Here is a 62,480-nt window from a genome sequence, read left to right on the forward strand (position 1 = left end):
CTGGCTGATCAGTAAGATGAGGAGGTCTGGAAAGAGAACAGTCCTTTACACTGTCTGGCTGATGAGGCAGATGAGGGGGTCTGGAAAGAGAACAGTCCTTAAACACTGTCTGGCTGATCAGTAAGATGAGGAGGTCTGGAAAGAGAACAGTCCTTTACACTGTCTGGCTGATCAGTAAGATGAGGAGGTCTGGAAAGAGAACAGTCCTTAAACACTGTCTGGCTGATGAGTCAGATGAGGGGGTCTGGAAAGAGAACAGTCCTTTACACTGTCTGGCTGATCAGTAAGATGAGGAGGTCTGGAAAGAGAACAGTCCTTTACAGTCTGGCTGATCAGTAAGATGAGGAGGTCTGGAAAGAGAACAGTCCTTTACACTGTCTGGCTGATGAGTCAGATGAGGAGGTCTGGAAAGAGAACAGTCCTTTACACTGTCTGGCTGATCAGTAAGATGAGGAGGTCTGGAAAGAGAACAGTCCTTTACACTGTCTGGCTGATCAGTAAGATGAGGAGGTCTGGAAAGAGAACAGTCCTTTACACTGTCTGGCTGATGAGTCAGATGAGGAGGTCTGGAAAGAGAACAGTCCTTTACACTGTCTGGCTGATCAGTAAGATGAGGAGGTCTGGAAAGAGAACAGTCCTTTACACTGTCTGGCTGATGAGTCAGATGAGGGGTCTGGAAAGAGAACAGTCCTTAAACACTGTCTGGCTGATCAGTAAGATGAGGAGGTCTGGAAAGAGAACAGTCCTTTACACTGTCTGGCTGATGAGTCAGATGAGGGGTCTGGAAAGAGAACAGTCCTTAAACACTGTCTGGCTGATCAGTAAGATGAGGAGGTCTGGAAAGAGAACAGTCCTTAAACACTGTCTGGCTGATCAGTAAGATGAGGAGGTCTGGAAAGAGAACAGTCCTTTACACTGTCTGGCTGATGAGTCAGATGAGGAGGTCTGGAAAGAGAACAGTCCATTACACTGTCTGGCTGATGAGTCAGATGAGGGGGTCTGGAAAGAGAACAGTCCTTTACACAGTCTGGCTGATGAGTCAGATGAGGAGGTCTGGAAAGAGAACAGTCCTTTACACTGTCTGGCTGATGAGTAAGATGAGGAGGTCTGGAAAGAGAACAGTCCTTTACACTGTCTGGCTGATGAGTCAGATGAGGGGTCTGGAAAGAGAACAGTCCTTAAACACTGTCTGGCTGATCAGTAAGATGAGGAGGTCTGGAAAGAGAACAGTCCTTTACACTGTCTGGCTGATCAGTAAGATGAGGAGGTCTGGAAAGAGAACAGTCCTTTAAACTGTCTGGCTGATGAGTCAGAGGTCTGAACAGTCCTTTACACTGTCTGGCTGATCAGTAAGATGAAGGTCTGGAAAGAGAACAGTCCTTAAACACTGTCTGGCTGATCAGTAAGATGAGGGGTCTGGAAAGAGAACAGTCCTTTACACTGTCTGGCTGAGTAAGATGAGGAGGTCTGGAAAGAGAACAGTCCTAAACACTGTCTGGCTGATCAGTAAGATGAGGAGGTCTGGAAAGAGAACAGTCCTTTACACTGTCTGGCTGATGAGTAAGATGAGGAGGTCTGGAAAGAGAACAGTCCTTAAACACTGTCTGGCTGATCAGTAAGATGAGGAGGTCTGGAAAGAGAACAGTCCTTAAACACTGTCTGGCTGATCAGTAAGATGAGGAGGTCTGGAAAGAGAACAGTCCTTTACACTGTCTGGCTGATGAGTCAGATGAGGAGGTCTGGAAAGAGAACAGTCCTTTACACTGTCTGGCTGATGAGTAAGATGAGGGGTCTGGAAAGAGAACAGTCCTTAAACACTGTCTGGCTGATCAGTAAGATGAGGAGGTCTGGAAAGAGAACAGTCCTTTACACTGTCTGGCTGATGAGTCAGATGAGGAGGTCTGGAAAGAGAACAGTCCTTTACACTGTCTGGCTGATGAGTAAGATGAGGAGGTCTGGAAAGAGAACAGTCCTTTACACTGTCTGGCTGATGAGTCAGATGAGGGGGTCTGGAAAGAGAACAGTCCTTAAACACTGTCTGGCTGATCAGTAAGATGAGGAGGTCTGGAAAGAGAACAGTCCTTTACACTGTCTGGCTGATGAGTCAGATGAGGGGGTCTGGAAAGAGAACAGTCCTTTACACTGTCTGGCTGATCAGTAAGATGAGGGGGTCCGGAAAGAGAACAGTCCTTTACACTGTCTGGCTGATCAGTAAGAGGAGGAGGTCTGGAAAGAGAACAGTCCTTTAAACTGTCTGGCTGATGAGGCAGATGAGGGGTCTGGAAAGAGAACAGTCCTTAAACACTGTCTGATGAGTCAGATGAGGAGGTCTGGAAAGAGAACAGTCCTTAAACACTGTCTGATGAGTCAGATGAGGGGGTCTGGAAAGAGAACAGTCCTTAAACACTGTCTGGCTGATCAGTAAGATGAGGAGGTCTGGAAAGAGAACAGTCTTTAAACACTGTCTGGCTGATCAGTAAGATGAGGAGGTCTGGAAAGAGAACAGTCCTTTACACTGTCTGGCTGATGAGTCAGATGAGGGGGTCTGGAAAGAGAACAGTCCTTAAACACTGTCTGGCTGATCAGTAAGATGAGGAGGTCTGGAAAGAGAACAGTCCTTAAACACTGTCTGGCTGATGAGTCAGATGAGGGGGTCTGGAAAGAGAACAGTTCTTAAACACTGTCTGGCTGATCAGTAAGATGAGGGGGTCTGGAAAGAGAACAGTCCTTAAACACTGTCTGGCTGATCAGTAAGATGAGGAGGTCTGGAAAGAGAACAGTCCTTTACACTGTCTGGCTGATGAGTCAGATGAGGGGGTCTGGAAAGAGAACAGTCCTTAAACACTGTCTGGCTGATCAGTAAGATGAGGAGGTCTGGAAAGAGAACAGTCCTTAAACACTGTCTGGCTGATCAGTAAGATGAGGAGGTCTGGAAAGAGAACAGTCCTTTACACTGTCTGGCTGATGAGTAAGATGAGGAGGTCTGGAAAGAGAACAGTCCTTTACACTGTCTGGCTGATGAGTCAGATGAGGGGGTCTGGAAAGAGAACAGTCCTTAAACACTGTCTGGCTGATCAGTAAGATGAGGAGGTCTGGAAAGAGAACAGTCCTTTACACTGTCTGGCTGATGAGTCAGATGAGGGGGTCTGGAAAGAGAACAGTCCTTAAACACTGTCTGGCTGATCAGTAAGATGAGGGGGTCCGGAAAGAGAACAGTCCTTTACACTGTCTGGCTGATCAGTAAGAGGAGGAGGTCTGGAAAGAGAACAGTCCTTTAAACTGTCTGGCTGATGAGGCAGATGAGGGGTCTGGAAAGAGAACAGTCCTTAAACACTGTCTGGCTGATCAGTAAGATGAGGAGGTCTGGAAAGAGAACAGTCCTTTACACTGTCTGGCTGATCAGTAAGATGAGGAGGTCTGGAAAGAGAACAGTCCTTAAACACTGTCTGGCTGATGAGTCAGATGAGGGGGTCTGGAAAGAGAACAGTCCTTAAACACTGTCTGGCTGATCAGTAAGATGAGGAGGTCTGGAAAGAGAACAGTCTTTAAACACTGTCTGGCTGATCAGTAAGATGAGGAGGTCTGGAAAGAGAACAGTCCTTTACACTGTCTGGCTGATGAGTCAGATGAGGGGGTCTGGAAAGAGAACAGTCCTTAAACACTGTCTGGCTGATCTGTAAGATGAGGAGGTCTGGAAAGAGAACAGTCCTTAAACACTGTCTGGCTGATGAGTCAGATGAGGGGGTCTGGAAAGAGAACAGTCCTTAAACACTGTCTGGCTGATCAGTAAGATGAGGAGGTCTGGAAAGAGAACAGTCCTTTACACTGTCTGGCTGATGAGTCAGATGAGGGGGTCTGGAAAGAGAACAGTCCTTAAACACTGTCTGGCTGATCAGTAAGATGAGGAGGTCTGGAAAGAGAACAGTCCTTTACACTGTCTGGCTGATCAGTAAGATGAGGAGGTCTGGAAAGAGAACAGTCCTTTACACTGTCTGGCTGATGAGTCAGATGAGGGGGTCTGGAAAGAGAACAGTCCTTTACACTGTCTGGCTGATGAGTAAGATGAGGAGGTCTGGAAAGAGAACAGTCCTTTACACTGTCTGGCTGATCAGTAAGATGAGGAGGTCTGGAAAGAGAACAGTCCTTTACACTGTCTGGCTGATGAGTCAGATGAGGGGGTCTGGAAAGAGAACAGTCCTTAAACACTGTCTGGCTGATCAGTAAGATGAGGAGGTCTGGAAAGAGAACAGTCCTTTACACTGTCTGGCTGATGAGTCAGACGGGGAGGTCTGGAAAGAGAACAGTCCTTAAAACACTGTCTGGCTGATCAGTAAGATGAGGAGGTCTGGAAAGAGAACAGTCCTTTACACTGTCTGGCTGATGAGTCAGACGAGGGGGTCTGGAAAGAGAACAGTCCTTAAAACACTGTCTGGCTGATCAGTAAGATGAGGAGGTCTGGAAAGAGAACAGTCCTTAAACACTGTCTGGCTGATGAGTCAGATGAGGGGTCTGGAAAGAGAACAGTCCTTAAACACTGTCTGGCTGATCAGTAAGATGAGGGGGTCTGGAAAGAGAACAGTCCTTAAACACTGTCTGGCTGATCAGTAAGATGAGGAGGTCTGGAAAGAGAACAGTCCTTTACACTGTCTGGCTGATGAGTCAGATGAGGGGGTCTGGAAAGAGAACAGTCCTTAAACACTGTCTGGCTGATCAGTAAGATGAGGAGGTCTGGAAAGAGAACAGTCCTTTACACTGTCTGGCTGATGAGTCAGATGAGGGGGTCTGGAAAGAGAACAGTCCTTAAACACTGTCTGGCTGATCAGTAAGATGAGGGGGTCTGGAAAGAGAACAGTCCTTTACACTGTCTGGCTGATCAGTAAGATGAGGAGGTCTGGAAAGAGAACAGTCCTTTACACTGTCTGGCTGATGAGGCAGATGAGGGGTCTGGAAAGAGAACAGTCCTTAAACACTGTCTGGCTGATGAGTCAGATGAGGGGGTCTGGAAAGAGAACAGTCCTTAAACACTGTCTGGCTGATCAGTAAGATGAGGAGGTCTGGAAAGAGAACAGTCCTTAAACACTGTCTGGCTGATCAGTAAGATGAGGAGGTCTGGAAAGAGAACAGTCCTTTACACTGTCTGGCTGATGAGTCAGATGAGGGGTCTGGAAAGAGAACAGTCCTTAAACACTGTCTGGCTGATCAGTAAGATGAGGGGGTCTGGAAAGAGAACAGTCCTTAAACACTGTCTGGCTGATCAGTAAGATGAGGAGGTCTGGAAAGAGAACAGTCCTTTACACTGTCTGGCTGATGAGTCAGATGAGGGGGTCTGGAAAGAGAACAGTCCTTTACACTGTCTGGCTGATGAGTCAGATGAGGGGGTCTGGAAAGAGAACAGTCCTTTACACTGTCTGGCTGATGAGTAAGATGAGGAGGTCTGGAAAGAGAACAGTCCTTTACACTGTCTGGCTGATCAGTAAGATGACGAGGTCTGGAAAGAGAACAGTCCTTTACACTGTCTGGCTGATGAGTCAGATGAGGGGGTCTGGAAAGAGAACAGTCCTTAAACACTGTCTGGCTGATCAGTAAGATGAGGAGGTCTGGAAAGAGAACAGTCCTTTACACTGTCTGGCTGATGAGTCAGATGAGGGGGTCTGGAAAGAGAACAGTCCTTAAAACACTGTCTGGCTGATCAGTAAGATGAGGAGGTCTGGAAAGAGAACAGTCCTTTACACTGTCTGGCTGATGAGTCAGACGAGGGGGTCTGGAAAGAGAACAGTCCTTAAAACACTGTCTGGCTGATCAGTAAGATGAGGAGGTCTGGAAAGAGAACAGTCCTTAAACACTGTCTGGCTGATGAGTCAGATGAGGGGGTCTGGAAAGAGAACAGTCCTTAAACACTGTCTGGCTGATCAGTAAGATGAGGGGTCTGGAAAGAGAACAGTCCTTAAACACTGTCTGGCTGATCAGTAAGATGAGGAGGTCTGGAAAGAGAACAGTCCTTTACACTGTCTGGCTGATGAGTCAGATGAGGGGGTCTGGAAAGAGAACAGTCCTTTACACTGTCTGGCTGATCAGTAAGATGAGGAGGTCTGGAAAGAGAACAGTCCTTAAACACTGTCTGGCTGATGAGTCAGATGAGGGGGTCTGGAAAGAGAACAGTCCTTAAACACTGTCTGGCTGATCAGTAAGATGAGGAGGTCTGGAAAGAGAACAGTCCTTTACACTGTCTGGCTGATGAGTCAGGTGAGGGGGTCTGGAAAGAGAACAGTCCTTAAACACTGTCTGGCTGATGAGTCAGACGAGGGGGTCTGGAAGGAGAACCATCCTTTATAGTGTCTGGCTGATGAGTCAGACGATGGGGTCTGGAAAGAGAACAGTCCTTAAACACTGTCTGGCTGATCAGTAAGATGAGGGGGTCTGGAAAGAGAACAGTCCTTAAACACTGTCTGGCTGATCAGTAAGATGAGGAGGTCTGGAAAGAGAACAGTCCTTAAACACTGTCTGGCTGATCAGTAAGATGAGGAGGTCTGGAAAGAGAACAGTCCTTTACACTGTCTGGCTGATGAGTCAGATGAGGGGGTCTGGAAAGAGAACAGTCCTTAAACACTGTCTGGCTGATCAGTAAGATGAGGGGTCTGGAAAGAGAACAGTCCTTAAACACTGTCTGGCTGATCAGTAAGATGAGGAGGTCTGGAAAGAGAACAGTCCTTTACACTGTCTGGCTGATGAGTCAGATGAGGGGGTCTGGAAAGAGAACAGTCCTTAAACACTGTCTGGCTGATCAGTAAGATGAGGAGGTCTGGAAAGAGAACAGTCCTTTACACTGTCTGGCTGATCAGTAAGATGAGGAGGTCTGGAAAGAGAACAGTCCTTAAACACTGTCTGGCTGATGAGTCAGATGAGGGGGTCTGGAAAGAGAACAGTCCTTAAACACTGTCTGGCTGATCAGTAAGATGAGGAGGTCTGGAAAGAGAACAGTCCTTTACACTGTCTGGCTGATCAGTAAGATGAGGAGGTCTGGAAAGAGAACAGTCCTTAAACACTGTCTGGCTGATGAGTCAGATGAGGGGGTCTGGAAAGAGAACAGTCCTTAAACACTGTCTGGCTGATCAGTAAGATGAGGAGGTCTGGAAAGAGAACAGTCCTTTACACTGTCTGGCTGATGAGTCAGGTGAGGGGGTCTGGAAAGAGAACAGTCCTTAAACACTGTCTGGCTGATGAGTCAGATGAGGGGGTCTGGAAGGAGAACAGTCCTTTACAGTGTCTGGCTGATGAGTCAGACAATGAGGGGTCTGGAAAGAGAACAGTCCTTAAACACTGTCTGGCTGATCAGTAAGATGAGGGGGTCTGGAAAGAGAACAGTCCTTAAACACTGTCTGGCTGATCAGTAAGATGAGGAGGTCTGGAAAGAGAACAGTCCTTAAACACTGTCTGGCTGATCAGTAAGATGAGGAGGTCTGGAAAGAGAACAGTCCTTTACACTGTCTGGCTGATGAGTCAGATGAGGGGGTCTGGAAAGAGAACAGTCCTTAAACACTGTCTGGCTGATCAGTAAGATGAGGGGGTCTGGAAAGAGAACAGTCCTTAAACACTGTCTGGCTGATCAGTAAGATGAGGAGGTCTGGAAAGAGAACAGTCCTTTACACTGTCTGGCTGATGAGTCAGATGAGGGGGTCTGGAAAGAGAACAGTCCTTAAACACTGTCTGGCTGATCAGTAAGATGAGGGGGTCTGGAAAGAGAACAGTCCTTAAACACTGTCTGGCTGATCAGTAAGATGAGGAGGTCTGGAAAGAGAACAGTCCTTAAACGCTGTCTGGCTGATCAGTAAGATGAGGAGGTCTGGAAAGAGAACAGTCCTTTACACTGTCTGGCTGATGAGTCAGATGAGGGGGTCTGGAAAGAGAACAGTCCTTAAACACTGTCTGGCTGATCAGTAAGATGAGGGGGTCTGGAAAGAGAACAGTCCTTAAACACTGTCTGGCTGATCAGTAAGATGAGGAGGTCTGGAAAGAGAACAGTCCTTTACACTGTCTGGCTGATGAGTCAGATGAGGGGGTCTGGAAAGAGAACAGTCCTTAAACACTGTCTGGCTGATCAGTAAGATGAGGAGGTCTGGAAAGAGAACAGTCCTTTACACTGTCTGGCTGATCAGTAAGATGAGGAGGTCTGGAAAGAGAACAGTCCTTTACACTGTCTGGCTGATCAGTAAGATGAGGAGGTCTGGAAAGAGAACAGTCCTTTACACTGTCTGGCTGATGAGTCAGATGAGGAGGTCTGGAAAGAGAACAGTCCATTACACTGTCCGGCTGATGAGTCAGATGAGGGGGTCTGGAAAGAGAACAGTCCTTTACACAGTCTGGCTGATGAGTCAGATGAGGAGGTCTGGAAAGAGAACAGTCCTTTACACTGTCTGGCTGATGAGTAAGATGAGGAGGTCTGGAAAGAGAACAGTCCTTTACACTGTCTGGCTGATGAGTCAGATGAGGGGGTCTGGAAAGAGAACAGTCCTTAAACACTGTCTGGCTGATCAGTAAGATGAGGGGGTCCGGAAAGAGAACAGTCCTTTACACTGTCTGGCTGATCAGTAAGAGGAGGAGGTCTGGAAAGAGAACAGTCGTTTAAACTGTCTGGCTGATGAGGCAGATGAGGGGTCTGGAAAGAGAACAGTCCTTAAACACTGTCTGGCTGATCAGTAAGATGAGGAGGTCTGGAAAGAGAACATTCCTTTACACTGTCTGGCTGATCAGTAAGATGAGGAGGTCTGGAAAGAGAACAGTCCTTAAACACTGTCTGATGAGTCAGATGAGGGGGTCTGGAAAGAGAACAGTCCTTAAACACTGTCTGGCTGATCAGTAAGATGAGGAGGTCTGGAAAGAGAACAGTCCTTTACACTGTCTGGCTGATCAGTAAGATGAGGAGGTCTGGAAAGAGAACAGTCCTTTACACTGTCTGGCTGATGAGTCAGATGAGGAGGTCTGGAAAGAGAACAGTCCTTTACACTGTCTGGCTGATGAGTCAGATGAGGGGGTCTGGAAAGAGAACAGTCCTTAAACACTGTCTGGCTGATCAGTAAGATGAGGGGGTCTGGAAAGAGAACAGTCCTTAAACACTGTCTGGCTGATCAGTAAGATGAGGAGGTCTGGAAAGAGAACAGTCCTTTACACTGTCTGGCTGATGAGTCAGATGAGGAGGTCTGGAAAGAGAACAGTCCTTTACACTGTCTGGCTGATGGGTAAGATGAGGAGGTCTGGAAAGAGAACAGTCCTTTACACTGTCTGGCTGATGAGTCAGATGAGGGGGTCTGGAAAGAGAACAGTCCTTAAACACTGTCTGGCTGATCAGTAAGATGAGGAGGTCTGGAAAGAGAACAGTCCTTTACACTGTCTGGGTGATGAGTCAGATGAGGGGGTCTGGAAAGAGAACAGTCCTTAAACACTGTCTGGCTGATCAGTAAGATGAGGGGGTCCGGAAAGAGAACAGTCCTTTAAACTGTCTGGCTGATGAGGCAGATGAGGGGTCTGGAAAGAGAACAGTCCTTAAACACTGTCTGATGAGTCAGATGAGGAGGTCTGGAAAGAGAACAGTCCTTAAACACTGTCTGATGAGTCAGATGAGGGGGTCTGGAAAGAGAACAGTCCTTAAACACTGTCTGGCTGATGAGTCAGATGAGGGGGTCTGGAAAGAGAACAGTCCTTAAACACTGTCTGGCTGATCAGTAAGATGAGGGGGTCTGGAAAGAGAACAGTCCTTTACACTGTCTGGCTGATCAGTAAGATGAGGAGGTCTGGAAAGAGAACAGTCCTTTACACTGTCTGGCTGATGAGTCAGATGAGGAGGTCTGGAAAGAGAACAGTCCTTTACACTGTCTGGCTGATGAGTCAGATGAGGGGGTCTGGAAAGAGAACAGTCCTTAAACACTGTCTGGCTGATCAGTAAGATGAGGGGGTCTGGAAAGAGAACAGTCCTTAAACACTGTCTGGCTGATCAGTAAGATGAGGAGGTCTGGAAAGAGAACAGTCCTTTACACTGTCTGGCTGATGAGTCAGATGAGGAGGTCTGGAAAGAGAACAGTCCTTTACACTGTCTGGCTGATGGGTAAGATGAGGAGGTCTGGAAAGAGAACAGTCCTTTACACTGTCTGGCTGATGAGTCAGATGAGGGGGTCTGGAAAGAGAACAGTCCTTAAACACTGTCTGGCTGATCAGTAAGATGAGGAGGTCTGGAAAGAGAACAGTCCTTTACACTGTCTGGGTGATGAGTCAGATGAGGGGGTCTGGAAAGAGAACAGTCCTTAAACACTGTCTGGCTGATCAGTAAGATGAGGGGGTCCGGAAAGAGAACAGTCCTTTAAACTGTCTGGCTGATGAGGCAGATGAGGGGTCTGGAAAGAGAACAGTCCTTAAACACTGTCTGATGAGTCAGATGAGGAGGTCTGGAAAGAGAACAGTCCTTAAACACTGTCTGATGAGTCAGATGAGGGGGTCTGGAAAGAGAACAGTCCTTAAACACTGTCTGGCTGATGAGTCAGATGAGGGGGTCTGGAAAGAGAACAGTCCTTAAACACTGTCTGGCTGATCAGTAAGATGAGGGGGTCTGGAAAGAGAACAGTCCTTAAACACTGTCTGGCTGATCAGTAAGATGAGGAGGTCTGGAAAGAGAACAGTCCTTTACACTGTCTGGCTGATGAGTCAGATGAGGAGGTCTGGAAAGAGAACAGTCCTTTACACTGTCTGGCTGATGGGTAAGATGAGGAGGTCTGGAAAGAGAACAGTCCTTTACACTGTCTGGCTGATGAGTCAGATGAGGGGGTCTGGAAAGAGAACAGTCCTTAAACACTGTCTGGCTGATCAGTAAGATGAGGAGGTCTGGAAAGAGAACAGTCCTTTACACTGTCTGGGTGATGAGTCAGATGAGGGGGTCTGGAAAGAGAACAGTCCTTAAACACTGTCTGATGAGTCAGATGAGGAGGTCTGGAAAGAGAACAGTCCTTAAACACTGTCTGATGAGTCAGATGAGGGGGTCTGGAAAGAGAACAGTCCTTAAACACTGTCTGGCTGATCAGTAAGATGAGGAGGTCTGGAAAGAGAACAGTCTTTAAACACTGTCTGGCTGATCAGTAAGATGAGGAGGTCTGGAAAGAGAACAGTCCTTTATAATGTCTGGCTGATGAGTCAGATGAGGGGGTCTGGAAAGAGAACAGTCCTTAAACACTGTCTGGCTGATCAGTAAGATGAGGAGGTCTGGAAAGAGAACAGTCCTTAAACACTGTCTGGCTGATGAGTCAGATGAGGGGGTCTGGAAAGAGAACAGTTCTTAAACACTGTCTGGCTGATCAGTAAGATGAGGGGGTCTGGAAAGAGAACAGTCCTTAAACACTGTCTGGCTGATCAGTAAGATGAGGAGGTCTGGAAAGAGAACAGTCCTTTACACTGTCTGGCTGATGAGTCAGATGAGGGGGTCTGGAAAGAGAACAGTCCTTAAACACTGTCTGGCTGATCAGTAAGATGAGGGGGTCCGGAAAGAGAACAGTCCTTTACACTGTCTGGCTGATCAGTAAGAGGAGGAGGTCTGGAAAGAGAACAGTCCTTTAAACTGTCTGGCTGATGAGGCAGATGAGGGGTCTGGAAAGAGAACAGTCCTTAAACACTGTCTGATGAGTCAGATGAGGAGGTCTGGAAAGAGAACAGTCCTTAAACACTGTCTGATGAGTCAGATGAGGGGGTCTGGAAGAGAACAGTCCTTAAACACTGTCTGGCTGATCAGTAAGATGAGGAGGTCTGGAAAGAGAACAGTCTTTAAACACTGTCTGGCTGATCAGTAAGTTGAGGAGGTCTGGAAAGAGAACAGTCCTTTATAATGTCTGGCTGATGAGTCAGATGAGGGGGTCTGGAAAGAGAACAGTCCTTAAACACTGCCTGGCTGATCAGTAAGATGAGGAGGTCTGGAAAGAGAACAGTCCTTAAACACTGTCTGGCTGATGAGTCAGATGAGGGGGTCTGGAAAGAGAACAGTTCTTAAACACTGTCTGGCTGATGAGTCAGATGAGGAGGTCTGGAAAGAGAACAGTCCTTTACACTGTCTGGCTGATGGGTAAGATGAGGAGGTCTGGAAAGAGAACAGTCCTTTACACTGTCTGGCTGATGAGTAAGATGAGGAGGTCTGGAAAGAGAACAGTCCTTTACACTGTCTGGCTGATGAGTCAGATGAGGGGGTCTGGAAAGAGAACAGTCCTTAAACACTGTCTGGCTGATCAGTAAGATGAGGAGGTCTGGAAAGAGAACAGTCCTTTACACTGTCTGGCTGATGAGTCAGATGAGGGGGTCTGGAAAGAGAACAGTCCTTAAACACTGTCTGGCTGATCAGTAAGATGAGGGGGTCCGGAAAGAGAACAGTCCTTTACACTGTCTGGCTGATCAGTAAGAGGAGGAGGTCTGGAAAGAGAACAGTCCTTTAAACTGTCTGGCTGATGAGGCAGATGAGGGGTCTGGAAAGAGAACAGTCCTTAAACACTGTCTGGCTGATCAGTAAGATGAGGAGGTCTGGAAAGAGAACAGTCCTTTACACTGTCTGGCTGATCAGTAAGATGAGGAGGTCTGGAAAGAGAACAGTCCTTAAACACTGTCTGATGAGTCAGATGAGGGGGTCTGGAAAGAGAACAGTCCTTAAACACTGTCTGGCTGATCAGTAAGATGAGGAGGTCTGGAAAGAGAACAGTCTTTAAACACTGTCTGGCTGATCAGTAAGATGAGGAGGTCTGGAAAGAGAACAGTCCTTTACACTGTCTGGCTGATGAGTCAGATGAGGGGGTCTGGAAAGAGAACAGTCCTTAAACACTGTCTGGCTGATCTGTAAGATGAGGAGGTCTGGAAAGAGAACAGTCCTTAAACACTGTCTGGCTGATGAGTCAGATGAGGGGGTCTGGAAAGAGAACAGTCCTTAAACACTGTCTGGCTGATCAGTAAGATGAGGAGGTCTGGAAAGAGAACAGTCCTTTACACTGTCTGGCTGATGAGTCAGATGAGGGGGTCTGGAAAGAGAACAGTCCTTAAACACTGTCTGGCTGATCAGTAAGATGAGGAAGTCTGGAAAGAGAACAGTCCTTTACACCGTCTGGCTGATCAGTAAGATGAGGAGGTCTGGAAAGAGAACAGTCCTTTACACTGTCTGGCTGATGAGTCAGATGAGGGGGTCTGGAAAGAGAACAGTCCTTTACACTGTCTGGCTGATGAGTAAGATGAGGAGGTCTGGAAAGAGAACAGTCCTTTACACTGTCTGGCTGATCAGTAAGATGAGGAGGTCTGGAAAGAGAACAGTCCTTTACACTGTCTGGCTGATGAGTCAGATGAGGGGGTCTGGAAAGAGAACAGTCCTTAAACACTGTCTGGCTGATCAGTAAGATGAGGAGGTCTGGAAAGAGAACAGTCCTTTACACTGTCTGGCTGATGAGTCAGACGGGGAGGTCTGGAAAGAGAACAGTCCTTAAAACACTGTCTGGCTGATCAGTAAGATGAGGAGGTCTGGAAAGAGAACAGTCCTTTACACTGTCTGGCTGATGAGTCAGACGAGGGGGTCTGGAAAGAGAACAGTCCTTAAAACACTGTCTGGCTGATCAGTAAGATGAGGAGGTCTGGAAAGAGAACAGTCCTTAAACACTGTCTGGCTGATGAGTCAGATGAGGGGGTCTGGAAAGAGAACAGTCCTTAAACACTGTCTGGCTGATCAGTAAGATGAGGGGGTCTGGAAAGAGAACAGTCCTTAAACACTGTCTGGCTGATCAGTAAGATGAGGAGGTCTGGAAAGAGAACAGTCCTTTACACTGTCTGGCTGATGAGTCAGATGAGGGGGTCTGGAAAGAGAACAGTCCTTAAACACTGTCTGGCTGATCAGTAAGATGAGGAGGTCTGGAAAGAGAACAGTCCTTTACACTGTCTGGCTGATGAGTCAGACGATGGGGTCTGGAAAGAGAACAGTCCTTAAACACTGTCTGGCTGATCAGTAAGATGAGGGGGTCTGGAAAGAGAACAGTCCTTTACACTGTCTGGCTGATCAGTAAGATGAGGAGGTCTGGAAAGAGAACAGTCCTTTACACTGTCTGGCTGATGAGGCAGATGAGGGGGTCTGGAAAGAGAACAGTCCTTAAACACTGTCTGGCTGATGAGTCAGATGAGGGGGTCTGGAAAGAGAACAGTCCTTAAACACTGTCTGGCTGATCAGTAAGATGAGGAGGTCTGGAAAGAGAACAGTCCTTAATACTGTCTGGCTGATCAGTAAGATGAGGAGGTCTGGAAAGAGAACAGTCCTTTACACTGTCTGGCTGATGAGTCAGATGAGGGGGTCTGGAAAGAGAACAGTCCTTAAACACTGTCTGGCTGATCAGTAAGATGAGGGGGTCTGGAAAGAGAACAGTCCTTAAACACTGTCTGGCTGATCAGTAAGATGAGGAGGTCTGGAAAGAGAACAGTCCTTTACACTGTCTGGCTGATGAGTCAGATGAGGGGGTCTGGAAAGAGAACAGTCCTTAAACACTGTCTGGCTGATCAGTAAGATGAGGAGGTCTGGAAAGAGAACAGTCCTTTACACTGTCTGGCTGATCAGTAAGATGAGGAGGTCTGGAAAGAGAACAGTCCTTTACACTGTCTGGCTGATCAGTAAGATGAGGAGGTCTGGAAAGAGAACAGTCCTTTACACCGTCTGGCTGATCAGTAAGATGAGGAGGTCTGGAAAGAGAACAGTCCTTTACACTGTCTGGCTGATGAGTCAGATGAGGAGGTCTGGAAAGAGAACATTCCTTTACACTGTCTGGCTGATGAGTCAGATGAGGGGGTCTGGAAAGAGAACAGTCCTTTACACTGTCTGGCTGATGAGTAAGATGAGGAGGTCTGGAAAGAGAACAGTCCTTTACACCGTCTGGCTGATCAGTAAGATGAGGAGGTCTGGAAAGAGAACAGTCCTTTACACTGTCTGGCTGATGAGTCAGATGAGGAGGTCTGGAAAGAGAACATTCCTTTACACTGTCTGGCTGATGAGTCAGATGAGGGGGTCTGGAAAGAGAACAGTCCTTTACACTGTCTGGCTGATGAGTAAGATGAGGAGGTCTGGAAAGAGAACAGTCCTTTACACTGTCTGGCTGATCAGTAAGATGAGGAGGTCTGGAAAGAGAACAGTCCTTTACACTGTCTGGCTGATGAGTCAGATGAGGGGGTCTGGAAAGAGAACAGTCCTTAAACACTGTCTGGCTGATCAGTAAGATGAGGAGGTCTGGAAAGAGAACAGTCCTTTACACTGTCTGGCTGATGAGTCAGACGGGGGGGTCTGGAAAGAGAACAGTCCTTAAAACACTGTCTGGCTGATCAGTAAGATGAGGAGGTCTGGAAAGAGAACAGTCCTTTACACTGTCTGGCTGATGAGTCAGACGAGGGGGACTGGAAAGAGAACAGTCCTTAAAACACTGTCTGGCTGATCAGTAAGATGAGGAGGTCTGGAAAGAGAACAGTCCTTAAACACTGTCTGGCTGATGAGTCAGATGAGGGGGTCTGGAAAGGGAACAGTCCTTAAACACTGTCTGGCTGATCAGTAAGATGAGGGGGTCTGGAAAGAGAACAGTCCTTAAACACTGTCTGGCTGATCAGTAAGATGAGGAGGTCTGGAAAGAGAACAGTCCTTTACACTGTCTGGCTGATGAGTCAGATGAGGGGGTCTGGAAAGAGAACAGTCCTTAAACACTGTCTGGCTGATCAGTAAGATGAGGAGGTCTGGAAAGAGAACAGTCCTTTACACTGTCTGGCTGATCAGTAAGATGAGGAGGTCTGGAAAGAGAACAGTCCTTAAACACTGTCTGGCTGATGAGTCAGATGAGGGGGTCTGGAAAGAGAACAGTCCTTAAACACTGTCTGGCTGATCAGTAAGATGAGGAGGTCTGGAAAGAGAACAGTCCTTTACACTGTCTGGCTGATGAGTCAGGTGAGGGGGTCTGGAAAGAGAACAGTCCTTAAACACTGTCTGGCTGATGAGTCAGACGAGGGGGTCTGGAAGGAGAACCATCCTTTATAGTGTCTGGCTGATGAGTCAGACGATGGGGTCTGGAAAGAGAACAGTCCTTAAACACTGTCTGGCTGATCAGTAAGATGAGGGGGTCATGAAAGAGAACAGTCCTTAAACACTGTTTGGCTGATCAGTAAGATGAGGAGGTCTGGAAAGAGAACAGTCCTTAAACGCTGTCTGGCTGATCAGTAAGATGAGGAGGTCTGGAAAGAGAACAGTCCTTTACACTGTCTGGCTGATGAGTCAGATGAGGGGGTCTGGAAAGAGAACAGTCCTTAAACACTGTCTGGCTGATCAGTAAGATGAGGGGGTCTGGAAAGAGAACAGTCCTTAAACACTGTCTGGCTGATCAGTAAGATGAGGAGGTCTGGAAAGAGAACAGTCCTTTACACTGTCTGGCTGATGAGTCAGATGAGGGGGTCTGGAAAGAGAACAGTCCTTAAACACTGTCTGGCTGATCAGTAAGATGAGGAGGTCTGGAAAGAGAACAGTCCTTTACACTGTCTGGCTGATCAGTAAGATGAGGAGGTCTGGAAAGAGAACAGTCCTTAAACACTGTCTGGCTGATGAGTCAGACGAGGGGGTCTGGAAAGAGAACAGTCCTTAAACACTGTCTGGCTGATCAGTAAGATGAGGAGGTCTGGAAAGAGAACAGTCCTTTACACTGTCTGGCTGATCAGTAAGATGAGGAGGTCTGGAAAGAGAACAGTCCTTAAACACTGTCTGGCTGATGAGTCAGATGAGGGGGTCTGGAAAGAGAACAGTCCTTAAACACTGTCTGGCTGATCAGTAAGATGAGGAGGTCTGGAAAGAGAACAGTCCTTTACACTGTCTGGCTGATGAGTCAGGTGAGGGGGTCTGGAAAGAGAACAGTCCTTAAACACTGTCTGGCTGATGAGTCAGACGAGGGGGTCTGGAAGGAGAACCATCCTTTATAGTGTCTGGCTGATGAGTCAGACAATGGGGTCTGGAAAGAGAACAGTCCTTAAACACTGTCTGGCTGATCAGTAAGATGAGGTGGTCTGGAAAGAGAACAGTCCTTAAACACTGTCTGGCTGATCAGTAAGATGAGGAGGTCTGGAAAGAGAACAGTCCTTAAACGCTGTCTGGCTGATCAGTAAGATGAGGAGGTCTGGAAAGAGAACAGTCCTTTACACTGTCTGGCTTATGAGTCAGATGAGGGGGTCTGGAAAGAGAACAGTCCTTAAACACTGTCTGGCTGATCAGTAAGATGAGGGGGTCTGGAAAGAGAACAGTCCTTAAACACTGTCTGGCTGATCAGTAAGATGAGGAGGTCTGGAAAGAGAACAGTCCTTTACACTGTCTGGCTGATGAGTCAGATGAGGGGGTCTGGAAAGAGAACAGTCCTTAAACACTGTCTGGCTGATCAGTAAGATGAGGGGGTCTGGAAGGAGAACAGTCCTTAAACACTGTCTGGCTGATCAGTAAGATGAGGAGGTCTGGAAAGAGAACAGTCCTTAAACGCTGTCTGGCTGATCAGTAAGATGAGGAGGTCTGGAAAGAGAACAGTCCTTTACACTGTCTGGCTGATGAGTCAGATGAGGGGTCTGGAAAGAGAACAGTCCTTAAACACTGTCTGGCTGATCAGTAAGATGAGGGGGTCTGGAAAGAGAACAGTCCTTAAACACTGTCTGGCTGATCAGTAAGATGAGGAGGTCTGGAAAGAGAACAGTCCTTTACACTGTCTGGCTGATGAGTCAGATGAGGGGGTCTGGAAAGAGAACAGTCCTTAAACACTGTCTGGCTGATCAGTAAGATGAGGAGGTCTGGAAAGAGAACAGTCCTTTACACTGTCTGGCTGATCAGTAAGATGAGGAGGTCTGGAAAGAGAACAGTCCTTTACACTGTCTGGCTGATCAGTAAGATGAGGAGGTCTGGAAAGAGAACAGTCCTTTACACTGTCTGGCTGATCAGTAAGATGAGGAGGTCTGGAAAGAGAACAGTCCTTAAACACTGTCTGGCTGATGAGTCAGATGAGGGGGTCTGGAAAGAGAACAGTCCTTAAACACTGTCTGGCTGATCAGTAAGATGAGGAGGTCTGGAAAGAGAACAGTCCTTTACACTGTCTGGCTGATGAGTCAGGTGAGGGGGTCTGGAAAGAGAACAGTCCTTAAACACTGTCTGGCTGATGAGTCAGACGAGGGGGTCTGGAAGGAGAACCATCCTTTATAGTGTCTGGCTGATGAGTCAGATGAGGGGGTCTGGAAAGAGAACAGTCCTTTATAGTACATTCTGAAAGTGATGGTTTGAGAGGGGTTTCAACACGTTCATGTCAGAAGAAAACCAGTGTTCCCTGGGCCAAGGACTCAACACCTCCAGACTGAACCATGTAATCCTGCTCTCAGCTATTTTGTTCACGTTTCAGGTTCTGTAGGAGAAGTGCACATTGAATGTCATCTGCAAGCCTTTCCTAACCTGTTGAATTTATATATTTATAGAGCAATAGAGTCGTTCTCAAAGGGACAAGGAGTGTTTATAAAACAGTTGTCAATACTTAACTCTGTTCAAGTTCTGCAGAAAACATGTTCATCAAACATCTTCACCAACCCTTAGCCTTACCAAACCTATTGAATCCATTGAATCAATATCTACAGATGTAGGATCTTCATTTGAGCCAGTTTGCTACAGCATGAAAATAATCCTGCAGCAACACGAAAATGTGAATTATTATGTGGATTATAATGAATGGACATTTTTGGTAGGGGTTGATACATTTTACGTTAAATCAAGTCTGACACTTTAAAGTGAAAATTGCAAACTTTAGAAGCCACTTTAAACCTTTGAATACACTACACGTTTTCAGCAACAAAAAAGTGATCAAATGATGATCCTACATCTGTGTAAAGCTGCACAGTGAAAACCGCACCAGAGCTGTCCTCAAGAGGTCAACAATGACAAGTACTTGAATGTGTCCATGAGCATCTACCAAAGCACTCAAGTGTTCCCATTGCAGAATACTGTACATTGACCCAGCAAACAAAAACAGGTTACGATGACGTTATTCTGAGGTATTTGGTGACATCATGGTCATGTTGTATAATGGTTGTATGAGGATGTTTTTGTTGTTGTCATGTTGACAATGTCCAGGGATGTTCCACTCAAAATAGAAACTCTGAACCATATCAGAGGTCCCCAGTATATTGGTCTGTCTCTGCCTGTTATTAGTCAGCAACACACCACAAACCTTGTCAAGTCCTAAAGCACTGACAGACTACAATGACATATCCTGAAGAACACTGATCTCATTTTCTCTGTCTTCTTTACTACTTACTTACTCTAAATCTGCTTCCCTCACTCTAAACACTACCTTCCCTGGTCCTTACTCTAAACACTACCTTCCCTGGTCCTCACTCTAAACACTACCTTCCCTGGTCCTTACTCTAAACACTACCTTCCCTGGTCCTTACCTGGTCATGACTGGGCCTTACTCTAAACACTACCTTCCCTGGTCCTTACAATAAACACTACCTTCCCTGGTCCTTACGCGAAACACTATCTTCCCTGGTCCTTACCTGGTCATGACTGGGCCTTACACTAAACACTACCTTCCCTGGTACTTACAATAAACACTACCTTCCCTGGTCCTTACTCTAAACACTACCTTCCCTGGTCCTTACTCTAAACACTACCTTCCCTGGTCCTTACTCTAAACACTACCTTCCCTGGTCCTCACTCTAAACACTACCTTCCCTGGTCCTCACTCTAAACACTACCTTCCCTGGTCCTCACTCTAAACACTACCTTCCCTGGTCCTTACTCTAAACACTACCTTCCCTGGTCCTCACTCTAAACACTACCTTCCCTGGTTCTTACTCTAAACACTACCTTCCCTGGTCCACACTCTAAACACTACCTTCCCTGGTCCACACTCTAAACACTACCTTCCCTGGTCCTTACTCGAAACACTACCTTCCCTGGTCCTTACCTGGTCATGACTGGGCCTTACTCTAAACACTACCTTCCCTGGTCCTTACAATAAACACTACCTTCCCTGGTCCTTACTCTAAACACTACCTTCCCTGGTCCTTACCTGGTCATGACACCAACACTACCTTCCCTGGTCCTTACCTGGTCATGACACCAACACTACCTTCCCTGGTCCTTACCTGGTCATGACACCAACACTACCTTCCCTGGTCCTTACCTGGTCATGACACCAACACTACCTTCCCTGGTCCTTACCTGGTCATGACACCAACACTACCTTCCCTGGTCCTTACCATGCTAGAACACCTGCTCTGCTCTACGACCTAACCAGATGGCCTCTGCCCTGTAGGCCTGTAATCTCTACATTTTAAGCCACTTTAGCTAAGTCAACTCTAATAAGGCCAAGTGTATTAAGGGACCTTGAGCATTCGTTAAGTTACTAACTCCATTATACACTACCACTGGATTGGCCAACTTCCATTGGCTCAGAGCCCATGTGACTTCAACAGAGAAGGGACGGAGAACCTACACAAGTTGTCTGGAGGCAAGGAGTGCCATCAACCTAGATTCAAACCCTGGTCTCCTGCAGGCCATACAACCTGGGATTGAAGGTTTTAAATCTATTTAAACCACAGGTTTTCTGTGTGCCGTAGGATTGTGTTTGTCCTCTGAGCTAAAGCCAAGGCAATAGCTCGTAAAGCTAACACCAGTCTTCAGATCTCAGCCTTCCATTTTAACAACAGAGAGTTGTTTTTTAAAGTATTACAGTATCTCATAAAATCAACAGCATGTTCTGTTCTACTGGGTTGTTCTGTTTCTCTGCTCCTGCTCCGAAGCTACATCAGTACCCCCTGGTAGGAAGTCAGGCCAAGTGGTTGTCTTTCATACTGCCAATCTGCCAGGTGTCTGTTCTGTAGACTGTGTGTCAATGTGTATGTGTGTGTGTGTGTGTGTGTATGTGTGTGTGTGTGTGTCAATGTGTGTGTGTGTGTGTCAATGTGTGTGTGTGTGTGTGTGTGTGTGTGTGTGTGTGTGTGTGTGTGTGTGCGTGTGTGTGTGTGTGTGTGTGTGTGTGTGTGTGTGTGTGTGTGTGTGTGTGTGTGTGTGTGTGTGTGTGTGTGTGTGAGTGTGTGTGTGTGTGTGTGTGTGTGTGTGTGTGTGTTGCCAGATCCTGTGGTTTCGATCCAAACAACAGCCTGAAGGGATGTGTGTTAACAACAGTCTCTCAACTGGGAGTACAGCAATTATACACACAGATAACCCCTCCAATCAGTCTCTCACAGACACACACACACACACACACTGCACTTTCAGAATTGCAGAGGGGGGCTGCCTCCTAAAGGAGCTTGCTGCTAGCCTAGTAACCTGACAGACTTGCTGTTATTCCCTTGCTGCAGGTGTGTGCAGCACACCAAACACACACAACACACACACACACACACACACACACACACACACACACACACACACACACACACAAACACACACACAAAACACACACAAACACACACACAAACACAGGGTTGTGTGAGAGGAACTGAACTGGTTTTTATCTCAACTAACATTCTCATTCAGTTCCTACAGGCCTCCAAAGCCTGCCTCTGGGTTCAGAGACAATGATATAGCATACATACTGTACTCATCCATACAGGTACTATATACATACTGTACTCATCCATACAGGTACTATATATATACTGTCCTCATCCATACAGGTACAATACATATATACTGTACTCATCCATACAGGTACTATATATACAGTATATCTATATATCTATATATCTATCTATATATACACTGCTCAAAAAAATAAAGGGAACACTTAAACAACACAATGTAACTCCAAGTCAATCACACTTCTGTGAAATCAAACTGTCCACTTAGGAAGCAACACTGATTGACAATAAATTTCACATGCTGTTGTGCAGATGGAATAGACCACAGGTGGAAATTATAGGCAATTAGCAAGACGCTCCCAATAAAGGAGTGGTTCTTCAGGTGGTGACCACAGACCACTTCTCAGTTCCTATGCTTCCTGGCTGATGTTTTGGTCACTTTTGAATGCTGGCGGTGCTTTCACTCTAGTGGTAGCATGAGACGGAGTCTATAACCCACACAAGTGGCTCAGGTAGTGCAGCTCATCCAGGTTGAAACATCAATGTGAGCTGTGGCAAGAAGGTTTGCTGTGTCTGTCAGCGTAGTGTCCAGAGCATGGAGGCGCTACCAGGAGACAGGCCAGTACATCAGGAGACGTGGAGGAGGCCGTAGGAGTGCAACAACCCAGCAGCAGGATCGCTACCTCCGCCTTTGTGCAAGGAGGAGCAGGAGGAGCACTGCCAGAGCCCTGCAAAATGACCTCCAGCAGGCCACAAATGTGCATGTGTCTGCTCAAACGGTCAGAAACAGACTCCATGAGGGTAGTATGAGGGCCTGACGTCCACAGGTGGGGGTTGTGCTTACAGCCCAACACCATGCAGGACGTTTGGCATTTGCCAGAGAACACCAAGATTGGCAAATTCTCCACTGGCGCCCTGTGCTCTTCACAGATGAAAGCAGGTTCACACTGAGCACATGTGACAGACGTGACAGAGTCTGGAGACGCCGTGGAGAACGTTCTGCTGCCTGCAACATCCTCCAGCATGACCGGTTTGGCGGTGGGTCAGTCATGGTGTGGGGTGGGGTGGCATTTCTTTGGGGGGCCGCACTGCCCTCAATGTGCTCGCCAGAGGTAGCCTGACTGCCATTAGGTACCGAGATGAAATCCTCAGACCCCTTGTGAGACCATATGCTGGTGCGGTTGGCCCTGGGTTCCTCCTAATGCAAGACAATGCTAGACCTCATGTGGCTGGAGTGTGTCAGCAGTTCCTGCAAGAGGAAGGCATTGATGCTATGGACTGGCCCGCCCGTTCCCCAGACCTGAATCCAATTGAGCACATCTGGGACATCATGTCTCGCTCCATCCACAGACTGTCCAGGAGTTGCACCACAGACTGTCCAGGAGTTGGCGGATGCTTTAATCCAGGTCTGGGAGGAGATCCCTCAGGAGACCATCCGCCACCTCATCAGGAGCATTCCCAGGCTTTGTAGGGAGGTCATACAGGCACGTGGAGGCCACACACACTACTGAGCCTCATTTTGACTTGTTTTAAGGACATTACATCAAAGTTGGATCAGCCTGTAGTGTGGTTTTCCACTTTAATTTTGAGTGTGACTCCAAATCCAGACCTCCATGGGTTGATAAATTTGATTTCCATTGATAATTTTTGTGTGATTTTGTTGTCAGCACATTCAACTATGTAAAGAAAAAAGGATTTAATAAGAATATTTCATTCATTCAGATCTAGGATGTGTTATTTTAATGCTCTCCTTCTTTACAGTGTCAGGGGTTATCAACTATCAGGCTCTCCTTCTTTACAGTGTCAGGGGTTATCAACTATCAGGCTCTCCTTCTTTACAGTGTCAGGGGTTATCAACTATCAGGCTCTCCTTTACAGTGTCAGGGGTTATCAACTATCAGGCTCTCCTTCTTTACAGTGTCAGGGGTTATCAACTATCAGGAACTCCTTCTTTACAGTGTCAGGGGTTATCAACTATCAGGCTCTCCTTCTTTACAGTGTCAGGGGTTATCAACTATCAGGCTCTCCTTCTTTACAGTGTCAGGGGTTATCAACTATCAGGCTCTCCTTTACTGTGTCAGGGGTTATCAACTATCAGGCTCTCCTTTACAGTGTCAGGGGTTATCAACTATCAGGCTCTCCTTCTTTACAGTGTCAGGGGTTATCAACTATCAGGCTCTCCTTTACAGTGTCAGGGGTTATCAACTATCAGGCTCTCCTTCTTTACTGTGTCAGGAGTTATCAACTATCAGGCTCTCCTTTACAGTGTCAGGGGTTATCAACTATCAGGCTCTCCTTTACAGTGTCAGGGGTTATCAACTATCAGGCTCTCCTTTACAGTGTCAGGGGTTATCAACTATCAGGCTCTCCTTCTTTACAGTGTCAGGAGTTATCTACTATCAGGCTCTCCTTCTTTACTGTGTCAGGGGTTATCAACTATCAGGCTCTCCTTTACAGTGTCAGGGGTTATCAACTATCAGGCTCTCCTTCTTTACAGTGTCAGGGGTTATCAACTATCAGGCTCTCCTTTACTGTGTCAGGGGTTATCAACTATCAGGCTCTCCGTTACAGTGTCAGGGGTTATCAACTATCAGGCTCTCCTTCTTTACTGTGTCAGGGGTTATCAACTATCAGGCTCTCCTTTACAGTGTCAGGGGTTATCAACTATCAGGCTCTCCTTCTTTACTGTGTCAGGGGTTATCAACTATCAGGCTCTCCTTCTTTACAGTGTCAGGGGTTATCAACTATCAGGCTCTCCTTCTTTACAGTGTCAGGGGTTATCAACTATCAGGCTCTCCTTCTTTACAGTGTCAGGGGTTATCAACTATCAGGCTCTCCTTCTTTACAGTGTCAGGGGTTATCAACTATCAGGCTCTCCTTTACAGTGTCAGGGGTTATCAACTATCAGGCTCTCCTTCCTTACAGTGTCAGGGGTTATCAACTATCAGGCTCTCCTTTACAGTGTCAGGGGTTATCAACTATCAGGCTCTCCTTCTTTACAGTGTCAGGGGTTATCAACTATCAGGCTCTCCTTCTTTACAGTGTCAGGGGTTATCAACTATCAGGCTCTCCTTCTTTACAGTGTCAGGGGTTATCAACTATCAGGCTCTCCTTCTTTACAGTGTCAGGGGTTATCAACTATCAGGCTCTCCTTCTTTACAGTGTCAGGGGTTATCAACTATCAGGCTCTTCTTTACAGTGTCAGGGGTTATCAACTATCAGGCTCTCCTTTACAGTGTCAGGGGTTATCAACTATCAGGCTCTCCTTCTTTACTGTGTCAGGGGTTATCAACTATCAGGCTCTCCTTCTTTACAGTGTCAGGGGTTATCAACTATCAGGCTCTCCTTTACAGTGTCAGGGGTTATCAACTATCAGGCTCTCCTTTACTGTGTCAGGGGTTATCAACTATCAGGCTCTCCTTCTTTACAGTGTCAGGGGTTATCAACTATCAGGCTCTCCTTCTTTACAGTGTCAGGGGTTATCAACTATCAGGCTCTCCTTTACAGTGTCAGGGGTTATCAACTATCAGGCTCTCCTTCTTTACAGTGTCAGCGGTTATCAACTATCAGGCTCTCCTTTACAGTGTCAGGGGTTATCAACTATCAGGCTCTCCTTCTTTACAGTGTCAGGGGTTATCAACTATCAGGCTCTCCTTCTTTACAGTGTCAGGGGTTATCAACTATCAGGCTCTCCTTTACAGTGTCAGGGGTTATCAACTATCAGGCTCTCCTTCTTTACAGTGTCAGGGGTTATCAACTATCAGGCTCTCCTTTACAGTGTCAGGGGTTATCAACTATCAGGCTCTCCTTTACAGTGTCAGGGGTTATCAACTATCAGGCTCTCCTTCTTTACAGTGTCAGGGGTTATCAACTATCAGGCTCTCCTTCTTTACAGTGTCAGGGTTATCAACTATCAGGCTCTCTTTACAGTGTCTTTACAGGTGTCAGGGTTATCAACTATCAGGCTCTCCTTTACAGTGTCAGGGGTTATCAACTATCAGGCTCTCTTCTTTACAGTGTCAGGGGTTATCAACTATCAGGCTCTTCTTTACAGTGTCAGGGGTTATCAACTATCAGGCTCTCCTTTACAGTGTCAGGGGTTATCAACTATCAGGCTCTCCTTCTTTACTGTGTCAGGGGTTATCAACTATCAGGCTCTCCTTTACAGTGTCAGGGGTTATCAACTATCAGTGTCTCTCAGGCTTCTTTACAGTGTCAGGGGTTATCAACTATCAGGCTCTCCTTCTTTACAGTGTCAGGGGTTATCAACTATCAGGCTCTCCTTCTTTACAGTGTCAGGGGTTATCAACTATCAGGCTCTCCTTCTTTACAGTGTCAGGGGTTATCAACTATCAGGCTCTCCTTCTTTACAGTGTCAGGGGTTATCAACTATCAGGCTCTCCTTTACAGTGTCAGGGGTTATCAACTATCAGGCTCTCCTTCTTTACAGTGTCAGGGGTTATCAACTATCAGGCTCTCCTTTACAGTGTCAGGGGTTATCAACTATCAGGCTCTCCTTCTTTACAGTGTCAGGGGTTATCAACTATCAGGCTCTCCTTCTTTACAGTGTCAGGGGTTATCAACTATCAGGCTCTCCTTTACAGTGTCAGGGGTTATCAACTATCAGGCTCTCCTTCTTTACAGTGTCAGGGGTTATCAACTATCAGGCTCTCCTTCTTTACAGTGTCAGGGGTTATCAACTATCAGGCTCTTCTTTACAGTGTCAGGGGTTATCAACTATCAGGCTCTCCTTTACAGTGTCAGGGGTTATCAACTATCAGGCTCTCCTTCTTTACAGTGTCAGGGGTTATCAACTATCAGGCTCTCCTTCTTTACAGTGTCAGGGGTTATCAACTATCAGGCTCTCCTTCTTTACAGTGTCAGGGGTTATCAACTATCAGGCTCTCCTTCTTTACAGTGTCAGGGGTTATCAACTATCAGGCTCTCCTTCTTTACAGTGTCAGGGGTTATCAACTATCAGGCTCTCCTTCTTTACAGTGTCAGGGGTTATCAACTATCAGGCTCTCCTTTACAGTGTCAGGGGTTATCAACTATCAGGCTCTCCTTCTTTACAGTGTCAGGGGTTATCAACTATCAGGCTCTCCTTTACAGTGTCAGGGGTTATCAACTATCAGGCTCTCCTTCTTTACAGTGTCAGGGGTTATCAACTATCAGGCTCTCCTTCTTTACAGTGTCAGGGGTTATCAACTATCAGGCTCTCCTTTACAGTGTCAGGGGTTATCAACTATCAGGCTCTCCTTCTTTACAGTGTCAGGGGTTATCAACTATCAGGCTCTTCTTTACAGTGTCAGGGGTTATCAACTATCAGGCTCTCCTTCTTTACAGTGTCAGGGGTTATCAACTATCAGGCTCTCCTTCTTTACAGTGTCAGGGGTTATCAACTATCAGGCTCTCCTTCTTTACAGTGTCAGGGGTTATCAACTATCAGGCTCTCCTTTACTGTGTCAGGGGTTATCAACTATCAGGCTCTCCTTCTTTACAGTGTCAGGGGTTATCAACTATCACTTTACAGTGTCAGGGGTTATCAACTATCAGGCTCTCCTTTACAGTGTCAGGGGTTATCAACTATCAGGCTCTCCTTCTTTACTGTGTCAGGGGTTATCAACTATCAGGCTCTCCTTCTTTACAGTGTCAGGGGTTATCAACTATCAGGCTCTCCTTCTTTACAGTGTCAGGGGTTATCAACTATCAGGCTCTCCTTCTTTACAGTGTCAGGGGTTATCAACTATCAGGCTCTCCTTCTTTACAGTGTCAGGGGTTATCAACTATCAGGCTCTCCTTTACAGTGTCAGGGGTTATCAACTATCAGGCTCTCCTTCTTTACAGTGTCAGGGGTTATCAACTATCAGGCTCTCCCTTTACAGTGTCAGGGGTTATCAACTATCAGGCTCTCCTTCTTTACAGTGTCAGGGGTTATCAACTATCAGGCTCTCCTTCTTTACAGTGTCAGGGGTTATCAACTATCAGGCTCTCCTTTACAGTGTCAGGGGTTATCAACTATCAGGCTCTCCTTCTTTACAGTGTCAGGGGTTATCAACTATCAGGCTCTCCTTTACAGTGTCAGGGGTTATCAACTATCAGGCTCTTCTTTACAGTGTCAGGGGTTATCAACTATCAGGCTCTCCTTTACAGTGTCAGGGGTTATCAACTATCAGGCTCTCCTTCTTTACAGTGTCAGGGGTTATCAACTATCAGGCTCTCCTTCTTTACAGTGTCAGGGGTTATCAACTATCAGGCTCTCCTTCTTTACAGTGTCAGGGGTTATCAACTATCAGGCTCTCCTTCTTTACAGTGTCAGGGGTTATCAACTATCAGGCTCTCCTTCTTTACAGTGTCAGGGGTTATCAACTATCAGGCTCTCCTTTACAGTGTCAGGGGTTATCAACTATCAGGCTCTCCTTTACAGTGTCAGGGGTTATCAACTATCAGGCTCTCCTTTACAGTGTCAGGGTTATCAACTATCAGGCTCTCCTTTACAGTGTCAGGGGTTATCAACTATCAGGCTCTCCTTCTTTACAGTGTCAGGGGTTATCAACTATCAGGCTCTCCTTCTTTACAGTGTCAGGGGTTATCAACTATCAGGCTCTCCTTCTTTACAGTGTCAGGGGTTATCAACTATCAGGCTCTCCTTCTTTACAGTGTCAGGGGTTATCAACTATCAGGCTCTCCTTTACAGTGTCAGGGGTTATCAACTATCAGGCTCTCCTTTACAGTGTCAGGGGTTATCAACTATCAGGCTCTCCTTTACAGTGTCAGGGGTTATCAACTATCAGGCTCTCCTTCTTTACAGTGTCAGGGGTTATCAACTATCAGGCTCTCCTTTACAGTGTCAGGGGTTATCAACTATCAGGCTCTCCTTCTTTACAGTGTCAGGGGTTATCAACTATCAGGCTCTCCTTCTTTACAGTGTCAGGGGTTATCAACTATCAGGCTCTCCTTCTTTACTGTGTCAGGGGTTATCAACTATCAGGCTCTCCTTCTTTACAGTGTCAGGGGTTATCAACTATCAGGCTCTCCTTTACAGTGTCAGGGGTTATCAACTATCAGGCTCTCCTTTACTGTGTCAGGGGTTATCAACTATCAGGCTCTCCTTCTTTACAGTGTCAGGGGTTATCAACTATCAGGCTCTCCTTTACAGTGTCAGGGGTTATCAACTATCAGGCTCTCCTTCTTTACAGTGTCAGGGGTTATCAACTATCAGGCTCTCCTTCTTTACAGTGTCAGGGGTTATCAACTATCAGGCTCTCCTTCTTTACAGTGTCAGGGGTTATCAACTATCAGGCTCTCCTTCTTTACAGTGTCAGGGGTTATCAACTATCAGGCTCTCCTTTACAGTGTCAGGGGTTATCAACTATCAGGCTCTCCTTTACAGTGTCAGGGGTTATCAACTATCAGGCTCTCCTTTACAGTGTCAGGGGTTATCAACTATCATTCTCTCCTTTACAGTGTCAGGGGTTATCAACTATCAGGCTCTCCTTTACAGTGTCAGGGGTTATCAACTATCAGGCTCTCCTTTACTGTGTCAGGGGTTATCAACTATCAGGCTCTCCTTCTTTACAGTGTCAGGGGTTATCAACTATCAGGCTCTCCTTCTTTACAGTGTCAGGGGTTATCAACTATCAGGCTCTCCTTCTTTACAGTGTCAGGGGTTATCAACTATCAGGCTCTCCTTTACTGTGTCAGGGGTTATCAACTATCAGGCTCTCCTTTACAGTGTCAGGGGTTATCAACTATCAGGCTCTCCTTTACAGTGTCAGGGGTTATCAACTATCAGGCTCTCCTTTACAGTGTCAGGGGTTATCAACTATCAGGCTCTCCTTTACAGTGTCAGGGGTTATCAACTATCAGGCTCTCTTCTTTACAGTGTCAGGGGTTATCAACTATCAGGCTCTCCTTCTTTACAGTGTCAGGGGTTATCAACTATCAGGCTCTCCTTCTTTACAGTGTCAGGGGTTATCAACTATCAGGCTCTCCTTTACAGTGTCAGGGTTATCAACTATCAGGCTCTCCTTCTTTACAGTGTCAGGGGTTATCAACTATCAGGCTCTCCTTCTTTACAGTGTCAGGGGTTATCAACTATCAGGCTCTCCTTCTTTACAGTGTCAGGGGTTATCAACTATCAGGCTCTCCTTCTTTACAGTGTCAGGGGTTATCAACTATCAGGCTCTCCTTCTTTACAGTGTCAGGGGTTCAGGGGTTATCAACTATCAGGCTCTCCTTTACATCAGGGGTTATCAACTATCAGGCTCTCCTTCTTTACAGTGTCAGGGGTTATCAACTATCAGGCTCTCCTTCTTTACAGTGTCAGGGGTTATCAACTATCAGGCTCTCCTTCTTTACAGTGTCAGGGTTATCAACTATCAGGCTCTCCTTCTTTACAGTGTCAGGGGTTATCAACTATCAGGCTCTCCTTTACAGTGTCAGGGGTTATCAACTATCAGGCTCTCCTTCTTTACAGTGTCAGGGGTTATCAACTATCAGGCTCTCCTTTACAGTGTCAGGGGTTATCAACTATCAGGCTCTCCTTTACAGTGTCAGGGGTTATCAACTATCAGGCTCTCCTTCTTTACAGTGTCAGGGGTTATCAACTATCAGGCTCTCCTTCTTTACAGTGTCAGGGGTTATCAACTATCAGGCTCTCCTTCTTTACAGTGTCAGGGGTTATCAACTATCAGGCTCTCCTTCTTTACAGTGTCAGGGGTTATCAACTATCAGGCTCTCCTTCTTTACAGTGTCAGTGTCAGGGGTTATCAACTATCAGGCTCTCCTTCTTTACAGTGTCAGGGGTTATCAACTATCAGGCTCTCCTTCTTTACAGTGTCAGGGGTTATCAACTATCAGGCTCTCCTTCTTTACAGTGTCAGGGGTTATCAACTATCAGGCTCTCCTTTACAGTGTCAGGGGTTATCAACTATCAGGCTCTCCTTCTTTACAGTGTCAGGGGTTATCAACTATCAGGCTCTCCTTCTTTACTGTGTCAGGGGTTATCAACTATCAGGCTCTCCTTCTTTACAGTGTCAGGGGTTATCAACTATCAGGCTCTCCTTCTTTACAGTGTCAGGGGTTATCAACTATCAGGCTCTCCTTCTTTACAGTGTCAGGGGTTATCAACTATCAGGCTCTCCTTCTTTACTGTGTCAGGGGTTATCAACTATCAGGCTCTCCTTCTTTACAGTGTCAGGGGTTATCAACTATCAGGCTCTCCTTCTTTACAGTGTCAGGGGTTATCAACTATCAGGCTCTCCTTTACAGTGTCAGGGGTTATCAACTATCAGGCTCTCCTTCTTTACAGTGTCAGGGGTTATCAACTATCAGGCTCTCCTTCTTTACAGTGTCAGGGGTTATCAACTATCAGGCTCTCCTTCTTTACAGTGTCAGGGGTTATCAACTATCAGGCTCTCCTTCTTTACAGTGTCAGGGGTTATCAACTATCAGGCTCTCCTTCTTTACAGTGTCAGGGGTTATCAACTATCAGGCTCTCCTTCTTTACAGTGTCAGGGGTTATCAACTATCAGGCTCTCCTTCTTTACTGTGTCAGGGGTTATCAACTATCAGGCTCTCCTTCTTTACTGTGTCAGGGGTTATCAACTATCAGGCTCTCCTTCTTTACAGTGTCAGGGGTTATCAACTATCAGGCTCTCCTTCTTTACAGTGTCAGGGGTTATCAACTATCAGGCTCTCCTTCTTTACAGTGTCAGGGGTTATCAACTATCAGGCTCTCCTTCTTTACAGTGTCAGGGGTTCATCAACTATCAGGCTCTCCTTTACAGTGTCAGGGGTTATCAACTATCAGGCTCTCCTTCTTTACAGTGTCAGGGGTTATCAACTATCAGGCTCTCTTCTTTACAGTGTCAGGGGTTATCAACTATCAGGCTCTCCTTCTTTACAGTGTCAGGGGTTATCAACTATCAGGCTCTCCTTCTTTACAGTGTCAGGGGTTATCAACTATCAGGCTCTCCTTCTTTACAGTGTCAGGGGTTATCAACTATCAGGCTCTCCTTCTTTACTGTGTCAGGGGTTATCAACTATCAGGCTCCTTCTTTACAGTGTCAGGGGTTATCAACTATCAGGCTCTCCTTCTTTACAGTGTCAGGGGTTATCAACTATCAGGCTCTCCTTCTTTACAGTGTCAGGGGTTATCAACTATCAGGCTCTCCTTCTTTACAGTGTCAGGGTTATCAACTATCAGGCTCTCCTTCTTTACAGTGTCAGGGGTTATCAACTATCAGGCTCTCCTTCTTTACAGTGTCAGGGGTTATCAACTATCAGGCTCTCCTTCTTTACAGTGTCAGGGGTTATCAACTATCAGGCTCTCCTTCTTTACAGTGTCAGGGGTTATCAACTATCAGGCTCTCCTTCTTTACAGTGTCAGGGGTTATCAACTATCAGGCTCTCCTTCTTTACAGTGTCAGGGGTTATCAACTATCAGGCTCTCCTTCTTTACAGTGTCAGGGGTTATCAACTATCAGGCTCTCCTTCTTTACAGTGTCAGGGGTTATCAACTATCAGGCTCTCCTTTACAGTGTCAGGGGTTATCAACTATCAGGCTCTCCTTCTTTACAGTGTCAGGGGTTATCAACTATCAGGCTCTCCTTCTTTACAGTGTCAGGGGTTATCAACTATCAGGCTCTCCTTTACAGTGTCAGGGGTTATCAACTATCAGGCTCTCCTTCTTTACAGTGTCAGGGGTTATCAACTATCAGGCTCTCCTTCTTTACAGTGTCAGGGGTTATCAACTATCAGGCTCTCCTTCTTTACAGTGTCAGGGGTTATCAACTATCAGGCTCTCCTTTACAGTGTCAGGGGTTATCAACTATCAGGCTCTCCTTTACAGTGTCAGGGGTTATCAACTATCAGGCTCTCCTTTACAGTGTCAGGGGTTATCAACTATCAGGCTCTCCTTTACAGTGTCAGGGGTTATCAACTATCAGGCTCTTCTTTACAGTGTCAGGGGTTATCAACTATCAGGCTCTCCTTCTTTACAGTGTCAGGGGTTATCAACTATCAGGCTCTCCTTTACAGTGTCAGGGGTTATCAACTATCAGGCTCTCCTTCTTTACAGTGTCAGGGGTTATCAACTATCAGGCTCTCCTTTACAGTGTCAGGGGTTATCAACTATCAGGCTCTCCTTTACAGTGTCAGGGGTTATCAACTATCAGGCTCTCCTTTACTGTGTCAGGGGTTATCAACTATCAGGCTCTCCTTCTTTACAGTGTCAGGGGTTATCAACTATCAGGCTCTCCTTTACAGTGTCAGGGGTTATCAACTATCAGGCTCTCCTTCTTTACAGTGTCAGGGGTTATCAACTATCAGGCTCTCCTTCTTTACAGTGTCAGGGGTTATCAACTATCAGGCTCTCCTTCTTTACAGTGTCAGGGGTTATCAACTATCAGGCTCTCCTTCTTTACAGTGTCAGGGGTTATCAACTATCAGGCTCTCCTTCTTTACAGTGTCAGGGGTTATCAACTATCAGGCTCTCCTTTACAGTGTCAGGGGTTATCAACTATCAGGCTCTCCTTTACAGTGTCAGGGGTTATCAACTATCAGGCTCTCCTTTACAGTGTCAGGGGTTATCAACTATCAGGCTCTCCTTTACAGTGTCAGGGGTTATCAACTATCAGGCTCTCCTTTACAGTGTCAGGGGTTATCAACTATCAGGCTCTCCTTCTTTACAGTGTCAGGGGTTATCAACTATCAGGCTCTCCTTCTTTACAGTGTCAGGGGTTATCAACTATCAGGCTCTCCTTCTTTACAGTGTCAGGGGTTATCAACTATCAGGCTCTCCTTTACTGTGTCAGGGGTTATCAACTATCAGGCTCTCCTTTACAGTGTCAGGGGTTATCAACTATCAGGCTCTCCTTTACAGTGTCAGGGGTTATCAACTATCAGGCTCTCCTTTACAGTGTCAGGGGTTATCAACTATCAGGCTCTCCTTTACAGTGTCAGGGGTTATCAACTATCAGGCTCTCCTTTACAGTGTCAGGGGTTATCAACTATCAGGCTCTCCTTCTTTACAGTGTCAGGGGTTATCAACTATCAGGCTCTCCTTCTTTACAGTGTCAGGGGTTATCAACTATCAGGCTCTCCTTTACAGTGTCAGGGGTTATCAACTATCAGGCTCTCCTTCTTTACAGTGTCAGGGGTTATCAACTATCAGGCTCTCCTTCTTTACTGTGTCAGGGGTTATCAACTATCAGGCTCTCCTTCTTTACAGTGTCAGGGGTTATCAACTATCAGGCTCTCCTTCTTTACAGTGTCAGGGGTTATCAACTATCAGGCTCTCCTTCTTTACAGTGTCAGGGGTTATCAACTATCAGGCTCTCCTTCTTTACAGTGTCAGGGGTTATCAACTATCAGGCTCTCCTTCTTTACAGTGTCAGGGGTTATCAACTATCAGGCTCTCCTTCTTTACAGTGTCAGGGGTTATCAACTAACAGGCTCTCCTTCTTTACAGTGTCAGGGGTAATCAACTATCAGGCTCTCATTTACAGTGTCAGGGGTTATCAACTATCAGGCTCTCCTTTACAGTGTCAGGGGTTATCAACTATCAGGCTCTCCTTCTTTACTGTGTCAGGGGTTATCAACTATCAGGCTCTCCTTCTTTACAGTGTCAGGGGTTATCAACTATCAGGCTCTCCTTCTTTACAGTGTCAGGGGTTATCAACTATCAGGCTCTCCTTCTTTACTGTGTCAGGGGTTATCAACTATCAGGCTCTCCTTCTTTACAGTGTCAGGGGTAATCAACTATCAGGCTCTCCTTTACAGTGTCAGGGGTTATCAACTATCAGGCTCTCCTTCTTTACAGTGTCAGGGGTTATCAACTATCAGGCTCTCCTTCTTTACTGTATCAGGGGTTATCAACTATCAGGCTCTCCTTCTTTACAGTGTCAGGGGTTATCAACTATCAGGCTCTCCTTCTTTACAGTGTCAGGGGTTATCAACTATCAGGCTCTCCTTCTTTACAGTGTCAGGGGTTATCAACTATCAGGCTCTCCTTCTTTACAGTGTCAGGGGTTATCAACTATCAGGCTCTCCTTCTTTACAGTGTCAGGGGTTATCAACTATCAGGCTCTCCTTCTTTACAGTGTCAGGGGTTATCAACTATCAGGCTCTCCTTCTTTACAGTGTCAGGGGTTATCAACTATCAGGCTCTCCTTCTTTACTGTGTCAGGGGTTATCAACTATCAGGCTCTCCTTCTTTACAGTGTCAGGGGTTATCAACTATCAGGCTCTCCTTCTTTACAGTGTCAGGGGTTATCAACTATCAGGCTCTCCTTCTTTACAGTGTCAGGGGTTATCAACTATCAGGCTCTCCTTCTTTACAGTGTCAGGGGTTATCAACTATCAGGCTCTCCTTCTTTACAGTGTCAGGGGTTATCAACTATCAGGCTCTCCTTCTTTACAGTGTCAGGGGTTATCAACTATCAGGCTCTCCTTCTTTACAGTGTCAGGGGTAATCAACTATCAGGCTCTCCTTTACAGTGTCAGGGGTTATCAACTATCAGGCTCTCCTTCTTTACAGTGTCAGGGGTTATCAACTATCAGGCTCTCCTTCTTTACTGTATCAGGGGTTATCAACTATCAGGCTCTCCTTCTTTACTGTGTCAGGGGTTATCAACTATCAGACTCTCCTTCTTTACAGTGTCAGGGGTTATCAACTATCAGGCTCTCCTTCTTTACAGTGTCAGGGGTTATCAACTATCAGGCTCTCCTTCTTTACTGTGTCAGGGGTTATCTACTATCAGGCTCTCCTTCTTTACAGTGTCAGGGGTTATCAACTATCAGGCTCTCCTTCTTTACAGTGTCAGGGGTTATCAACTATCAGGCTCTCCTTTACAGTGTCAGGGGTTATCAACTATCAGGCTCTCCTTCTTTACAGTGTCAGGGGTTATCAACTATCAGGCTCTCCTTTACAGTGTCAGGGGTTATCAACATTCAGGCTCTCCGTTACAGTGTCAGGTGTTATGAAATATCAGGCTCTCCTTCTTTACAGTGTCAGGGGTTATCAACTATCAGGCTCTCCTTCTTTACAGTGTCAGGGGTTATCAACTATCAGGCTCTCCTTCTTTACAGTGTCAGGGGTTATCAACTATCAGGCTCTCCTTCTTTACAGTGTCAGGGGTTATCAACTATCAGGCTCTCCTTCTTTACAGTGTCAGGGGTTATCAACTATCAGGCTCTCCTTCTTTACAGTGTCAGGGGTTATCTACTATCAGGCTCTCCTTCTTTACAGTGTCAGGGGTTATCAACTATCAGGCTCTCCTTTACAGTGTCAGGGGTTATCAACTATCAGGCTCTCCTTTACAGTGTCAGGGGTTATCAACTATCAGGCTCTCCTTTACAGTGTCAGGGGTTATCAACTATCAGGCTCTCCTTTACAGTGTCAGGGGTTATCAACTATCAGGCTCTCCTTTACTGTGTCATGGGTTATCAACTATCAGGCTCTCCTTCTTTACAGTGTCAGGGGTTATCAACTATCAGGCTCTCCTTCTTTACAGTGTCAGGGGTTATCAACTATCAGGCTCTCCTTTACAGTGTCAGGGGTTATCAACTATCAGGCTCTCCTTTACAGTGTCAGGGGTTATCAACTATCAGGCTCTCCTTTACAGTGTCAGGGGTTATCAACTATCAGGCTCTACTTTACAGTGTCAGGGGTTATCAACTATCAGGCTCTCCTTTACAGTGTCAGGGGTTATCAACTATCAGGCTCTCCTTTACAGTGTCAGGGGTTATCAACTATCAGGCTCTCCTTTACAGTGTCAGGGGTTATCAACTATCAGGCTCTCCTTTACTGTGTCAGGGGTTATCAACTATCAGGCTCTCCTTCTTTACAGTGTCAGGGGTTATCAACTATCAGGCTCTCCTTCTTTACAGTGTCAGGGGTTATCAACTATCAGGCTCTCCTTTACAGTGTCAGGTGTTATGAAATATCAGGCTCTCCTTTACAGTGTCAGGGGTTATCAACTATCAGGCTCTTCTTTACAGTGTCAGGGGTTATCAACTATCAGGCTCTCCTTTACAGTGTCAGGGGTTATCAACTATCAGGCTCTTCTTTACAGTGTCAGGGGTTATCAACTATCAGGCTCTCCTTCTTTACATTGTCAGGTGTTATCAACTATCAGGCTCTCCTTCTTTACAGTGTCAGGGGTTATCAACTATCAGGCTCTCCTTTACAGTGTCAGGGGTTATCAACTATCAGGCTCTCCTTTACATTGTCAGGTGTTATCAACTATCAGGCTCTCCTTCTTTACAGTGTCAGGGGTTATCAACTATCAGGCTCTCCTTTACTGTGTCAGGTGTTATGAAATATCAGGCTCTCAGAGGAATGGCAGTGTTTTGATCATCTGTCTCTTCTCCTGCTTAGAGAGGGACCTGACACATGATGCTGTGACCATGGCGACAAGCGTGGTAGTGTTCCATTGAGTCACTAACGCTAACACTAATGCTAACTGCGCTCATTAACCTGTCTGGCTAATGAGGTTCAGGCAGCGTCAGACAACCCCTCTGGTGCCACTGTGCTCAGTGCTAAGGGCTCCAATGACGTAGTCACCGAAGACAATGAGGAGAAATGACAGGGGCTTTATAAGCTGGTCATAAGCTGGTTATAAGACTGTATAATTTGTTTATAATGTAGTTATAACACATGTCCAAGGTGTAGTGTAGTTTTATGACAATGTGACATTCAGAGGATCAATTGATTTTGGTAAAATAGATATATTCCTTACTTCAAAGAAATAACCACAATGACGCTATTTTACTCACAACGGCCTCATTTACATCTTTGTAAAATGGAAACTATACAGCAAAATAGTTGGATACAGATTTTTTATCAATACATTATCATCATATTTGATGGGCAGAAACATTGTCATTGGCGTCTCTGTATAGGGATGAATAAAACTCACCCATACACAGACTTAGGAGAAAGGAATTGTGAGCCCTGAATAGCAAGACGTTGGTCACGATTCAATTCAAGGCTCGTTACAGCGCTGCACACTATCACAGAGGTAATGTTCCCACTTTCACAGAGGTACCCTTCAAGGTAAACCTCTGTTAACGTTGGCTCAGCTGGAAATTACTTTCTGATGTCAAGAGCACTGCAACGTGCGATCGGATTGAATCGCAGCCTTTGAATTTCCATTTCAACAACAATAACACAACAATGCACCATTGAGTTCCCAATAAATGTGGTCTGATCCAACAGCTGTTAACTTTACCCAACAGGACTACAGAGGGCTGTGATGATAACATCTGATCCAACAGCAGTCCTGTTAACTTTACCCAACAGGACTACAGAGGGCTGTGGTGATAACATCTGATCCAACAGCAGTCCTGTTAACTTTACCCAACAGGACTACAGAGGGCTGTGGTGATAACATCTGATCCAACAGCAGTCCTGTTAACTTTACCCAACAGGACTACAGAGGGCTGTGGTGATCCAAACATCTGTTAACTTTCAACAACAGCTGTTAATCTTTACCCAACAGGACTACAGAGGGCTGTGGTGATAACATCTGATCCAACAGCAGTCCTGTTAACTTTACCCAACAGGACTACAGAGGGCTGTGGTGATAACATCTGATCCAACAGCAGTCCTGTTAACTTTACCCAACAGACTACAGAGGGCTGTTAACATCTTCCAACCCAACAGGACTACAGAGGGCTGTGGTGATAACATCTGATCCAACAGCAGTCCTGTTAACTTTACCCAACAGGACTACAGAGGGCTGTGGTGATAACATCTGATCCAACAGCTGTTAACTTTACCCAACAGGACTACAGAGGGCTGTGGTGATAACATCTGATCCAACAGCAGTCCTGTTAACTTTACCCAACAGGACTACAGAGGGCTGTGGTGATAACATCTGATCCAACAGCAGTCCTGTTAACTTTACCCAACAGGACTACAGAGGGCTGTGGTGATAACATCTGATCCAACAGCAGTCCTGTTAACTTTACCCAACAGGACTACAGATCACTCAGCTGCACTGTGACATCACTCAGCTGCACTGTGACATCACTCAGCTGTAATGTATAATCACTCATGTGTAATTGATGTGATGATGAATTATTACTGTATTGATATAGCTGTCATAGTGACACTGGGAGGGCACCCCAAATGGTTCCCTGTTCCCTAAATGCCCCATGGGTCCTGGTCATAAGTAGTGAACGATTAAGTGAGCAGGGAGCCATTTGGGACAAAGACTGATGGGATCAGCTGGGGTTCTATATATTGATCTGGTGGATGAAGTGGGCCCACAGGCCTCTGGAGATCAGGCTGATCTTAAGGAGGTTGATTTTGACTCCTTGAGTGGTTTTTAACATCTTTTAAAAACAATGAGGCTACAGAGATGCCTCCGTGTTCAATGACCCAACACTAATTCTCTGGTCGTTACAATATTTGTACGTCTTCATTCTACCAACCTTTGTGATTGAACCATTTTTGCTGAGATGGTGTGGTATTCGTACAGCCATGTTAAAACCAACGTGGTGAAGGCAGGGAGAATGAGCTAATGCAGCATTATAAAGTCATTGCATGTATATGAAGGGAAACAATAGCTCTAGCCTAACCCTGCTGGTCGAGTGCTGCTACCCGTAACAGAATTCTGCTGTTATATTTTCATTTCCACAATTCCTGCACATGTATTTTTCTGAGGTAATTTCAAGATTACAAAATGCCCTTCAAACGAAGATTTTAAAAACAGGAATGTAAAGATGTGTGATGATCCTCAACAAACATGGATAGGCAGCTCAGTGAGTTCATAATATCCTAGAAATAAATTATCATAAAATAGACTTCTGTACTTTTTACACACGCTGCCTTATATACATAGTATAACATTATCTCCAAAATGTTACAAATACAACCTAAAACCCCTCAAAGAAAAATACAACATCTCTGTCTGAAAGGGCACCATAACACCTCAGTAGCGCACTACATTTGACCAGGGTAGTGTACAACCTCAATAATGCACTACTATTGACCAGGGTAGTGCTCTACATAGGGAAGAGGGTGCCATTTTGTCCAATGTTATAGTGCACTACTATTGACCAGGGTAGTGCTCTACATAGGGAAGAGGGTGCCATTTTGTCCAATGTTATAGTGCACTACTATTGACCAGGGTAGTGCGCTACATAGGGAAGAGGGTGCCATTTTGTCCAATATTATAGTGCACTACTATTGACCAGGGTAGTGCGCTACATAGGGAAGAGGGTGCCATTTTGTCCAATGTTATAGTGCACTACTATAGACCAGGCTAGTGCGCTACATAGGGAAGAGGGTGCCATTTTGTCCAATGTTATAGTGCACTACTATAGACCAGGGTAGTGCGCTACATAGGGAAGAGGGTGCCATTTCGGAGTCACCAATGTCTCCATCGCTCAGCTCCATGAACCCCATCCAAAGTCATGTCCCGTCATCTGATAAAACCTCCTGTTGAAAGGTTGATAAAAGTCCCTCAGCTTCTGTACCACCTCAGGGTCAATATTAGGATGAATCCTTCCTTTGGTTTTCCCCAGACAGTGAGGTTTACTATTCCCCTCCGACCTCTTCAGACAGGGGAAGCCCTTGGCTGGGTTGAAGTGAAAGTGTTTGTGACCGACCACCCTCCTGAGCCCCAGGAAGTCCTGTACACGTGTCATCTCCCCGGCTGGGTCGGAGATCAACCTCTCCCCACTGATGAAGAGGAGCTGCTCCTTGGGGAAGTACTGCAGCCAGCGTTCTAGGTGCTTGGCATACATCCCGATCTGGACGGCGCTCCAGGACGTGTCGATGAGACCCGTAGTTCTGTTCTTGAAGGCGAGGCTCTCAAAGGAGGGGATGTCAGGTTTCTTGGAGCGGGTCTGAGTGTAGTCTGAGATGGCCCTGGTGACTGGGTCTCGGACCACCACAATCAGCCTGGTGTCTGGGGACATGGTGTGGATACGGGCGGGGACGTCTTTAGTGACGTAGTAGCTGGGGGTCTTCTCCATGGTGATCTGACCCTCCTGAGTCTCAGGCATACGGTCTCTAAGGAGAGGAGAGATGGAGAGGTTTGTTATTATACACACAGGATAAAGACAGGACTGTGAAGCACTCCATGAGATGGAGAGATGGAGAGGTGGAGAGATGGAGAGGTGGAGAGATGGAGAGATGGAGAGGTGGAGAGATGGAGAGGTGGAGAGGTGGAGAGATGGAGAGTTGGAGAGGTGGAGAGTTTGAGAGGTGGAGAGATGGAGACATGGAGACATGGAGAGGTGGAGAGGTGGAGAGGTGGAGAGATGGAGACATGGAGAGGTGGAGACATGGAGAGTTGGAGAGGTGGAGAGATGGAGAGTTGGAGAGGTGGAGAGGTGGAGAGGTGGAGACATGGAGAGGTGGAGAGGTGGAGAGGTGGAGAGATGGAGACATGGAGAGGTGGAGAGGTGGAGACATGGAAAGATGAAGAGGTTAGTATTGGGCACATATAGCACTGTGTGGTTCAGGAGTTATAGCCTGGGACCATGCAGCAGCCAGGCTATAGTTTAGGAGTTACAGCCTGGGACCATGCAGCATCCAGGCTATAGTTTAGGAGTTACAGCCTGGGACCATTAAGCATCCAGGCTATAATTCAGGAGTTACAGCCTGGGACCATGCAGCATCCAGGCTATAGTTTAGGAGTTACAACCTGGGACCATTAAGCATCCAGGCTATAATTCAGGAGTTATAGCCTGGGACCATGCAGCAGCCAGGCTATAGTTTAGGAGTTACAGCCTGGGACCATGCAGCAGCCAGGCTATAGTTCAAGAGTTATAGCCTGGGACCATGCAGCATCCAGGCTATAGTTTAGGAGTTACACCCTGGGACCATGCAGCATCCAGGCTACAGTTCAGGAGTTATAGCCTGGGACCATGCAGCATCCAGGCTATAGTTTAGGAGTTACACCCTGGGACCATGCAGCATCCAGGCTATAGTTTAGGAGTTACACCCTGGGACCATGCAGCATCCAGGCTATAGTTCAGGAGTAGTCAGACTGTGCATTCAGGTCAGATAACTCACAGAGACATAAAGGATCAAGCGTTGTGGAATAGGAATGCTGATCTAGGATCAGATCCCCCTGTCTATGTAATCTTATTCATTATGATATAAAGGTCAAAACTGTTGGAGGGAGGGAGGGAGGGAGGGAGGGAGGGAGGGAGGGAGGGAAGGGAGGGAGGGAGGGAGGGAGGTCTGTCTGTCTGTCTGTCTGTCTGTCTGTCTGTCTAGTCCCTCTTACTGAGCTGACCTGACTCTTTTAGATAATAAATTAGCCAGTTAACTGCAGCCCCAGACCAGGGTAATGACCAGGGCTCAGGGTAATGGCTAAAGTGGGCCACCAGAGATTTCGACTAAGCCTAAACACATAGGCATTAGGGGTATTAGTCCTTGTAGTGCATTAGAAGGATAGGAAAGGAGGGAGGGAGATGGGGGTAGTAGACTAGTGAGGGGTAGTAGACTATTGCTTAGTGACTTAGAGGGGTAAGGGAGGAGGGAGGGTTGGAGGGAGGGGAGGAAGGAGTGTAGGAGAGAGGGTAGGAGGAAGTGGGGGAGGGAGGGGAGGGGAGGGGAGGAGGGAAGGGAAGGGAGGGGAGGAGGGAAGGGAGGGGAGGAGGCAGGGTAGTGGAGAAAAGATGAAGACAGATAGATAACATTAGTCACTAACATTAGGAGATGGTTGGTAGTATATATCTAATACTACTTTAGTACAGTCACTAACATTAGGAGATGGTTGGTTGGTAGTATATATCTAATACTACTTTAGTACAGTCACTAACATTAGGAGATGGTTGGTTGGTAGTATATATCTAATACTACATTAGTACAGTCACTAACACTAGGAGATGGTTGGTAGTATATATCTAATACTACTATAGTACAGTCACTAACATTAGGAGATGGTTGGTAGTATATATCTAATACTACTTTAGTACAGTCACTAACATTAGGAGATGGTTGGTAGTATATATCTAATACTACTATAGTAGAGTCACTAACATTAGGAGATGGTTGGTAGTATATATCTAATACTACTTTAGTACAGTCACTAACATTAGGAGATGGTTGGTTGGTAGTATATATCGAATACTACTATAGTACAGTCACTAACATTAGGAGATGGTTGGTAGTATATATCTAATACTACTTTAGTAGAGTCACTAACATTAGGAGATGGTTGGCAGTATATATCTAATACTACATTAGTACAGTCACTAACATTAGGAGATGGTTGGTAGTATATATCTAATACTACATTAGTACAGTCACTAACATTAGGAGATGGTTGGTAGTATATATCTAATACTACTATAGTACAGTCACTAACATTAGGAGATGGTTGGTAGTATATATCTAATACTACTATAGTACAGTCACTAACATTAGGAGATGGTTGGTTGGTAGTATATATCGAATACTACTATAGTACAGTGACTAACATTAGGAGAGAGTTGGTAGTATATATCTAATACTACTATAGTACAGTCACTAACATTAGGAGATGGTTGGTAGTATATATCTAATACTACTATAGTACAGTCACTAATATTAGGAGATGGTTGGTAGTATATATCTAATACTACTTTAGTAGAGTCACTAACATTAGGAGATGGTTGGCAGTATATATCTAATACTACATTAGTACAGTCACTAACATTAGGAGATGGTTTGTAGTATATATCTAATACTACATTAGTACAGTCACTAACATTAGGAGATGGTTGGTTGGTAGTATATATCTAATACTACTTTAGTACAGTCACTAACATTAGGAGATGGTTGGTTGGTAGTATATATCTAATACTTCTATAGTACAGTGACTAACATTAGGAGATGGTTGGTAGTATATATCTAATACTACTTTAGTACAGTCACTAACATTAGGAGATGGTTGGTAGTATATATCTAATACTACTATAGTACAGTCACTAACATTAGGAGATGGTTGGTAGTATATATCTAATACTACAATAGTACAGTCACTAACATTAGGAGATGGTTGGTAGTATATATCTATTACTACAATAGTACAGTCACTAACATTAGGAGATGGTTGGTAGTATATATCTAATACTATAATAGTACAGTCACTAACATTAGGAGATGGTTGGTAGTATATATCGAATACTACTTTAGTACAGTCACTAACATTAGGAGATGGTTGGTAGTATATATCTAATACTACTTTAGTACCGTCACTAATATTAGGAGATGGTTGGTTGGTAGTATATATCTAATACTACATTAGTACAGTCACTAACATTAGGAGATGGTTGGCAGTATATATCTAATACTACATTAGTACAGTCACTAACATTAGGAGATGGTTTGTAGTATATATCTAATACTACATTAGTACAGTCACTAACATTAGGAGATGGTTGGTTGGTAGTATATATCTAATACTACTTTAGTACAGTCACTAACATTAGGAGATGGTTGGTTGGTAGTATATATCTAATACTTCTATAGTACAGTGACTAACATTAGGAGATGGTTGGTAGTATATATCTAATACTACTTTAGTACAGTCACTAACATTAGGAGATGGTTGGTAGTATATATCTAATACTACTATAGTACAGTCACTAACATTAGGAGATGGTTGGTAGTATATATCTAATACTACAATAGTACAGTCACTAACATTAGGAGATGGTTGGTAGTATATATCTAATACTACAATAGTACAGTCACTAACATTAGGAGATGGTTGGTAGTATATATCTAATACTACAATAGTACAGTCACTAACATTAGGAGATGGTTGGTAGTATATATCTAATACTACATTAGTACAGTCACTAACATTAGGAGATGGTTGGTAGTATATATCTAATACTACATTAGTAGAGTCACTAACATTAGGAGATGGTTGGTAGTATATATCTAATACTACATTAGTACAGTCACTAACATTAGGAGATGGTTGGTAGTATATATATATTACTACATTAGTACAGTCACTAACATTAGGAGATGGTTGGTTGATAGTATATATCTAATACTACTATAGTACAGTCACTAACATTAGGAGATGGTTGGTAGTATATATCTAATACTACATTAGTACAGTCACTAACATTAGGAGATGGTTGGTTGATAGTATATGTCTAATACTACAATAGTACAGTCACTAACATTAGGAGATGGTTGGTAGTATATATCTATTACTACATTAGTACAGTCACTAACATTAGGAGATGGTTGGTTGATAGTATATGTCTCGTAAGTAGAGTTATTACTATTTTTTAACAATGACTAACACAGTTATAAATACTACTAAACTACTACTTTGTCAAAAGTAAGGTATTTGCTGATCTCCTTCTGAATATGTGTAACCAACTACTGCAGAAACAGGCATGGTAAAGCCCCAGCTGAGCACTGCTGACTGAAGCCTTGGGGTGGGTCCTTGACCTATGGGGAATGCTCCTTTTGGAAAGACCTCATTACTCCAATACAAACACACAGGGGGTTGCTCTTTCCTTCTGTCGCAATCACAGAAACCAGCAAAACCTCTTCCCCATTAGTCTCTCGATACCATCTCTCTCCACTACACTCATACGTTTCCATCTCCCTCTCTCCCTATTACTGTGTGAGGTGTGAACAAAACACCAACCACTACAGCTCGCTATCAGTATCACTGCAACACTTCTGCAATTATATGTCGTATCTCTTGGATACACAAGCGGAGTGCATTTTGTCAAGGCCCTGGGGGAGTCACAGAGAAACTTACTACCAATCAAACTGCACACTTAGTCCCAGAGCAAAACAAACCTGGATGGAAGATGGATGAATAATGCATTAGATAGATATGAGAGAGAGAGAGAGAGAGAGAGAGACAGCGAGAGAGAGAGAGAGACAGAGAGACAGAGAGACAGAGAGAGACAGGGAGACAGAGACAGAGCAAGAGAGAGAGAGAGACAGAGAGACAGAGAGACAGAGAGAGAGAGAGAGAGAGAGAGAGAGAGAGAGACAGAGAGACAGAGAGACAGAGAGACAGAGAGACAGAGAGAGACAGGGCAAGAGAGAGAGAGAGACAGAGAGACAGAGAGACAGAGAGAGAGAGAGAGAGAGAGAGAGAAAGAGAGAGAGAGAGAGAGAGAGAGAGAGAGAGAGAGAGAGAGAAAGAAATGAGGGTTTTCTATACAAATTGTTTGAAAGCGGTGTTGGGGGGAAATCATACGACATTATAAAGTCCATGTACACACACAACAAGTGTTGTTAAAATTGGCAAAAAACACACATTTCTTTCCACAAGGCTGTGGGGTGAGACAGGTATGCAGCTCAACCTACTAAATCAAATTCTACTATTTGCTGATGATCTGGTGCTTCTGTACCCAACCAAGGAAAGCCTACAGCAGCACATAGATATTCTGCACAGATTCTGCCAGACCAGGGCCCTGACAGTAAATCTCAGTAAGACCAAAAATAATGGTGTTCCAAAAAAGGTTCCAGTTGCCAGGACGACAAATAGAAATTCCATCTCTACACCATTTGCCCCAGAGCACAAAACAACATACATAAAAAGGAACATAACATTTTACACACTAAATAGGACCTGTCTAAGAACAGTTCAGTTACAGAACCCATTGCCCTTTCTGGTTGTGAGATCTGGGGTCCGCTCACTGACCAATCATTTACAAAATGTGACAAACACCAAATTGACACGCTGCATGCAGAATTCTGCAAAAACATCCTCCGTGTACAACGTAGAACACCAAATCATGCATGCAGAGCAGAATTAGGCCAATACCCGCTATTTATCAAAATCCAGAAAAGAGCAATTCATTTCTTCAACCACCTAAAATGAAGGGATTCCCAAAACTTCCATAACAAAGCCATCACCTACAGAGAGATGAAGCTGGAGAAGAGTCCTGTAAGCACGCTGGTCCTGGGGCTCTGTTCACAAACACACCCTACAGAGAGATGAACCTGGAGAAGAGTCCCCTAAGCACGCTGGTCCTGGGGCTCTGTTCACAAACACACCCTACAGAGAGATGAACCTGGAGAAGAGTCCTGTAAGCACGCTGGTCCTGGGGCTCTGTTCATAAACACACCCTACAGAGAGATGAACCTGGAGAAGAGTCCTGTAAGCACGCTGGTCCTGGGGCTCTGTTCACAAACACACCCTACAGAGAGATGAACCTGGAGAAGAGTCCCCTAAGCACGCTGGTCCTGGGGCTCTGTTCACAAACACACCCTACAGAGAGATGAAGTTGGAGAAGAGTCGCCTAAGCACGCTGGTCCTGGGGCTCTGTTCACAAACACAAACACACCCTACAGAGAGATGAACCTGGAGAAGAGTCCCCTAAGCACGCTGGTCCTGGGGCTCTGTTCACAAACAGAAACACACACTAAAGAACCCCAGGACAGCAGCACAATTAGACCCAACCAAATCACGAGAAAACAAAAAGATAATTACTTGACACACTGGAAAGAATTAACAAAAAAAACAGAGCAAACTAGAATGCTATTTGGCCCTAAACAGAGAGTACACAGCGGCAGAATACTGACCCAAAATGAAGGAAAGCTTTGACTATGTACAGACTCAGTGAGCATAGCCTTGCTATTGAGAGAGGCTCCTGAAGGCAGCCCTGGCTCTCAAGAGAAGACAGGCTATGTGCACACTGCCCACAAGGTGGAAACTGAGCTGCACTTCCTAACCTCCAGACAAATGTATGACCATATTAGAGACACATATTTCCCTCAGATTACACAGACACCCAAATAAATTTTAAAAAGCCATTTGAATTTAATTTAATTGAGAGGGAGAGAAGAGAGAGTAAGATAGAGAGGAGAGAAAGAAAGAGAAGAACAGAGAGACAGAGAGGGAACACCGTCTCAGGCTAGAGGAGTGAAGAAGAGTGCCCTTGGGGGCAGATGTAACAAGCTTTCACAATTGTTTCTGTGTTAATAAACTAGATTGCCTGGAGGAACCAATAGGTTGCAAAGCATCTTCCTCTATCAGCCAATAGAGATGTAACATACACTTCCTGTCCTCCTCCTGCTCTTCCTCCTCCTCCTCTTCCCGAATCACTAGATAACTCCTAGTTCCAGCCCCTAATCACTGTGTGTCTGTGTGAGCTGTGAAACTGCTGTGTTGGGTCTGCTGGTCTGTCAGGTGACTTCATTAACCAATCTCCTTCTAGACAGAGGCTGTTTGAAGCTGCTGGTCAGTGTTGATATCTGTTGCTACCAGGGAACAGGTTCAAAGGTAGGAATTGACATCCCTGATTGACTGGTTGTATGGAGCTTGTTGTGCTTGGCTGTTGCTGTCGGATGAATTGGGGAAGGGGTGTGGTGTATAGTCATGTACTTTTATCTCTACATTTATATCCAAATAAAACGTTACTTACATAACTGGTCCATTGTAATCTGAATGAGGTGAGTACAGGCTTTCAATAACTTATTAACAACAATCATATGATTAGAATTTAAACAGACAGGATTCACCAGGACTATAGTGTCCACTACTATCTACCAGCTCAGAGGGGAGGATTCACCAGGACTATAGGACTATAGTGTCTACTACTATCTACCAGCTCAGAGGGGAGGAATCACCAGGACTATAGTGTCTACTACTATCTACCAGCTCATCTACCAGCTCAGAGGGGAGGATTCACCAGGACTATAGTGTCTACTACTATCTACCAGCTCAGAGGGGAGGATTCACCAGGACTATAGTGTCTACTACTATCTACCAGCTCAGAGGGGAGGATTCACCAGGACTATAGGGTCTACTACTATCTACCAGCTCAGAGGGGAGGATTCACCAGGACTATAGTGTCCGTTACTATCTACCAGCTCAGAGGGGAGGATTCACCAGGACTATAGTGTCTACTACTATCTATCAGCTCAGAGGGGAGGATTCACCAGGACTATAGTGTCTACTACTATCTATCAGCTCAGAGGGGAGGATTCACCAGGACTATAGGGTCTACTACTATCTACCAGCTCAGAGGGGAGGATTCACCAGGACTATAGAGTCTACTACTATCTACCAGCTCAGAGGAAGGATTCACCAGGACTATAGTGTCTACTACTATCTATCAGCTATCAGCTCAGAGGGGAGGATTCACCAGGACTATAGTGTCCGTTACTATCAACCAGCTCAGAGGAAGGATTCACCAGGACTATAGTGTCCACTACTATCTACCAGCTCAGAGGGAAGGATTCACCAGGACTATAGGGTCTACTACTATCTACCAGCTCAGAGGGGAGGATTCACCAGGACTATAGTGTCTACTACTATCTACCAGCTCAGAGGAAGGATTCACCAGGACTATAGGGTCTACTACTATCTACCAGCTCAGAGGGGAGGATTCACCAGGACTATAGTGTCTACTACTATCTACCAGCTCAGAGGGAGGATTCACCAGGACTATAGTGTCTACTACTATCTACCAGCTCAGAGGAAGAATTCACCAGGACTATAGTGTCCACTACTATCTACCAGCTCAGAGGGGAGGATTCACCAGGACTATAGTGTCCACTACTATCTACCAGCTCAGGGGGGAGGATTCACCAGGACTATAGTGTCTACTACTATCTACCAGCTCAGAGGGGAGGATTCACCAGGACTATAGGGTCTACTACTATCTACCAGCTCAGAGGGGAGGATTCACCAGGACTATAGTGTCTACTACTATCTACCAGCTCAGAGGAAGGATTCACCAGGACTATAGTGTCCATTACTATCTACCAGTTCAGAGGGGAGGACCAGGACCATAGGTTCTACTACTGTGGGAACCACTCCTCTCCTCAGGCCACCAGACACGGGATAAGAGGTGATGGTATGCAGACACTCAGAATAATCTGGCAACATTTCTGTTAGACAAGTTCCAGACATGAATCAAAGAGAACAGCTTCTTAGAAGGAACAATGAGGCCGTTCTTTGGTCATAGATACCGGTGGAACGTTCTCTTATCAACCGTGTAAAAGACGTTCTCATCACTCTCTCTCTCTCTCTCTCTCTCTCTCTCTCTCTCTCTCTGTGCACTCAGTGCCTTCCTCACTGTGCTCTTATGTTCCAATATCTCTACAGCATTCCTGTCAACACAGATAATGCAGAGAAGGGTTTTCCCATGCTCTCCTCCTTTTCTATCCACTCCTCGACTCTTCTCATATCAGCAATATGCAGCAGCAGGAATCAAGGACACCTGATTAACAGTTGGAAGAAGGCCCAGGTCTAGAGAGAAGATGAGAGGAGAAGGGCGGAGAAGAGGCCCAGGTCTAGAGAGAAGATGAGAGGAGAAGGGTGGGGAAGAGGCCCAGGTCAAGAGAGAAGATGAGAGGAGAATGGCGGAGAAGAGGCCCAGGTCTAGAGAGAAGATGAGAGGAGAAGGGTGGAGAAGAGGCCCAGGTCTAGAGAGAGAATGAGAGGAGAAGGGCGGAGAAGAGGCCCAGGTCTAGAGAGAAGATGAGAGAAGGGCGGAGAAGAGGCCCAGGTCTAGAGAGAAGGTGAGAGGAGAAGGGCGGAGAAGAGGCCCAGGTCTAGAGAGAAGATGAGAGGAGAAGGGTGGAGAAGAGGCCCAGGTCTAGAGAGAAGATGAGAGGAGAAGGGCGGAGAAGAGGCCCAGGTCTAGAGAGAAGATGAGAGGAGAAGGGCGGAGAAGAGGCCCAGGTCTAGAGAGAAGATGAGAGGAGAATGGCGGAGAAGAGGCCCAGGTCTAGAGAGAAGATGAGAGGAGAAGGGTGGAGAAGAGGCCCAGGTCTAGAGAGAGAATGAGAGGAGAAGGGCGGAGAAGAGGCCCAGGTCTAGAGAGAAGATGAGAGAAGGGCAGAGAAGAGGCCCAGGTCTAGAGAGAAGGTGAGAGGAGAAGGGCGGAGAAGAGGCCCAGGTCTAGAGAGAAGATGAGAGGAGAAGGGTGGAGAAGAGGCCCAGGTCTAGAGAGAAGATGAGAGGAGAAGGGCGGAGAAGAGGCCCAGGTCTAGAGAGAAGATGAGAGGAGAAGAGGCCCAGGTCTAGAGAAAGATGAGATGAGAGGAGAAGAGGCCCAGGTCTAGAGAGAAGATGAGAGGAGAAGGGCGGAGAAGAGGCCCAGGTCTAGAGAGAAGATGAGAGGAGAAGGGCGGAGAAGAGGCCCAGGTCTAGAGAGAAGATGAGAGGAGAAGGGCGGAGAAGAGGCCCAGGTCTAGAGAGAAGATGAGAGGAGAAGGGCGGAGAAGAGGCCCAGGTCTAGAGAGAAGATGAGAAGAGAAGTGCCGAGAAGAGGCCCAGGTCTAGAGAGAAGATGAGAGGAGAAGGGCGGAGAAGAGGCCCAGGTCTAGAGAGAAGGTGAGAAGAGAAGTGCAGAGAAGAGGCCCAGGTCTAGAGAGAAGATGAGAAGAGAAGTGCAGAGAAGAGGCCCAGGTCTAGAGAGAAGATGAGAAGAGAAGTGCAGAGAAGAGGCCCAGGTCTAGAGAGAAGATGAGAAGAGAAGTGCAGAGAAGAGGCCCAGGTCTAGAGAGAAGGTGAGAAGAGAAGTGCAGAGAAGAGGCCCAGGTCTAGAGAGAAGGTGAGAAGAGAAGTGCAGAGAAGAGGCCCAGGTCTAGAGAGAAGATGAGAAGAGAAGTGCAGAGAAGAGGCCCAGGTCTAGAGAGAAGATGAGAGGAGAAGGGTGGAGAAGAGGCCCAGGTCTAGAGAGAAGATGAGAGGAAAAGGGTGGAGAAGAGGCCCAGGTCTAGAGAGAAGGTGAGAAGAGAAGTGCAGAGAAGAGGCCCAGGTCTAGAGAGAAGGTGAGAAGAGAAGTGCAGAGAAGAGGCCCAGGTCTAGAGAGAAGATGAGAAGAGAAGTGCAGAGAAGAGGCCCAGGTCTAGAGAGAAGATGAGAGGAGAAGGGTGGAGAAGAGGCCCAGGTCTAGAGAGAAGGTGAGAAGAGAAGTGCAGAGAAGAGGCCCAGGTCTAGAGAGAAGATGAGAGGAGAAGGGTGGAGAAGAGGCCCAGGTCTAGAGAGAAGGTGAGAAGAGAAGTGCAGAGAAGAGGCGTAATGTGTATGCCCTCCTCTGGTTTTACATTTACAGGGTCAATTAGGGTTAAGTGCCTTGCTCAAGGGCACATGAACAGATGTTTTACCTAGTTGGCTGGGGATTCGAACCAGCAACCTTTCGGGTTAGCTCCTTGCCACCCATAGATCTGTCACTTTCAGCCTTGCGCTACCACATAGCAGTTGTATCACTCTCTGTCTTCCTGCTGTTAACAGAACAACAGAACCAACACCTCTGTCAGGGTGGCAAGGATGGATCAATTACAGTTATCCATTTTGAAAATTTAGCAGACTGTCTTATCCAGAGGGACTTACAGTCAGCAAAATAAATGTTCTGCAAAATGTGGCAAAATATTCTGCGAAAGAAACTTCTTCCTGCCCAAAACTATATGTTTCCTGCTAGGTGATTTGTTTGATAAATTACTTTGGTAATTCTACTCATGGCTTTATCCTAGCTGTTGCAGGGATGTGCAGGTCTACAGTCTGACAGGATCTGATCAGTAATAACATCAGAGATGTACAGGTCTACAGTCTGACAGGATCTGATCAGTAATAACATCAAAGATGTACAGGTCTACAGTCTGACAGGATCTGATCAGTAATAACATCAGAGATGTACAGGTCTACAGTCTGACAGGATCTGATCAGTAATAACATCAGAGATGTACAGGTCTACAGTCTGACAGGATCTGATCAGTAATAACATCAGAGATGTACAGGTCTACAGTCTGATAGGATCTGATCAGTAATAACATCAGAGATGTCCAGGAGGACAGAGAAGGAGAGAACTAAACAACTCCAGGAGGACAGAGAAGGAGAGAACTAAACAACAACTCCAGGAGGACAGAGAAGGAGAGAACTAAACAACTCCAGGAGGACAGAGAAGTAGATAACTAAACAACTCCAGGAGGACAGAGAAGTAGAGAACTAAACAACAACTCCAGGAGGACAGAGAAGGAGAGAACTAAACAACTCCAGGAGGACAGAGAAGTAGAGAACTAAACAACTCCAGGAGGACAGAGAAGGAGAGAACTAAACAACTCCAGGAGGACAGAGAAGTAGAGAACTAAACAACTCCAGGAGGACAGAGAAGGAGAGAACTAAACAACTCCAGGAGGACAGAGAAGGAGAGAACTAAACAACTCCAGGAGGATAGAGAAGGAGAGAACTACACAACAACTCCAGGAGGACAGAGAAGGAGAGAACTAAACAACTCCAGGAGGACATAGAAGTAGAGAACTAAACAACTCCAGGAGGACAGAGAAGTAGAGAACTAAACAACTCCAGGAGGACAGAGAAGTAGAGAACTAAACAACTCCAGGAGGACAGAGAAGTAGAGAACTAAACAACAACTCCAGGAGGACAGAGAAGGAGAGAACTAAACAACAACTCCAGGAGGACAGAGAAGGAGAGAACTAAACAACTCCAGGAGGATAGAGAAGGAGAGAACTACACAACAACTCCAGGAGGACAGAGAAGTAGAGAACTAAACAACTCCAGGAGGACAGAGAAGGAGAGAACTAAACAACTCCAGGAGGACAGAGAAGGAGAGAACTAAACAACAACTCCAGGAGGACAGAGAAGGAGAGAACTAAACAACTCCAGGAGGATAGAGAAGGAGAGAACTACACAACAACTCCAGGAGGACAGAGAAGGAGAGAACTAAACAACTCCAGGAGGACAGAGAAGTAGAGAACTAAACAACTCCAGGAGGACAGAGAAGTAGAGAACTAAACAACTCCAGGAGGACAGAGAAGTAGAGAACTAAACAACAACTCCAGGAGGACAGAGAAGGAGAGAACTAAACAACAACTCCAGGAGGACAGAGAAGGAGAGAACTAAACAACTGAACTGAACCACAATGTGTTCATGTGCTTCTAAGTGTCTGACAAAGTGCTGTGGTCTGATGACCTCCAATAAAACCCCCGGGTTTTACCACCTGAAATTACAGTTTCCATCCCTGATTGATAATAGTTTGATGAGAGATTAACTTTAGTTTTCCAGCTATTGATCTCCAAGAAGTAAAAGTAGGTCTTAACCAATACCGTTCACACAGCTGCGTCAGCTAAAAGTCAACTATTTCGGGAATGTTCAGAAATAAATGTCAGCATATTTCAATACCTACTGTAGCCCTACACACCCCCCGTTGGGCCCGTTCCTCCTTCTCAACAGATGGTCTGTTCTTTTCCTGCCTAGCAATATGCTGATTCATTCAATTTAGCTGTGAAGAATCTACATGGATGTCGTTCCTGCTTCTTAAACCCTTTTATTCCCCTGTGTCCATAACAACTACTAAGGGTTTGTAGTCAGCTAAAAGAAAACCTAATGTACTTGTATGAACTACCTGAAGGGAAATGTAACTTCTCCCTCTGAAAGACCTCAGGAGGAGAGTCAACTTTCAGAACAGAATAGAGAACACTGAGGTTCAGTGTTAACAATCTGTCCATCCTGCTGGCCTCAGAGTTCCAGAACCCAGAGTTCCAGAACCCATAGTTCCAGAACCCAGAGTTCCAGAACCCATAGTTCCAGAACCCAGAGTTCCATTTGCAGGCAACATTCCGAAGGATTCAAGTTGAAAAAGCACTTTCCCGCTCCTGAGGGACATTTGCATACAACGTAAAGTGAAGAGAAACCAGGTTTCCCTCTAATGGCCCTGTTCTATTATCACTAGGGTTAATATAAACCCCAGGGGTTCCTCTGCTCCTCTTTCAGACAGCTGTACACCCTATCCGCCACTGCAGATTCTAAAGACTCACTTTCAATTTACTGCCCTCTCTCTGGCTGCGTCCCCAACGCCACTCTATTTCCTAGAAAAGGCACTACTTTTGACCAGGGCAGATAAAGCTCTGGTCAAACGTAGTGCATTATATAGGGGATAGAGTGCTAATTGGGACTCAACCCCATCTTTCTCTGTATATACCTATCCCAAACCCAGCTCTCACCCAGCTCCCACCCAGCTCCCACCCAGCTCCCACCCAGCTCCCACCCAGCTCCGACCCAGCAGCTCTGTTTGGGGTTAGAATAACTGTTTCCCTTCCTCTGACAATGTCAGTGAGATAGCAAGCTGACGAGAACAGAAAAACCCCGCACTATCATATTTCAACATGTTGGGTTCATTTTCCAGGATCACTTCATGTCACATTTCAACAGAATGGGTTCGTTTTCCAGGAACACTTCATGCCTTTTGATTCCAGCAGCATGTGGTGCCCAGATGTTCTACTCTCTAAATTCATAGTATCAAGAAGAGAATAAGTCAAGAAGTCTAACTGGGAAATAAAACAGTGACTTATAGAGAACGGAGGAGGAAGGTTGGAATGGAAAAGAACATTCCCACGGCCTTTGGGAGTTCCCTCCTTCCGCGCTCCCTCCTCCCGCGCTCCCTCCCTCCTGTATGTGTGAGCGTGCAGCCTACAATTTGTCTGGCAGCTCCTGTCTTTCTGCCTCTTGGTGTAAGCACGTCTATATTCCGTGAAAGCGTGGCCAACTGGCTATATCTGTAGCCGGAGTCCCCGCTGCGCCAGGCCTTGGCCATAGAAATAGAAGGACTAGATGAGAATCCCCTTTCAAGGCGACCATATTGTGTGTTGTAGTTATTCTATGTGTATGGCCTCTCCTCTCTGTGTGGCTCTAGACTGCAGGGTGGGGGGCTTCTACAGCTCTGTTGGACCAACAGTGTGGAGATGTGGGCAGCAGAGATCAATGCCTCCACGGGGGACGGGCCTGAACCAGGCCACCCAGCAGAGCTGCTCCTCAGCCCCCTCTCTCCCCTCCCCTGCACCTCCTCTCCCCAAGCACAGTGGTGGAGGCTTTACGAGAGTTAGTCAAGCCACACCATACCCTCTCCCTGTCCATCCCCTCCTAAGGATAAAGTTAGGACCAACACTGAAATAACTAACCTCATGGTAAGAGGACTGTCCTCCATGGTGAACGAGTTGGGCCTGCTCAAGTAACCCTGAATAACTGGCACCCTTTCTGATCATCTAGAATGTTTTAACAGTAAGTTTACTGGTTGGTATGTGGATGACCATGTGACCTCGGCCCTCCCTCCCTCCACTGTGACTTCACTAAAAGACAGAGTAGAGGGAGATGACTCTGTTGATCCAGGGTGGTGACGGTCACTAGTGATGGTCATTAGTACAGAGACCTCTGGGGTTTCCCCTCCCTCCCTCCCTCCCTCCCTCCCTCCCTCCCTAGTCCCTGAACAGAAGCATCATTAAGGGGTGGCTGTAATGTTCCTTGGCTGTCTGAGGTCATGGTGCTCTGGTCTGACTGGGGTCTGAATGGTCTGACTGGGGTCTGAATGGTCTGGCTGGGGTGTGAATGGTCTGGCTGGGGTCTGAATGGTCTGGCTGGGCGTTACTCAAGCTGAGGGGTTTTAATTAACCTAACAACCACTCCAGGCAATCAGATGCAGGATTCTTTCATTACATCCTACATATGCACCTGCACTGTGTTTCTCCACTGTGGATACTTACTGTAGGCCTACACAGTCATGAACCTGCAGCTCTAATGTGTTTAGAGCCAGTTCTGAGCCAGAGGATGAGCTTTTGCGTGTTCACCTTTAGCTAACATAAATAGGTCAGATGTCACTCAGACGTTTACTGTCTTCCAGCTCTTTATCTCCGCCAATAGCCTCCAGCTTCTATGATCAACACAGATCCCACTACATCAGTTTGCCGTTCTGATCGAGTCATGAAATATGATGCTTAAAGACTCCATAAACCACCAGAAGAAGAAACTGTCCGTTCCTTGTTGAATGTCATCTCTTCTCTTCTCAGTCAGTGAAGAGGCACTAAAGACACCCCCCCCCCCCCACTCCCCCCGTCACAGTGCGTTGGTCAACCTCAACACAAGTGTCTTGGAGCAGCTGAACCCAGAAGTCCTTTGAACGTTGCTTCCGTGTCTTCCTCCATTGTAGGGTTATGAAGAGAGGTTGATGAAGACAGCGTTGAACTAATAGCATTAAGGAGCCGTTGACATTGACTGCTAATCTCCATGGCTCAAGTCCATTTAGATGGCTCAAGTCCATTTAGATGGCTCAATTTAGATGGCTCAAGTCCATTTAGATGTCTCAAGTCCATTTAGATGGCTCAAGCCCATTTAGATGGCTCAAGTCCATTTAGATGACTCAATTTAGATGGCTCAAGTCCATTTAGATGGCTCAAGTCCATTTAGATGTCTCAAGTCCATTTAGATGGCTCAAGTCCATTTAGATGTCTCAAGGCCATTTAGATGTCTCAAGTCCATTTAGATGGCTCAAGTCCATTTAGATGGCTCAAGCCCATTTAGAAGGCTCAAGTCCTTTTAGATGGCTCAAGTCCATTTAGATGGCTCAAGTCCATTTAGATGGCTCAAGCCCATTTAGATGGCTCAAGTCCATTTAGATGGCTCAAGTCCATTTAGATGGCTCAAGTCCATTTAGATGTCTCAAGCCCATTTAGATGGCCCAAGCCCATTTAGATGGCTCAAGTCCATTTAGATGGCTCAAGTCCATGTAGATGGCTCAAGTCCATTTAGATGGCTCAAGTCCATGTAGATGGCTCAAGTCCATGTAGATGGCTCAAGTCCATGTAGATGGCTCAAGTCCATTTAGATGGCTCAAGTCCATTTAGATGGCTCAAGCCCATTTGGATGGCTCAAGTCCATTTAGATGGCTCAAGTCCATTTAGATGGCTCAAGTCCATTTAGATGGCTCAAGTCCATTTAGATGGCTCAAGCCCATTTAGATGGCTCAAGTCCATTTAGATGGCTCAAGTCCATTTAGATGGCTCCTCAAAGAAACCAACAAAGGTACACGTTTCAATGTTGATAAAGTGGCTCATCTGCTGTTTTTCAGTCTTCAATTAAAAACCGCAGATTTCCTGAAATGATTTAACTTTACATATCACTCTGATACTTTACGGAGGTCATGTCAATGATTGAATCAGGAACAGGTTATAGTTGTTTAGAACAGAGAGAGGCCTGCTGTGATGCTGTGGGTTACAACAGGTCTAGCTAACACTGGGAACTCACTGAGATGCACTGAGATATTGATCATTACAACCACACATTGTTGAACACTGGGCTAACTGTTCACTGTTCCTATAGCTTTGGATCCCTGGAATTTGAAATTAACTCATTGACTGTGTCCCAAGTGGCACCCTATGCCCTACATAGTATGATATGAGCTCTATGAGCTCCGGTCAGAAGTAGTGCTCTATATAGGGAATAGGGTGCCATTTGGGAACCAAGCATGGTTAAAGCTGTGTTGTCGTAAAGGGAATCACAGCCTAAGAATCAATCCCTGGAACCGGGAGCACTCAATTGAATTACGATGCTTCTGGCTGCTAGGGGATGATGTCATGATTTAGTCTGTTTACTCCTGGCAGTAAACCATGTGCTGTTTGGGTCTAAACTCCAGAAGAAAAACTGAATAGAAGCTCTATATTGTTTCTCTGAGCTCGAGAAGGAACTGTCAAACTGAATGGAAGCTGTAGAATGTTTGTCTGAGCTCTAGAAGGAACTGTCAAACTGAATGGAAGCTGTAGAATGTTTGTCTGACCTCTAGAAGGAACTGTCAAACTGAATGGAAGCTGTAGAGTGTTTGTCTGAGCTCCAGAAGGAACTGTCAAACTGAATGGAAGCTGTTGAATGTTTGTCTGAGCTCTAGAAGGAACTGTCAAACTGAATGGAAGCTGTAGAGTGTTTGTCTGAGCTCTAGAAGGAACTGTCAAACTGAATGGAAGCTGTAGAGTGTTTGTCTGAGCTCTAGAAGGAACTGTCAAACTGAATGGAAGCTGTAGAGTGTTTGTCTGAGCTCTAGAAGGAACTGTCAAACTGAATGGAAGCTGTCGAATGTTTGTCTGAGCTCTAGAAGGAACTGTCAAACTGAATGGAAGCTGTAGAATGTTTGTCTGAGCTCTAGAAGGAACTGTCAAACTGAATGGAAGCTGTCGAATGTTTGTCTGAGCTCCAGAAGGAACTGTCAAACTGAATGGAAGCTGTCGAATGTTTGTCTGAGCTCTAGAAGGAACTGTCAAACAAGTCAGTTTCTATGTGTCATTTAAGGTGCGTAATTGAATATGGGCCCTTTTATTAGGCCCATATCGGCCCTAGTCCCAAATGGCACCCTATTCCCAGTGTTTTATTACACCAAGGTGGTGTTTAGATTGTATTGAGTTGGTAGTCAGCTGTTAGAGTGATACATTCCTCAGTTCACACTCATCACACTGTGAGGAGAGACTTCTAGCTTCATTATAACTTTATTATAGCTTTATTGGCCCAATGAAAATGTGTTTTATTTTCACCTTGAACAGGATATACATTCATAAACACATTCCATTGGATACACATAGTGTCTGCACATTCATGGTACAGTTTTTCAGAACTACTGTAGGTCTATATTCACCAACCACATGCGCCACAGTGAATGGTCACTACTTTAATTAACTTAACTACATGCACTGATTACTTGAACTAATTCTTACCATTGTGTGGCGTAGGCCTATTTCTATTCTATGTGTGTGTGTGTGTGTGAGTGTGTCTCTCTCTCTCTGTGCGTGTGTGTGTGCTTGTGTTGATGTGTGTGTGTGTGTGTGTGTGTGTGTGTGTGTGTGTGTGTGTGTGTGTGTGTGTGTGTGTGTGTGTGGTGTGTGTGTGTGCTTATGTCCGTGTGTGTGTGTGTGTGTGTGTGTGTGTGTGTGTGTGTGGCTTATGTGTGTGTGTGTGTGTGTGTGTGTGTGTGTGTGTGTGTGTGTGTGTGTGTGTGTGTGTGTGTGTGTGTGTGTGTGTGTGTGTGTGTGTGTGTGTGTGTGTGTGTTTAAATCCATGCTAATAAACCTGGTTATTTTTTCCACTCAGCACAATGGCCATATGTCCATCTAAACTTAGTGTTGCGTGTTATCTTAGAGGTGTGTTTTAAAGACACTGTATGAAGTAGTCCTCCAGTAGCTATGTGAAGAGATGTAGAGGCCAGCGAACATAATATTCTAAACGGAGATATTCTTCCCTGACAGCCTTGAGGTTTTGTTTGATGTTCTTTGTGAGTCTCTAAAAATAACGGTGTTTCTCAGAAACCCATTAATCGACCAGACAACCTATGACATATGTATGTGTTATAGACTGAATAGTAGCCTAGAAATGAAGATGGGATACAAAATCAATTAAATTAAATAGATGGGCTCAATTAAATGGCAAATTATGAATTATTTTAGTAGTATATACATAATTCGTTTATATTCTGATCAGTTAACGTTATTAAGTGTATGAAATGTACCTGTACCACTCCAGTCCCTTGTCATAGTTCCGATCAAAGAAGTGCGGCTCGGCCCCAACAGCTCTAATGTCGGGATGCACGCGGAGGAACTCCAGCAGCGCCCGTGTGCCTCCCTTCTTCACCCCGATGATAATCGCCTGGGGCAACTTCTTACTCTCCACCGGCCCTGACTCGTTGAAGAGACTTGACACGACATTATTATCCAACGTCCTCTGCTCGCTTCGAATCTCATCCCAGTCCTCCCCTCCTCTGCTGTCTAAATCATTCTCATTATTTAACACGTCCCTGGATGATGCGCCGAATAACGGATCTAAAGAATCTAACGGATCTTCTTGGTGTTCGGATTCCAAGTCCCCTTCGTTTTGGAGTCGGGGTTGAGTTCTGTTAGGGTCAACTGTTTCGAGATGTTGTGAATGTTTACTGCTGGCTGTACTGACCATCAGACTTGGCAAGGTTGAACAGTATCCGACGCAGCAATATATCATATACACCCACAGGGACAACATGATGCAGAAAACAAATAGTTTATTCTTCACGGGGGATGATGAGACAAAATGCAGGTTCGGATATATTGGGCTATATTCCATAGGACAGTCGGGCGAGACGAGTCATAATCCAAAAACGCATATTGGCTAAAGTTATTCGCTCCTCTTCCACTGCAAAACTCCTGGTGAAATTGACATAATTCCACAACTTTCCTATACGCTGCTTATAACGGACTTCTTATTATTTAATGATGAATGAATCTAATTTCCAGCTCCATTCATACGGAATTCCAAACGAAACGAAAAGATACTCGGGTCAGGTGTGTCCGCGCCCTGTGCGTAAAAACAAAGTATCGGTGGTTGTCTCCCATCACTTGGCCAACAGGCGTGTGTGTGAGCGAGAGGGAGCGCACGACGGCGAATAGATGAGTAGGCTACATCCCATTCATCCCGTTTAGGCTTGGGGCGTATGATTGACAGTAGAGCCGACCAATCCTAGAAGACTGTAGTGAGAGATAATTATCTGTTGCTTTATTTCCAATGAGGAGTTATAGGCCAATAAACCCTTCACACATCATGGCTACGTGCGTAATAGTCACCTTATAATGTAGGCTGATTATAACTGTGTTATAAGTGTTTCGTGTTTAATATTTAAAACTTGAAAATATGATAGACTTTTTTTTACATAAAATAAGTTTAAAAATCTACATTTCAATTGTTATTTCTTTACTTTACTTTAACAGGCTGGAATTGTTGAAGGAAATCAATTTATGTCACTGAAGTGTGCCTATTGGCGAAGTAGCCGAATCCTCTATCCAACCCGCTGAAATGCAAAAGCTAATATTATGACAGCGTTTTAAACATCCTTTTATACACCCCAAACATATGGATAACATGGCAGCTTCAACACAACATCTGTTTACTGCCAGTGGAATTAGCATCAGAATATCTACCGCTAGAACAAGTGCTTTTCTGCATGACCAGACGAGACAATAGTCTTATGCGGAGAGATCAGCACGAGCACACGACGTTCTGAAATGACGTGGCACGACGCGGGCAGATGTCCTGAATCTCCTGCGGTTCCAGGCTGAATGGCTAGTTTGTAAAGTTGCATTCTTTCACTGCGCAACAGTGATAGGGTGTCACGGGTTGTAACTACTCGACTTAAGGCGGTTTCTGTACCCCCCTGCCAGCCGGTAGTCAAGATGCGCGTGTAATGTACAGTATAACAAGTATAGGCTACAAGTGGTGTGTGTGCAAGCCCACGTGCCTGCGCCAGTGAGTCTGTCTGTGTCTGTGAGTGTGTGTGTGTGTGTGTGTGTGTGTGTGTGTGTGTGTGGTGTGTGTGTGTGTGGTGTGTGTGTGTGTGGTGTGTGTGTGCTTGTGTCCATGCGTGTGTCTGTGTGTGTGTGGTGTTGTGTACCTCTTCTGTGTGTGTGTGTGTGTGTACCTCTTGTGTGTGTGTGTGTGTGTGTGTGTGTGTGTGTGTGTGTGTGTGTGTGTGTGTGTGTGTGTGTACCTCTTCTTGTGTGTGAGTGTGTACCTCTTCTTGTGTGTGTGTACCTCTTCTTGTGTGTGTGGGCCAGGGAAGGTCAGGGGGCAGCCATTGTGTTCAGATGGATTATGAAGATTACTGAAGAGCTTGCCATGTCAGTCTGTCTCACCAGAACCACCACAATGACACTGTAATCCCCTTATCTCATCACACACACTCACACACAAGGCTAGATAGGGGAGGGTTTGTGTGTCCTTGTGTGCATGCGTGTGTGTGCTCTGTGTTTATCTGAATCCATACACCCAGGCATGTTCCAACAGAAAACCCATTTTCTTCAGGAAGTTGGAAACAGTTCTCAGCAGGCCTACTGGAGATGACTTTGACTGTTATAAAGCAGGAGTCAGACAGTTATATGTTATATGTTTGATAATGGCCCCAAAAAACTGGGTTAACGGAGTTGTAGTCATTTACATCTTCCATCATTTACAGTAAATTGACACATTAAAGGAGTCATGGCCCGTTACATCTTCAGATTACAGTAAATGGACACATTAAAGGAGTCATGGTCCTTTACATCTTCAGATTACAGTAACTGGACACATTTAAGGAGTCATGGTCTGTTACATCTTCAGATTACAGTAAATGGACACATGTAA

The 62,480-nt window shown here is 45.7% G+C and overlaps 1 protein-coding gene across 1 annotated transcript; it reads right to left on the reverse strand.

Annotated features, from left to right (window-relative positions):
* Positions 1-38,289: 38,289 nt before the first annotated feature.
* LOC115119293 (heparan sulfate glucosamine 3-O-sulfotransferase 3B1-like) lies at positions 38,290-60,732 on the reverse strand. Its single transcript, XM_065010841.1, has 2 exons — positions 59,845-60,732; positions 38,290-40,639 (listed from the first exon to the last, which is right to left on the reverse strand). The coding sequence occupies exons 1-2, from the start codon at positions 60,429-60,431 to the stop codon at positions 40,012-40,014; spliced, it is 1,215 nt and encodes a 404-aa protein (XP_064866913.1). The 5' UTR covers positions 60,432-60,732; the 3' UTR covers positions 38,290-40,011.
* Between the last annotated feature and the right edge of the window lie 1,748 nt (positions 60,733-62,480).

This window comes from Oncorhynchus nerka, linkage group LG26 (genome assembly GCF_034236695.1).
Source record: "Oncorhynchus nerka isolate Pitt River linkage group LG26, Oner_Uvic_2.0, whole genome shotgun sequence".
NCBI classification, from domain to species: Eukaryota; Metazoa; Chordata; class Actinopteri; order Salmoniformes; family Salmonidae; genus Oncorhynchus; species Oncorhynchus nerka.

Excerpts from the sequence above, each read along its gene's own strand:
- LOC115119293 (XM_065010841.1), bottom strand. The coding sequence starts at position 60,431 with ATGGAATATAGCCCAATATATCCGAACCTGCATTTTGTCTCATCATCC. Across the intron at positions 40,640-59,844 it reads AAGGGACTGGAGTGGTACAG|AGACCGTATGCCTGAGACTC; the intron begins GTACATTTCATA and ends TCCTCTCCTTAG.